Below are 72089 nucleotides of genomic sequence, written 5' to 3' on the forward strand. Positions count from 1 at the left end.
TGTTACACATACAACTCTGGGAAAGAATTTAGATGTAACCCAAGCTTTCACCTTGGATTTCAAGCTCCCTCTTTGAGGGGATTTGAAACACCCAATCACTTTATGGTGCCAAACATACAAGGGGATTTGAAATCCACTCAAAATCCCCTAAATTCATGGTGCCAAACGGCTCCTTAATTCCCATGGTGTGGTCCATTTGAGCCCTAGCACTACCTCAATTTTGGGCTTGTACCTTAAAATGATATAGAAAAATAGATTGACCGTGTGGATAAAATTCATACATCACGGTAGCCCCTTAAAGCCCCTATCCATTCCTAGCTAAGGACGAGCACAGAAGTATCCAATCCTCGCAATTTGCGTCCAAACTGTAAGACAGATTGCCAAAGAGCCCCCTTAACCTTTGGGGGCCAAAAGCACACGGCCCAATGAAAAAGCACTTGTTATATGTCATTTGATATAGATTTTTATTTGTGTCTCACATTTAGAACACGTGAGCTTTTCATTAGGCAACGTCAGGATTAAAGTCTACCCGTTTTCAAGGGTTGCAGCCAATTTGCATCTTTTGTTAAACCACTAAAAAATAGTACTCTAATACGTGTGATCTAAGGGCTACTATGCTGCATGTGTGACATCCACTCCATCCATGGGGTGAGACGTGCTTTAGGCTATTGGAACAAAAATCCGATCCATCAATGACCAAAGTGAATTACACCAAAGGGAATGATAGAAAAAGACACTAACCATTTAAATTTTGTGTAGTTTAGATGTAGCATTCACCAAAAAATAGTCTGATTTAATTATCTAACTATTAGGTTGGTAGACACTTATTTAGAACGTTAGAAATGAAATCATCCTACCATCTTATTTCAAAAAACATCCATAAATCATAGGCTAGGATTGTTCATCCAATCGATCATCTTAGGTAAGGTGGGTTCCTCAATGGGACAAAAAATTTTCTGGGTGAAATGAGGTTTTTGCTCTTTTCCATGGGGGGCCACTTCTAACACACATTCACATGACACTTTTTTGCTGGGCCATGGAGACAACCACTCTCTCTTTACTTCCATTTATAAAGAAAATTTAAGAAAAACTGCCTATAATTATTGTTTTGTTGAAAAAGTCTTAAATCTGATTTTGGGTGTTGCTCGACCGGTCGTGGGTTAGCCACGATCGATCGTGGGAGCCGTTCGACTCAAAGTCCAGCGACTTAGGATTTTTGGTGTCCGAGTTGCTCGACCGGTCGTGGGGATGTCTCGACCAGTCGTAGGGGTCCTACGACCAGTCGTAGCCTCGGCTCAACTAGTCGTAGTTATGCAGATTCGTTTCCGAATCTGATGCGGACTGAGGAAATTTGAGTCAGTCTTTCGCAAGGTGCGAAAGGAAGTTGCTTAAACTATAAATAGGGGTCCCTAGGGCTTTTCTAGGGATAATGGAAAATAATTCTAAAGCTTTCTAAAGGGGTTCTAGGGAATTCAAAGGGTGTAGCAAGGGTGAGATTCGAGGTTGTTCGAATCGGGAAAGTCCTCTCTCTTGTAAGTTTCTTTTCATGGTGGATTTCTGTCGCTTTGTGCCGTGATTTTTTTCCGCAAGGATTTTCCATGTTAAAACTTTGTGTTCTTTTGTAATTGCTTGTTACTATTGAATTGTTATCCTAAATCTAGATTTGTGTGATTCCGCAGCACAAATCCCCAACAAGTGGTATCAGAGAAATCGTTGGGGCACAGATTTGAATCTGCAGGATTAGTAATAATGGGAAACAGCAAGTTTGATATTGAGTAGTACTCGGACAAAAATAATTTTGAGTTATGGAAGGTTAAGATGATTAGTCTATTAACCAAGCAAAGCGAGATTAAGGCTCTTGAGGAGTGGAAATCTACCATGAAAGATGATGAATGGGAAAACCTTGATAGTAATGCTTTAGCCTCTACCCGTTTATGTCTTATGGATGAGGTTCTCTATAATGTTTTGAGGGAGAAAACTACGGCTGGTTTGTGGGCGAAGTTAGAGAATATCTATGCAAAGAAGTCCTCTGAAAATCGCCTGCACTTGAAGCTACAATGTTATACCTTCAAGATGGTAGAGGGTGAAGATTTAGAAACCCATATCAACAACTTTAATAAATTGATGTGCAAATTGCTGGATATGGAGGAAGTGGTCAAAGATGAGGAACAGACATTTATATTGTTGAATTCTCTTCCTACATCATATGAGTCCTTCAGGGACACGATGTGCACTGCAAATAAAACCCTAAGTGTTAACACCGTTATCTCAGCCTTCAAGGAAAGGCTATGAGAAAGTTAAACGGTGACATGGGGGCATCTTCCGATGCACTTATTACGAGGGACAGAGATTCTGAGAGAGGTACAGGATCCTCAAGACCTAGATCCAAATCTAAGGGCAAGGGCAAGGGAAAATTAAAGTGTTGGAATTGTGGGTTGTCTGGACACATGAAGAAGGATTGTAGAAATCCTAAAACGAAGAAAGAAAATTCAGCAGCTTCTTCCAAGGAGGCCAATGTGGTTACATCTGATAAAGAATCAAGTGGTGGTGATGTTCTGTCTGTTTCTATGACTGGTCACTTACACGACAATCATAAAGAGGAGTGGATACTTGACACAGGAGCATCTTATCACATGACTTCTCATCTGATTTCTCTCGGTGCACTCGAGGCTATAGGGTGCAAGTTCATTGGTATTGATGGTCTCCTTAAAGTTTCAAAAGGGGCACTCATGGTTATGAGAGCGCAGAGGCATGGATACCTTTATAGGTTGATTGAGATTATTTCGGCAGGTGCAGCGGCAGCAGCTATTGCAGACTTCACGTCTCTACGTATGTGGCATGCTCGTCTGAGCCACATGAGCGAGCGGGGCATGAAGGTACTTTTTGATTGGTGTTTGATTCTACTTTTTAAAAATTCTGATTTAGATATATACGAGCATTGTATATATGGTAAATAATCTACACTGTCTTTTAAATCTGTAAAATATGTTTGTAAGGGAGTGCTTGATTATGTGCACTCTGACATATGGGAGCCATTGTTGGAAGTTTCCATTAGGGGGTCGTCATGGTTTGTTTCATTTATTGAAGACTACTCCAGGAAAGTTTGGGTTTACTTCATGAAACGTAAATTCGAAGTTTTTACCATATTCAAGCAATGAAAGGCAATGGTAGAAAAATAGTCAGGGCGAAAAATAAAAGTTTTAAGGACTGACAATGGTGGAGAATTTACTTCCACTGAGTTTAATGATTATTGCAAGAATTAAGGGATTATCAGGCACAACACAGTACGCCACAAGCCCGAGCAAAATGGTGTGGCTGAGCGAATGAATCAGACTCTCTTGGAGAGGGCCAGATGCATGTTAAGTAATGCTGCATTGGGTAAGGACCTATGGACTGAGGTCGTTAACACGGCTTGTTATTTGATGAACCGGTCTCCTTTAATGGCAATTGAATGTAAAATTCTAGAGAAAGTATGGAGTGGTCAAAAAATCGACTACTCAGATCTACACATATTTGGTTGTGAGGCTTACTCTCATGTATTGTCAGTTGAGAGAGATAAGCTAGACCAAAGGGCTAAAAAGTATATCTTTGTTAGCTATGGCATTGGTGTGAAAGGTTACAGGTTATTCGACAAGGTCACACGCAAGGTCATCACTAACCGTGACGTCAAATTTGATGAAAGCTCCTTATTTTGCAAGAATGATCAAAAGGAGCAAGAGGAACCGAAAAAGGTGACTGTAGATGCCCAGATTAATACAGATGATATACAGGCAGAGACAGATACGGAGACAGAGGTACAGGGTCAGGTGGAGCAGCCACTTGTGAGAAGGAACCCATCGCGTGATCGCAGGTTACCGGCAAGATACAGGGACGACTCTAATATTGCATATGCTCTCATTACAGATGAGGGGGACCCGTCTACTATTCAAGAGGCTCTTGATGAGCCTGATGCAGAAAAGTGGAAGGCGGCGATGGATGATGAGATGGACTCGTTGCACAAAAATCACACATGAGAGCTGGTGGAGCTTCCTATGGGCCATAAAGTGATTAGATGTAAGTGGTTATTTAAAAGAAAACAGGATAGATACAAAGCAAGATTGGTAACAAAGGGTTATGCTCAAAGAGAAGGAATTAACTTAATATTCACGCCGGTAGTTAAGCAAGTATCTATCAGATTCGTGTTGGCGCTGGTTGCCCAATACGATCTCGAGTTAGAACAGATGGATGTGAAGACTGCATTCCTGCATAGGGAATTGGAAGATTAGATCCTCATGAAGCAACCAGAGGACTACGAAGTTAAAGGGGCAGAGAAAAAGGTTTGCAGGTTAATAAGGTCGTTATAGGGCCTCAAATAGTCGCTTAGGCAGTGGTATAAAAAATTTAATTCTTTCATGGTGAATCAGAAATTTACTTGGAGTGAATACGATCACTATGTCTATTACAAGACACTAAGTGATGAAAAAATTATCATCCTAGTACTGTATGTTGATGATATGTTGATCGCCTGTCATGACATGTCTGAAATCAATGTATTGAAGACTCAGTTATCAGGGACATTTGAGATGAAAGATCTGGAGGCTGCAAAGAGGGTTCTCGGCATAGATATTCCTAGAGACAGGAAGAGGAGCAGGCTTTAGTTATCACAGGCAGAATACCTTGAAAATGTATTGATCAAGTATGGGATGGATCAGGCAAAGTTGGTACGCGTTCCCCACGCGGCTCACTTCAAGCTTTCCTCAGAACAATGTCCTAAATCTAATGAGGAAAAGTAGGTTATGTCTCATGTGCCCTATTCGAATGCGGTTGGTAGTTTAATGTATGTCATGGTCTGTACGAGACCCAGATATTTCACAGGCAGTTGGTGTTGTGAGCAGATACATGTCAAACCCTGGCAAGTAACATTGGGAGGCGGTGAAATGGCTACTTCAATACATTCGAGGTACGAAAGACTACGTCTTAACTTTTGAGAAAACATGGACAAAGTTGGTAGGGTATGTGGACTCCGACTACGTAGACAGTATAGATTCCAAGAAGTCTACTTCAGGACACTCGTTTGTACTAGTGGGTGAAGCAATTAGTTGGATGTCGAAGCTTCAGTCTGTGGTTGCTCTTTCCACGACCGAAGTAGAATATATGGCAGTGACAGAAGCGTTTAAAGAAGGTATTTGGCTCAAATGCATGATAAATCAATTGGGACTTCAGCAGGAGGCTGTGCCGGTTAACTGTGATAGCGAGAGCGTTATCAATTTGGCTAAAAATTATGTTTATCACTCTCGTACTAAACACATTGATGTTCGTCACCACTTTATCCGACAGGTGCTCGAGGAAGGAGGCGTCACATTGGAAAAGATTCATACCAGCGTGAATCCAGCAGACATGCTCACCAAGGTCGTTCTTACAGAGAAGTTCAAGTTCTGTGCAACTTCTCTAGGCTTGGCGATGACGTAAAAGAAGGACAGAGTGTGCATGAGAAGCGTTGATTGAAGCTATGATGTGATGAAGAGATAAGAGAAGAGGTCAAGGAGCTACACGGTTGAATATTGAAGACTTGGTGGAGATTCTTGAAAAAGTCTTAAATCTGATTTTGGATGTTGCTCGACCGGTCGTGGGTCAACCACGACCGGTCGTGGGAGCCGCTCGACTCAAAGTCCAGCGACTTGGGATTTTTGGTGTCTGGGCTGCTCGACCGGTCATGGGGATGTCTCGACCGTAGCCTCAGCTCGACTAGTTGTAGTTACGCAGATTCGTTTCCGAATCTGATGCGGACTGCGAAAATTTGAGCATTGAATTGCTATCCTAGATCTAGATCTGTGTAATTCCGCAGTACAAATCCCCCAACATGTTTTGCTACCTTACCTTACATTTCTTTAATGGCCTGTTGGGTGGGCATATGCAAGCAAATGGATTGGCTGCTTAGGTGGGCCCCACCATGATGTTTATATAAAATCCATCTTGATCACTAGGTGTATCACCTTATGTTATGCCAAGGGCTTATTAATCCTATAATTATCACTTTGCTAGCTTAAGTACATTTCTTTAATGGCCGGTTGGGTGGGCATGCAAGCAAATGTATTGGTTGCTTGGGTAGGCCCCACCATGATGTTTATATAAAATCTATCTTGACTACTAGGTGCATCACCTCATCTTATGCCAAAGGCTCACTAATCCTATAATTATGGTTTTTCTACCTTACGTTACATTTCTTTAATGGCTGGTTGGGTGAGCGTGCAAACAAATGGATTAGCTGACTGGGTGGGCCCACCATGATGTTTATATAAAATCCATCTTGACCACTAAGTGTATCACCTCATGTTATGCCAAGGGCTCAACAATTACCCCTATTCATCATTCCAGTGGACCACATTATTGGAAATGGTGTAGGGCAATATTTGCCCTCCAAACTATTTTCCTTGGTATGGTCCACTTGAATCATGAATGGATCTGATTTTCTGTCAAATGCTTAAATTTTGGTGTGGCGCCTAATGATTGGAGTGGATTTCATATAATCATCATGGTGGGCCATGTAAAAATTAAGGGTGGTCGTCTCTCTCCATGCTATTTTCTTTGGTGTGGGCCACTTGGATCACAAGTTACTTTGATTATTTGGTTATAGGTCTAAATTGGAATCACGCATCTAATGCGCTCGGAGTGGATTTCTCATACACATCATGGTCCCTAGAAAAAGTAATAGTCCCGGCTTCCCTCTATAGTTGTAGAGAGAATATTTATATATAAAAAAACAATTGTACAGGCACGGCTATTAATTTTGATGGGCCACCATGATGTTTATTGAGATCCACTACAAACCACTAGGAGAGAGTCGTCCAATCTTAGATTTTTACAAGGCCCACCATAATCATTATTTAAAATCCACTCCAATCATTACTTTCCACAAAAATATTTAGGCCCATGGACCAAAAATCATACCTATTTGTGATTCATGTGCGCTACCTTAATAGAAGCAGTTTGGAAGATGAGTGTTATCCTTTACATTGTTTCCAATCCCGTAGTCCACCTAAATCATAGATGAAGCTGATTTTTTAGGCCCTTGGCCTAACATGGGATGATGCATCCGATAATTCAAGTGGATTTTTATAAAAACATCACAGTGAGGCTCACCCAAGCCACTGATACATTTGCTGGTACAACTATGATAGAAGGTAGTGGAACAATAATTATACCGATTATGAGGTAGCTTTTTGAAAAAGATACCATAATATAAATTTCATATTAATTAGGTAATTCATGTAGAATTTCCTTTCATAAATCTACTCAATTATTTTATTTCTAAAATCACCCAATTTTGGACGTGGATTGCCTATTGAGGCTGCCAGCCCCACCATGATATATGTGTTTTATACACGTCGTCCATCTATTTTTCCAAATCATCTTAAGACATGAACCCAAAAATGAGGTAAATCTAAATCTTGGGTAGACCACTCCACATGAAAATTGTGGTGATTGAACACCCACCATGTTGTAGAGTGGGTCGTAGATAGTTTCATGGCCAAGATGGATCAGAAAAGGCTCAGTCGATGACAGAAGTGATCCGGACCGTCAGACCTTCGGGCATATCTCGCAATCCGGAATGAGCTATCGAACGTAAAATATATGATTTTGGGATAAAACGAGCTACTTTAGCCAGCAATGCCGGGTTGCGCAAGCCGAATTTGCAAAATACCATCAAATCGATGGCCGTTTTCTTATTTTAATCCCATTTTTACTATAAATAGTAAGTTTTAGTTTAATTATAACTCTTCATCCATTGGGCTTTAGAGTTGCTCCCAACGAGAAAAGTGCTTACAATAATTAGGAGAATAGCGTGGTGAAGCCAAATAGGTACTTACTATTTTTGGCTGAAAACCTTGCGCACTAGTAGACATCACAACCGTTTATAAATAGTAAGTATTGAATTCTAGGAGTTTTAGTTGTAGTTTGATTGTGAAACCTCTCCCAATTCTTATTATCCCTATTTAAAGGGTTGTGAACTCGTTTATTTCATTCATCTATCAAATTATAAATTTTAAAGAATTTATTTTTATTTTTCTTACTTTTTCCTCGTGGATTCAAGAAGTCTCTGTGAGGAGTTCAGAGAACCTCAGTGGATTTGGAGTAGTTATCCTTGATGAAGACAGTGATCGACCTCATTGCGTTCATCCCTATGTCTCGCCATTAAAAACTTCCTAGGTTGGCCCTACTCATCACTACTAGCAACACGGGTTGACACTTAAAAAAATAATTTATAGTCCTTTGATTCAACCCGAATGACTCAGTTCAAGTCATGCTAAGTTGACCGAGTAGGCTCCTCAGCAAGTTAAACGGCTCGATTTCTCATCGAGTCAAGTTGACTCGGCCAAGTTTTGAGTTGACTTGCCAAGTTTTATAATTATATTGCTCACATCCTCGTGTATCACAACAAAGCAAGCTGCAAAAAGAATCTATTTAGTAAGTAGACACGACACAACCACTTTAATTAGTTAATGCTCTTTCTTTTAGAAAAGAAGAGAGAAAGGTGGGGAAATGTTGAGATACACTGCTTTTATATTCTAATAATGTGTCACTTTGGTGGAATATCTCAGCCCTGAAAATGGTGGGCCCTTGAAGCAAAATGAATTGGAAAAGTCCACTTGTTTAAGTTGTCCACAGCTAATTCATTTCTTTAGAAGTATAAAATAGCCATTTTCCTAGCTAGTTGTCATAGGTTTAGAGATTTTGTTATGATTAAGTTAATTTTTAGCCACCTCTTACACTAATATACTTGTATATGAGTTCTAAAGTATTCTAGAATGTAGTAAACATTTGTAGAGATTCTTAGAAAGTTATGAAAATCACTATAAATGTCTTGAGCTAGATTTATATAAAAATTTTAAAACTTTTTTAGATCTTTCTAGTAGTTGAATGAGTACCATTTGGTACAATTTTGGCCTTAGATTAAATTTTTAGATCTCTTAGGTCTATATAAGGAGGAGACCTCATTTGAAAAACACTCAAGCACTTTAAGTGATTGTAAATACCTCTTCACACTCTCTTGTAGTATCTTAGCAATCTTTTGCATTTTTAGTAAGTTCCTATTAGTGTTCGTGGTAGGAGGGATGATTCTAATAGTGTTGGAGCATTGCATGAGCCCCACATGGGCATTGGAGTTAATGATGCTGGATATGAAATTCAAGTAAGATGTGTAAGATTTTCAAGCTTTAAATCACACTAGTTCAAAAACAATTACACAAAATTTCACATCCCACACAAAAGTTCAAATGCTCAATCAAGGGGAATCTTATGCGAATCCAGGCCTACACATGCTTGGGCTGGATCAATCAAAATTATAGACCAAACAAGAATCAAAAGAAAGTAAATTCATCCATACTTGCATAAAAATAATTCTCTAATCTAAGGGATTCAAAAATTTCAATTTGGGAAACCTTAATGTTAAAGAAATGGCATAAAATTGGGGATTTGAGTAGTTTAGGGTTAGGTTTAGGGATTTTGGGCGAAAGAGGAGTGGAGGAGAGGAGAGAGACGAACTAGAGAAGTGTCGAACGTGTGGACAACAACAATGACCCAGACGCACATACGCATGATCCCGGACGCACGTGTGTGGGTTCCACTATTCAGAAAAAGGTCACCTTAGCCCTAGTCAACCAGGGACAGACTCCAAAACTTTCAAATCTCAACTCGATCCGATGTACGGTTTGTGCGTGGTGCTCCGCTGAAGTTTCAGCATCCTACAGGGCCAATTCTGGAAATCTACTGTAGAGAGAAAAACGCTTGCAAATATTGATGGATTTGCAGATGAAACGCTTGTAAGAGGAGAAAAATATCGATGGAAGAAGGTGGGGGTGAATTGGGATAGGTATGGTGTTGAGGGTCAAATATTGCATATCAGACCCAGTTACTGCCTAGATTTACGAATATAGTACGATTTAACAGCCTGATTTAATCATGTTTGTGATGCAGGGCGTATTCACGAGCCTGGACTGGAAAATGGTACTAAAAGCATGGATTTAACGGTCTGAAAGCACCAAGAGCATGGGACGGACCCGATGAGACCAAGATCGACAGATTTGCACGCCAGGGATCCAAGAAAATCGAGAAATTGAAGCTCAAGTGGCCTGAAAAGTGTCCAGAATGCAAGATCATAGGGTTCCCACCATCTGATCAGTTCAAAACTCCATACGTGGCTTAAGGACCAAAAAATAACCGTACACGTCAAATTTTAGCCATTGGATCCCTCTGCAAGTGGCCCAACGCTCAGAGCAGCCCATAAACCATTGATTTTGGGCCCACCTGAGATCTGGATATGCCTAAAATCTGGTCTCAACCCATTATCTGAGGAGATAAAACGGATGGATGGATTGGATTGTGCATATGACATCAAGGTGGGGCCCACTTTACATGGCCTGTGCACACAGCAGGCGTACGCCCGCTGTGCACTGGACCGAAGCACCCCAGTCAGCGACGGAGACCCGTCTCCCTCTCCTTCTCGAGCACGGATGGACAGCGTTCGTCCGTTTTTTAGCAGTGGGGCCCATCTATCATGTATCTCCATGATCCAAATCGTCCATTAACTCCAGATATGGTGCGTGACCCTCGTCTAGGTGACCTTCTTCCCCCATGCGAGCGTATGTGCGTTTCCAGCCGTTAAACGCAGGTCGGACGGTAGTATGAAGAACTCTGTGGGGCACATCGGATCCGATCCAAAACAGACCACGTCCGACCGATTTTTCGAGGTGAATCGAATGAGCCGAGTGGATTTCTAGAAAGGCACCGACAAAAGGCCCACCGACGTTCACAGCAAATGTGTGCGCGAGCTCTGTTCCGCAGCAGAGGTTGCGGTTGATTCAGGTGGGCCACCATCGCTGATCATATTGACGATCTGGACCGTCCATGGTGTCCGGAGGGGGGACGAGACCCTCGCCAAGGTCGTCGTTTGGCCCTACGTGCATGGTTGCATGTGTAAACAAAACAACAACCTTGTTGTTTTCTCGGCTGCGAAATGTCTCTGCTGTGCGTAAAGGGAGTTTCCGCAGCTGGCTTGTCTGCAGACTCCAGCTCTCCACCGCCCCTGGATGTATAAAGGAGAGGTGAGCGGGACCAGAGAAGGGAAAAAAAAAAGCTTGGGACAGGAGCAGTGGCTGAAACGTGAAGTTTTGGAGGGAGGCTCGGTTTTGAAGGCTTGAACGTGGGGAGGGAACGGAGAGAGAAAGAGAAACAGAGACGTCAGGGAGCTTGGACAGCTGCACGAGTTCACGTCAGGGAGCATTGGAAGAAAAGTAGAGGCAACCGTGGGACTGGCTGGTAATGGGGCTGCTCGTTTTAGAGGATTGAAGGAAGAAAGGAAGAGACATGAACGTGGCTGGAGAGAGAAACTTGGTTCTCATTTCTATTCTTTCTCTTTTTATTTCTAAGTTCAGCCACATCATGCCCATGTGTGGCTAAACCTCTTAGCTAGGGCTAAGAGGTGAAGCTTGTAGTCTGATGGGAGAAACTTTGCTTGTACCTATTGTTTAGATGGACTGATATTGATTTTTGTTCAAATTAAAAAGAATACTTTCAGTTATTTTTAAGGGTTTGTTGTGATTGAAATTACAATGGATTTGCGATGATTTTGAGTATTTCTTTTCCCTTTTGATGTTCATGACGTCAGGAAACCCTGTTGTTCACCATAGTCCCCTGGGCATGGTCGGATGGCGGAATCCTTCCTAACTCCCATGCATTGTTGATTGGTTGGTAATTAGTCTAATTCTGTTGTTTGCCCTGTCTCCTGGGCATAGTTTGATGATGGAATCCATTTTAATTCATATACCTTTCATCTCTTGAAAACTATATCAAAGGAAGTCTAGTTGATTTCCATGATTTTCGAAGCAGGCATAAGATCTCCCTAATCTCTACAAGTGGATCCTCTGAATCCCTAGTTTCCTTCCTCTGAATTCCTTAAAGTTTTAGATAATTATTTCACAATTATTCCTTAAATTCTATTTGGTTTAGATCACATCTTAGTCTAGTTCTAGTTCTACTTGGTTTCAGATAACGTACAGGTATCAGTCCCTGTGGATTCAACCTCGGTTTTACCGAGTTTATTACTACATCACAACCCTATACTTGGGGAGTGAACATATGGCTTCGCACCATGGTAGTCAGCCCTTCGATGAAGGGAGGGTTTCGCACCCAATTGAATCTCTACAACTCAGGAATTTAGAGGAGCAGAAAAACGAAGCAATTTTATTAATCTTCATTGAGAAAAAAGACTACAAGGGGTGCTTATTTATAATAAAACCCTATACCCCAAAACTCGCGTCACGTGAGCAACTTATTACTTGAAAATGAAGTAATAAAAAATAACAACTGATCAAAGCAATCTAAACCGTTCATGATATTTCTAATAACAATAATAAGCAAAACTCAAAATAATAGATTAATTAGAATAGTGGGCCACAATCATGAGAACCCATGGTGGGATTCACATGGCTATTGGGTCCATTTCAACGAACCAAAATGCAATCCTCTAACTAGTAGGCCCTCCATGAACGTCGCCATGGATACAGATCGATGGTGGGGCCCTCCTCCTCCTTGCGTACGTGCGTAGGGGGGTGTGCGTGTGCGCGTGATGTCCCCATTAGTTAAGGAACTAATATGTTCATGAGTTAGTGCTCTTCCTTCTAAAAAGGTAGAAGCAACACTTTGCAAGGGTTTTCCAGCCGCTGCAGTAAATATGGCGTGGGGTTTTGAAATTCTGATAATATTTTCATTCATCTTACAACTAATCTCGAGTTTGAATGTGAGCAAAATAAAAATAAAAATATGCTGATTGAAAAGTCAACTATGCCAAGCTACATATAAAAATAAAGACGAGGCATCGCGGGAAAAACCTTCTCAACCCCACAAGCTTTTGGATCAAGATTATATGTAGTTTTCCTCTTCATCTTACTTAGACTCAAATTAGATATGATGTAAGATGAGGTAGAGGAAATCATATAGACAGCCAGGATCAAAGGAAAATCAGGTTAGAGAATTCAACTCAAGGGGTTGGTACACAATTGGACTTCTGACAATCATAATTTTATGATTCGTCATCCATTTAGTGTGTATAAAATGTAATTGGAAAGTTAACAACAAGCTCTACGTTTCATTTTTACTCACACACCCATACTCCGCAAACTCACACACCCACTCACACCATATGTGCACTTGATCCTTGGGATCAGTGTTGAAATAGAGGCTTGTCTACCATTGAGCCATGGAGCTAACCCTAGCGAGCTCTACATGCTAGTTAATGCTAAAGGACATCATCCTTGAATGATTTTGTAAAAAATTTTGACAATTTTATGAGTTAAATTAGAATTTTAAGTTAAAATAAACTATTTAAAAAATAATAATTAATTAAACTTACAATCTTGATTTTTTATTTTTAAAGTTTCAAGAGTTTTGATAAAATTAGAATACTTTTTTTTATTTTTAATAATTTTTACTATTACAAGAAAAGCCACAAATTTAGAATTTAGGGCTCATATAATTCTTACTTTGAACTTTGTAAAGGAACTTTCTTTCAACTTTCATCAATAATCAATAATATTATCTCTCTTCAGGAGTTTTTCTCTTCATATGGATTTAACTGCTATTTTTGAGAGAAAATAGTGATTTTTCTTTCGGTACACACTTATTTGGTTAAAATGGCATAAAATTTCACTGTGGGCCCAGGAAAATTCCAATGGCTAGCATTCCCATAACGACTATTCCTTGTGTCCTGGGCCACATAAGTTTTGACTCGACACAAATTTTGAACTCACCTCCAAACAAGAGCTACCACACATAATGAGTGGAATGGATCTCATATGAACATTACGGTGGGCCCCACAAATCTCATATGAACATTTTGGTGGGCCCCACAAAGCCTTTTTATTGCACGTCACCCTTCAGTAACTTTTTTTTTTGCAGGAAATTCAGGGCAGTGTTCAGACAGCCTGGCCACGTCCATTACTATATAGACGTTAGCATTGATTCAATCTTTATCACGTGATTGAAAGTGGGCCAATATCATTCGTTCCTTATTTAAAGCAATCCAACTCATTATATTGCATGGGCTTCAACCATATGAGATCTTAGCCGTTGAATACATGGGCTATTCAGTAATGTCAGTGATGCCCAAGCCCATCATAAAGTGGGGTGGGCCTATAAAGCCCATCTGACCACTCATATCTTTACGGACCATCGCCAAAGACTGGTGGGACACTTGGCACAAAAAAAAAAAAAAAAAAGATAAAAAGATAAAAAGAAGAAAGTTTGGTGCGCATGAATCTCATCCTAACGCAAAGGTGGGCCCCATTTCCGTTGATTTTTATCAAGAGATAGATGCGTTGGACCTCTCATCACATCAAGGAGTGGACCATGATGGTACTCGACTTTAAAAGTGTTTGTCTCATCCACAATACATGTGGCATACATGTACAATAATGTATATGTATGAATCTCCCAACGGTTGAAGTTTTACTCTGATCGTGTAATCCTAACCATTTGTGGTTGATTGCTGAACTTCGATAAATGATCACTTTATCTCAACCATCCCTTTGATAGCTAGCAATTGCATGGTTAGGATTATACAACGAGTGTGATGTTTTGGAGATACGTTCCATCGTCAGTAGGCCGTACAACACGCCAATGATTCTGACTTGGGAATCGGTAGTGACCCTGTCCACTACCGAGCTCGGTACTGGTCAAAGCACTGTGGGCCCCACTATGATGTATGTGTTTTATCCACGCCGTCCGTCCGTTTTTTCAGATCATTTTATGGCATAAGACTAAAAATTAGGCACATCAAAATATCAAGTAAATCACACAACAGGAAAAATCGGAGATTTATAATTTACCGTTGAAAACACTGTGGGCAACAGAAGTTTTGGATCAAGCTGATTTTTGTATTTTCCCTTGATTCAGGTTTACGTGACTTCATGAACAGGTTGGATGGAAAATAAACATCGCCGTGGGCCCCAGGAAGGTTTCAACGGTCGGCATCATCATCCCCACTGCTTCCTGTGGTGTGGTCCGCTTTAGCTACGGATCCTCGCTTTTGGGATTATGGCCTAAAACGATATGAAAAATTGAATGGACGGCGTGGATACAACACATACATCATGTTGGGCCCACAGAGTTTTTCCTTCATCAACCAGTACCGAGCCCGGTACTGGAGGGGTCACTACCGAATCCGAGTTCGTGTTTCCTGGGTGTTACCCTTACCGTGTGGGGCCTACCTTGATGAATTTCTTTTTGTATATCCACACGGTACATCCTTTTTCCATATCATCCTTGGACGTGATCTAAAATATTAAGAAGATCCAAATCTCAGGTGGACCACACCACTCTAAACAGTGGTGAGTGAGCATTAAAAATCTTTTTAAAGACCAAAAGAGTTTTTTTATTAAGATAATATTTATAGTTTAACTTCATCCAGGCATGATTTATATTATAAGCAGTTTGGATGGAAAATAAAATTTACATTGGGCCCTAGAAAGGTTTTAATGGTGCGTGTTCAATCAAAACTCTTTCCTTTAGTGTGTTCTATATAACATTTCGATTTGCTTAAATTTTTGTAATACTTACTAAAATGTACTTGGAAAACGGATGGACGGTGTGGATATACATAATATAATCAGTGTGGGCCCCACATTGAGGGTAGCACCCACTAAGGTTTATCCGGGTAACACCTAATCCGCTCCTGTCCAATAATCTCAAAGTCAAAAGTCAATGGATAAGACACTACAACATAAGAACTATCGATGGACTTTCATTGTAATCTCCTCCATTCTTCCAAAGCTAAACGGCGATTTAGAAGAGGAAAACGACGGACGAGGAGCTTCGCAGCAAAGCGGAGTAGCTTCGAAGCACACGTGCGAGGAAAGGTGAGTGTCTGTAATCTCCAAATCTCTATTCACTTCTCTCCCAAGAATCTCTCTAATCTTGTCTAGACTCATGATTGAAATTCTGTTTTCTCAAAAACCCATTTTATGGTGATTGTGGATGCCACCACTTTTCATTTCTCACCAATCGTGTTTTGAATCCCCTAATCATAATTTTTATGGTGATTGTGGAAAATGGTATCTCAAAATTGTAGTGCCTGTTTGCATGGAAGTGGAATCTTTAAATTCATTGGACAACGTTTGTCTTATTTCTTGTGCCAGAAAATTTTGAAATAACAGTAATTTTGTATCCAAACACAATGTGGGGGAGATTGGCATCTGTTGTGCAAGTTATATATATATATATATATATATATATATATATATGGAAACGGATTGGCTACTCCCCCTGACAGCAGCTCCGGGGCTGGTGGTCGGTGCTCTGTGGGCCCCACCCTGATGTATGTGTTTCATCCATTCCGTTCATCCATTTTTTCAGATCATTTTATTTCTTTATGAAAAAAATTAGAGGGATATAGCTCTCATGTGGACCACACCACATGAAAACAATAGTAATTGGATATCAACCATTAAAATCCTCCTAAGGCCCAATATACTGTTTATTTGACATCCAATCTGTTAATTAGGTCATACAGGCCCAGATGAAGAGAAAAAACAAATATCAGCTTGATCCAAAACTTTTATGGCCCCCTAAATGTTTTTAATGGTCGACCCTCATTCAACACTGTTTCCTGTAATGTGGTCCACTTGAGATTTGGATATACCTCATTTTTTGTCTCTTACCATAAAATGATCTGTAAAAACAGATGGATGCAATGGATGAAATACATACATCATGGTGGGGCCCACATAGCACCGACCACCACCCATTGGCTGGTGTCAGGGGGAGTAGCCAATCCGTTCCCATATATATATATAGAGAGAGAGAGAGAGGGAGAGGCATGCTCACCTACGCACCTGCGCACGTCCGCACCTTTGCACACGTGTCAGAGAGAGAGAGAGGGAGGCATGCTCACCTACGCACCTGCGCACATCCGCACCTTTGCACACGTGTCATGGGCGTTTAATCTGAACCGTCCATGTGATGCGGCATCCCATGAAACCTTAAAAGGACAATTTTCACACTGATCTAAAACTCTGGTGGGCCATAGAAAAGAGAGATGCAAATCAAAGGAGGAAACTGTTTTCTTTTTCCATGGCCCACCAAGTTTGGGATCAAAGCAGAAGTTAGGCCCTGAGGGTTTCATGGGGTTCTGCATCATGAGGACCGTTTAGATTTGGGGCTCACATCACGCATGATGATTGATGAATTCTCAACAAAGTTCAGACGAGTTCCCTACGTAACTCGTGCTAACTTTTTTGAGAACTCATCATACATGATGTGATTCAAAATCTGAACGGTCCACGTGAAGCAGCACCTCATAAAACCTTCCTGACCCAATTTTTACATTGATCCAAAATTTTGGTGGGCCATGCAAAATGAAAACAGTTTCCTCCCTTGATATGCATTTCTCTTTTCTATGGCCCATAAGAATTTTAGATCAGGGTGAAAATTTGTCCCTTGGGGTTTCATGGGATTCCGCATCACATGGACCGTTCGGATTAAACACCCATGACACGTGTGCAATGGTGCACACGTGCATTGGCTTGTGCAGGTGAGCATGCCTATATATATATATATATATATATATATGGAAATGGTACCATGAGGTAGAGCTGTGTGGGCCTCACTGTGATGTGTGTCGAACATCAACACCGTGCATTTGATGGGTCTCCTTTAGGTTATGGGATATCCTAAAAATCAGCCGTATATGGAATTCAAGTGGGCTATACCATCTAAAATTATATGAAGACATGCCTAAAACATATAAAAGCAATTTGTGGGGCCCACCTGAGTTTTGGATGCGACTGAAACTTGGTCTGACCCCTCATCTAAGTGGGGCACACACAATGGATGGGTTGGACTTGTGAACCAAATTTCCGTGGGCCCAATAAATGATTATGAATATTTTAATGGTAGGATAACCCCTCTCAACTTTTGTATGTGGTGTGGCCCACCCAAGTCATGGATTGACTTGATTTTTAATCCCGTGGCCCACCATGGAATTGCGCGTCTGGTTGATGGGGTAGATGTTCGACATGCATCATGGTGGGGTCCACACAGCTCGACCTCATAGTACCATTTTCCATATATATATATCTATAGAGAGAGAGAGAGCTGTGTGGGCCCCACCATGATGTTTGTCGAACATCAACACCGTGCATTTGATGGGTCTCCTGTAAATTATAGGATATCCCAAAAATCAGCTGTAAATGGAACTCAGGTGGGCCATACCATCTAAAATCATGTGAAAACATGCCTAAAACATATAAAACCACTTGGTGGGGCCCACCTGAAATTTGGATGCGTTTAAAACTTGGTCTGACCCCTCATCCAAGTAGGACACACATAATGGATGGTCTGGATTTGTGAACCACATCTCAGTAGGCCCAACAAATGATTATGAATGTTTTAATGGAGGATAACCCCTCTCAACTTTTGTTTGTGGTGTGGCCTACACAAGTCACGGATTGACTTGATTTTTAAGCCCTCGGCCCACCATGGAATGGTGCATCTGATTGATGGGGTAGATGTTCGATACACATCACAGTGGGGCCCGCACAGCTCGACCTCATTGGAAGCTCCCATGAGCTCGACTGCATACAACCTTTTCCATATATATATATATATATATATATATATGGAAAAGGTACTATGTGCTCCACCTCACAATAAGCTCCCGTGAGGTCGAGCTGTGTGGGCCCCACCGTGATGCGTGTCGACCATCAACACCATGCATTTGATGGGTCCCCTCTAAATTATGGGATATCCCAAAAATCAGCCATATAGGGAACTCAGGTGTGCTATACCATCTAAAATCATGTGAAGACACCGTTAAAACATATAAAAGCACTTGGTGGGGCCCACCTGAGTTTTTAATGCTGCTGAAACTTGGTCTGAACCGTCATCTAAGTGGGACACACATAATGGATGGGCTGGACTTTCAAACCACATCTTGGTGGGCCCAAAAAACTGATTATGAATGTTTTAATGGTGTATGGCCCCTCCCCACTTCTGTAAGTGGTGTGGCCCACACAAGTCACGGATTGACTTGATTTTTGAGACTTAGGCCCACGATGGAATGGTACATCTGACTGATGGGGTAGATGTTCGAAACGCATCACGGTGGGGCCCACACAGCTCGACCTCATGGGACGGAGTCGTGAGGTTGAGCGCATAGTGCCTTTTCCTTATATATATATATATATATGCATAGTGCCTTTTCCTTATATATATATATATATATATATATATATATATATCCGGGAGAGTCTACCACTTTGATGTAGTACAATTAGCCACTTGCTCTAAAAGCTCGAACTAATAGAGAGTGGCAAATCAGTTCCTTTATCTTATAGCTCAGGCACCCACATCGCATGGGTTAGTACCTCGTCCAAACCTCCTCGTGGGCTCTACTTCACATGGGTTCCGCTTCACATGGGCCACCTACCTCGAGTGTATCCCCGCTTCTGCATTACTAATCTTACTAACACCATAACTTTAAGGAAGAAATTTTCTAACTAACTATTTTCTAATTTGACTCAACTATACCTTTGTTTTCTACCCACTCACTCACACCACAATGGGATTTCACCACAATGGATATTCAAACCCATGACCTCATGTTGAAACTCTTCTGAGTCTACGACCAAGGCATGACTAAGTAACCTAGACTCAACGAAAGCTTGCTTAATAACCAAGTATCCTAATTCAATAAATAAATTAAGACTTGGCAATGATTCTCAATACAATTCAGTGCAGTTGTTGGTTTATGATCCATCTAAAGTGGGACTTAATTTCAGCTTTGATAGGTTTCAGGACAGATTAATAGGAGGGAGAGAGAGAAGTTGAAAAGGATGGAGAACATAATGGAGAGGATGAAGAAGATGGAGAATGTAATGGCCATTCTAAGCAATGCTCTTGACGAAATGCACACTCAAAGTGTTCATACAAAGGCTGTAAAAGTAACTTGCATTGTTCCAACAAGTGAAGCCCGTAGCAAGGAGGAGAGGTTGGAGAAGATGGAGAATGTAATGGCCACTCTACGCAATGCCCTCGACAAAATGCACACTCAAAGCATTCATACAAAGGATGTATCAGCAACCTGCATTGTTCCAACAAGTGAAGCCCCTAGCAAGGAGGAAATATCAGCTCAAAGCCGTGGTTTTGGTAGGGGAGTGTCAACTATAAATGGTGCTCCTAATCCTAAGCAAGATGCCATCCATCTCAACTCGGCTTTCAAAGGTTTGGTCCTATTTTTGGTAATTTTTATTTCTAATGGTATTATTATTATTATTATTATTTGTGTGAGAGGATTCTTTATGGGGCCGACTCTGATGTGTATGTGAAATCCACTTCGACTATTAGTTGTGTCGTTCCATGTTAAGCTCAGGGACAAAAAATCAGGCTGACCTATGACTCGGGTGGGTCAGACAAAAGGAAAGAGTCTGGATAGAAACATCTATCTTTTATTTTTTATATGGCCCACCGTGATGAGTATGTGAAATGTACTCCAACCATTAGATCTCACACAAAAAAAAGTTAGGCCTGGAGCCCAAAAGCAGGCCCATCTGTGAACCATACCAGGGAAACAGTTTGGAGGGTGGGCATTGCCCTGTACATTGTTTCTAATTGTGTGGTCCACCTGAATCATTAATGAGTCTGATTTTTGGGACCTGGGCCTAACATTGGGTGACACACCTGATGTTTAGAGTGGATTTCACATATGCATCACAGTAGGGCCCGCCCAAGACACCTGCCCTTTTGCTCCTGGCAATGGTCTAGTGCGGGAGACCATCACCTTTTAAAACAAAACCCAACTGACTGCATTTCAGGTTTTAAAAACAAAACCCAGTTGACTGGGCAGAGTCTCAGTTGAGTCATGCCGAGGTGTATAGAGTCAGCTTGGCTAACTCAAAAAGTTTGGTCAAGACCTGACTGATTCACACCACTCAGCAAGTTTCCATGAGACTCGGTATGAAGTCCTGCCTAGTCAAGTTAACTCGATTGAGTTTTGAGTCAACTCACTGAGTTGTAGAACTATGATGGTAATATTGTAGTCCGTGGAAATTAAGTTCTTTGGAATTAGGAAAATGCAATAATTACTTAGTGTCAGGGATTGTCCCTTAATCCCATGGCTTGGCGTATGGGATGAAAATGGATTGGTAAATCACCCTACCACTACCGGTTGGTCCTCTGTGGGCCCCACCATGATGTATGTGTACCATCCATTCCGTCCACCCATTCTTCCAAATCATTTTATGGTAAGAGCACAAAAATTATTTTGATCCAAATCTCAAGCGGACCACACAATGTTGATTGAACGACTACCATTAAAAACTTTTTTGGGGCCACAAAAGTTTTCAATCAAGCTAATATATATTTTTTCCCTTCATCCAAGTCTTTATGACCTAATCAACCGGTTAGATGTCAAATAACCATTATAGTTGGCCTAGGAGGTTTTTAATGGTGGAATTCAATCACTACTGTTTTCTCATGGTGTGGTCCACCTGAGTTGCATGTGATTTGAAGGGATTATGTGGTATGGGATTCAAAAAAACATAATTTTTACACATGGCAGGATTACCCCGGCTGCCATGGGATAAGATTAATGCCATGCTTTGCTAGTAATATGGTGGTATATTGAATGGATATACCCACCATCATTTGAAATTATTGAGAATAACACACATGTGTTATATCTAAACCGTTTATTTGTTTTGTAACATATTATGTCAAAAATGAGGTAGATCCAAAACTCTGGCCCCAAAGAGGTTTTCAACGGTTAACTGCTTTCTAGTGGGGTCATGGCTTTAGATTTACATTTTTGGCCCACTTAAAATAATCTCGAAAAATGGGTGGACTGTGGAGCCCACACATCATGTGGGACCTACACAACTTGCTAACATCGAGTGAAATTGGAGACCCAATTGAATTCCATCTAATCTAATTCCATTCTTCCCAAACATGTAGTGGAGAATACCCTCCCACCTAATCCCTTCTAACCCACGGCGCAAACACGCCCTTGTTCTTTTCCAAGTCCCCTCTCTAAGCCCATTCAACTGAAAAGGGTGTTATTGGGAATGATGCATCTGACTGATGGGGTAGATGTTCGATACACATCACAGTGGGGCCCACACAGCTCGACCTCATGGGAAGTTCCTATGAGCTTGACCATTTAGAATCTTTTCCCTATATACCACAAGATCTCCGGCTCTAACATCACTTTGATGTATTACAATTAGCCACTTGCTCTAAAAGCTCGAACTAATAGAGAGTGGTGAATCAGTCCCTTATCTTATAGCCCAGGCACCCATATCGCATGGGTTAGGACCTCGTCGAAACCTCCTCGTGGGCCCCACTTCACATGGGTTTCACTTCACATGGGCCACCTACCCCGAGTGTGTCCCTACTTTTGCATTACTGATCTTACTAATACCATAACTTTAAGAAAGAAATTTTCTAACTAATGATTTTCTAATTTGACTCAACCAAATCTTTTTTTTTTTACCCACTCACTCACACCACAATGGGATTTCACTACAATGGATATTCAAACCCATGACCTCATGTTGAAACTCTTCTGAGTCTACGACCGAGGCATGACTAAGTAACCAAGACTCAACGAAAGCTTGCTTAATAACTAAGTATCCCAATTCAATAAATAAATTAAGTTGGCAATGATTCTCAGTACAATTCAGTGCAGTTGTTGGTTTATGATCTATCTAAAGTGGGACTTAATTTCAGCTTTGATAGGTTTCGGGACTGATTAAAGGAGGGAGGAAAAGAGAAGTTGAAAAGGATGGAGAACGTAATGGAGAGGTTGAAGAAGATGGAGAATGTAATGGCCACTCTAAGCAATGCTCTTGACGAAATGCACACTCAAAGCATTCATACAAAGGCTGTAAAAGTAACTTGCATTGTTCCAACAAGTGAAGCCCATAGCAAGGAGGAGAGGTTGGAGAAGATGGCGAATGTAATGGCCACTCTACGCAACGCCCTCGACAAAATGCACACTCAAAGCATTCATACAAAGGATGTATCAGCAACCTGCAATGTTCCAACAAGTGAAGCCCCTAGCAAGGAGGAAATATCAGCTCATGGTGCTCCTAATCCTAAGCAAGATGCCATCCACCTCAACTCGGCTTTCAAAGGTTTGGTCCTATTTTTGGTAATTTTTATTTCTAATGGTATTATTTTTATTATTATTTGTGTTAGAGGATTCTTTATGGGGCCGACTCTGATGTGTATGTGAAATCCACTTCGACTATTAGATGTGTCGTTCCATGTTAAGCTCAGGGACAAAAAATCAGGCTGACCTATGACTTCGGGTGGGTCAGACAAAAGGAAAGAGTCTGGAGAGAAACATCTATCTTCTATTTTTTGTCTGGCCCACTGTGATTAGTATGTGAAATGTACTCCAACCATTAGGTCTCACACAAAAAAAAGTTAGGCCTGGAGCCCAAAAGCAGGCCCATCCGTGAACCATACCAGGGAAACAGTTTGGAGGGTGGGCATTGCCCTGTACATTGTTTCTAATTGTGTGGTCCACTTGAATCATGAATGAGCCTGATTTTTCGGACCTGGGTCTAACATGGGGTGACACACCTGATGTTTAGAGTGGATTTCACAGTAGGGCCCGCCCAAGACACCTGCCCTTTTGTTCCTGGGAATGGTCTAGTGCGGGAGATCATCACCTTTTAAAACAAAAGCCAACTGACTGCATTTTAGGTTTTAAAAACAAAACCCAGTTGACTGGGCAGAGTCTCAGTTGAGTCATGCCGAGGTGTATAGAGTTGGCTTGGCTAACTCAAAAAGTCTGGTCAAGACCTGACCGATTCACACCACTCAGCAAGTTTCCATGAGACTCGGTATGAAGTCCTGCCTAGTCAAGTTAACTCGATTGGGTTTTGAGTCAACTCACTGAGTTGTAGAACTATGAGGGGGGTGTTTGGTGCATGGGTTTAAGTGGGATGGAATTAGGAAAATGCAATAATTACTTAGTGTCAGGGATTGTCCCTTAATCCCATGGCTTGGCGTATGGGATGAAAATGGATTGGTAAATCACCCTACCACTACTGGTTGGTGCTTTGTGGGCCCCACCATGATGTATGTGTATCATCCATTCCGTCCACCCATTCTTCCAGATCATTTTATGGTAAGAGCACAAAAATTATTTTGATCCAAATCTCAAGCGGACCACACAATGTTGATTGAACGGCCACCATTAAAAGCTTTTTTGGGGCCACAAAAGTTTTCAATCAAGCTGATATATATATTTTTTCCCTTCATCCAGGTCTTTATGACCTAATCAACTGGTTAGATGTCAAATAACCATTATAGTTGGCCTAGGAGGTTTTTAATGGTGGAATTCAATCACTACTGTTTTCTCATGGTGTGGTCCACCTGAGATTTATGTCTACCTCATTTTCGGGATCAAGCACTAAAGTTATATTTCAAAATAGATGGACGGCGTGGATAAAACACATACATCATGGTGGGGTCCATATAACACTGACTAAAGTAGAAATGCGGAAATCCCGTGCCCAAGCGTGGATTTCAAGAAGAGGCTTAACAACCCGGTCTCAAACATGAGGTTTGGTTGATCCATGGGATATTAAAACCCACTCCCACCTAATTCCCTTTAAACCCATGCCCCAAACACCCCCTGCCGTGGAAATTAGGGCGCGTTTGGGAGGTGGGATTAGAAGGAATTAGGTGTGATGAGATTTAAAAAACATAATTATTACCCATGGCGGGATTGTCCCCTGCTGCGGTGGGAAAGCATGTTGATAACATGGTGGTATATTGAATGGATATACCCACTATCATTTGAAATTATTGAGAATAACACATGTGTTATATCTAAACCATTCATTTGTTTTATAACCTTATTTTATGGCATGGGCCTAAAAATGAGGTAGATCCAAAACTTATGTGGCCCCAAAGAAGTTTTCAACGGTAAGTATTCAATTCTCGTTGCTTTCTATGGTGGGGTCCACTTGAGCTTTAGATTTACCTGATTTTTTGGCCCATGCTCCAAAATAATATCGAAAAATGGGTGGACGGTGTGGATATAGCCTACACATCATGGTGGAACCTACACAACTTGCTAACATTGAGTGAAATTGACACGGACCCAATGCAATTCCATCTAATCTAATTCCATTCTTCCCAAACATGGAGTGGAATTGGCACGGACCAGATGAATCCCATCCCACATAATCCCTTCTAATCCCACGGCCCAAACACGCCCTTAAGTTCTTTTCCAAGGTTTTCAACCCTCTCTAGCAGCCCACAATCAACTAAGGTTTTGTAATGGTTACTTTTTATTTTTTTTGGGTGTGCGACATGTGACATGCTGCAAAGAGGTATGCAACAACTACACTGAATTGTATTAAGAATTCAAAATTGTGGGTGACTTGGCCCGACTCAGACTAGTCACCTCTGACTCAACTGAGTCATGGCTCAACTTAGACTGTATGAGTTGGTCTGAGTGAACGAGTCTTAAAACCTTGGTCCAAATTCAACTGAAAAGGGTGTTATTGGTCCCTGGAATCTCCCGACGGGAGAGATTTTCTTGGGCAATCGGCCAAGGAACTCAATTGACCAATGGTCTCTGTTACCATGGGCCTTGCTTCTCTGATTTGAAAACCTGTTTTGCTGAACATGTAAGTAGCTTCACAGAAATTCTATGTAATTCCCTACTAACAGTAATCATGGAAAACAGATATAGTATTCGGACAGCTGTTATGATGGCCAACCATGTGGATGGGCTATGTCCTAGAAAACCACAGTATTTGACTAACTCGCCCATCCGATCTGTGGCCGGAAAAAAGGGTTCTGTTAAAGCAGCGGTCCACATTCAATCTTAAAGCTCACAACAACTTTATTATCAGAGTTTTCCATTTAACAGGAGCTAGGACAATTCCCCTGTCCATATGGCCACAATCAATCAACAGTCCTGATCACCTGACATGTTTGCCACATGTACCACATGGAGGAACATCACAGATCTCTCACACAGAGTCCTGCATGCTAGCATTTCCTCTTTCTCCTTGGGGGGAGGGGGATGCACACAGAATGTTTACAGAAGTGAGCCCCATGGTTGACTGATCCGGACCATTGATCTGCTGTGGCTCTCACATGTGGACTGTGGCCCAAAACTATCCTGTATATGTTCCCTCTGACCTTCCAATTTGTGGTATGCAAATGAACGGCCACAAAGAGAAATCTGCACAGCCTACAGGAGAAGGCCCAAGATTCCATCACTAAGGTTTCTCATTCAGTATCTTTTTACATGATTCATCCATGGTGGGTCCAAACAGACAAATGGTCTCTGAACACTGAATTATGGGTCCCACTTGTTACTCCGAGCATCTGGGTTGGCAATGGGCTGTGTTTGGACCAAGACGGGCCTAAACCTGATATGGGCCTAGCATGTGTCACCACCCACTAGGGTCCACGTGCCAACCATTCTCTAAACCATCCATCTTACAATAGTTTTCATGCTAGAAACAAGAATATGAACAGTTCGGATCATTTCTGCATGTGGGCTCCAGTGGGTGGCAACACATGCTAGATCTTAAGTCATGGCAGAGGCAAAACGAACTCCTTTATGATTTGCTTATGTGGAATGTGAACAGGCACATATGAAATCCATTCCATTCTTATTTTGGGGTGCTTCCAAACACACCTGAACTGTTTGTAATGGTCCCTTTGCAGGAACAGGTCTTAACCTTGGGAAAGTGATCAGTATTCTTGCCAACCGTGATACCACCCAACGAAGGCTCATCCAACAAGAATATAGATTGTTGTATTCCGAGGAACTCAACGACCGTCTCTCCCAAGAGCTCGATTGGAATCTTAGTTGGAACCTCGGTGGGAATATTAATGCAATCTTAAAGAAAAATGTTAAGGTATGATCTAATAATGCGATGGTGGGATGGTTATGGTAAGTGATGGGTCTGTTTTGCATGTACCCAAGAACCAGAATGGTGCAGAATGAGGCATGACTCTGCCACATTTTGCCCAGTAAGGCGTTTGGGTACATCCCAAAAAAGGGTATGTGAAGGTATGCTGAATATCTGCCCAAAATGCAGACATGATAGTTATGGGTGGGGATCTGTCATGTGCCCACTGTTTTAAATATCGACGATATCGGCCGATATATCCCACGATATATCTTGTATCTCACCAGTGCGATACGAAACACACAAGTAGTGCGATATATCCCACATGTTTGATTTAGTGAGCATTTTAAAATTTCGATGCTCTTATTTTCTGTAATTCATGTTAAATTAGTGTCAAATTGGTACAAATTCATGAATTTTGGATTGGGAGCTTCGATTTTGAGATTTGGAGGAGATGGGCCGAGTTGCGAAAAATTGAAAAAAAAAAAAAAAATTTCAATTTCTCGCAATCGTTTGCAATCTTTATGTTCAAACATCACATAAAAAATGTTTGTAACCTAATCTAGTATTTCTTCTTTTGCTTTTGAATGTGTTGCTTGTGTTTCTATACGTCTTCTTACATTTATAAATTAGATTAATAGACATTGAATATACTTGCATCAATTCAGTTAGATAACGCATAGATTATGACCCCATACAAAGAAAACCTATTATGTGTACTTATTTTTTGTAATGTTTTGATTTATAAGTATGTATTGATGTCTTTTTTAACAATCACCAAAGTTTCATCGAAAAATTCAACTAATTTCTCAATATTTCCCCATGTTTCCAACAACAGCGATACATTACACGATACAACCGATATATCCCATGCGATAACCGATATGTATCCGTATGCCAAGAATGCGATACGTAACGAGATACTGATATTTCGAACATTGCGTGTGCCAATCAGGATACTTATCTTTTTTGTGCGATATATCATGGGTTTTATCACTCTTAATGGATTGGATTGGAACCAACCATAAATTGGATAAGCCTTGAATGGGCCTCACCCATGATAGTCCAAAATTTCCAATGCAAATTTCCTACAACATTGGTTTTAAGGAGCTTGTGCAATAAAAAAGCTCTGTGATGCCACCATGATGTCTGTGGGATATCCACTTTGTCATTCATTTGTGATAGCTCATGTTAAGACATGAACCCAAAAATTAGGCAGATCTAAAGGTCAGGTGGGCCGCACCATAAGGAATAATGGGGACGGGGATGTTACCATTGAAACCTTCCAGGGACCACTGTGGTTTTGGATGAGGATGGTATTTGTGTTTCCCTTCGTCCTGGTGGTACTAACTCCTGAATGGGATGTATGGCATATAAATATCATGATGGCCGGAAGAAAGTTTCAATGGTGGGTGGCCTCATCCCACCGTCTTCTATGGGGTGGTCCACTTAATTTTTAGATTTGCTTGATCTAGAGGTCTCGTTCTGTCACAACTGATGGACAAAATGAATATTCCAAAGCTATCACAGCGGCCCCACAAAGCTTTTTGTTGCATAGGCTCCCCACACCAAGTGCCACGGGAAATTTGCATACGTTCCGACCAAATCTGCGTTTGCCATGCCCATGAAAGATGAGTCACTGGTAAATGTGTATGGCTAATCTGGTAAATGGTCCACATTGTGCGTGCTGATTGGACCACCTTACAGGTGCAATTTCTCCAATTGAATTTTAGACTCTCCACCATTTTATTCTAACCATCCATTTAATAGGCAGGAATTGAGTGGTTAGAATGGTTTATTCCCGGTGGTTTTCAGTCTATGCCCCAGCTATAATGGGCTCCACAGTTTGGACATCAAGATTGCCTTATATGTATGCCAAATGCACGGTAGATTAGTTACAACGATTGTGAATATGGCAGTGTAACTGTTCCTGAAGTATAGGCAAGGTATGCAAAATCGGTTATGTAATGGCCGTAATGGCCGTTACATAATAGTAACGGTCATAATCATTATGCGTTATGAGGTCAAAACGAATCAAAAAAATTAAAAAGGGCTGTAATCACAACGGTAATAGTGATGGCCGTTACAGCCACCGTTACCGTTTTGGAACACCTTGAGTGTAGGCCTAATTTACATGGTTAGCCATCTAATTCGGCTGTTTGCTTTTCAGAGTGCAATCTTGCTTTGGATGCTTGATCCAGTGGAACGTGATGCAACCATTGTGGGAAAAGCACTAACGTTGACGACTCTTAATTTGGATGCTGCTACTGAAGTCATATGTTCGCGGACCCCATCCCAAGTACGACTATTTAAAGAGGCATACTTCAAGAAATATGGTACTCAACTCGACTCCGATATCAGCTCTAGAACCAAAGGCAATCACAAGAAGGTAATCTCTCTCACACACAAAGCATACATCTAATTCAAATATGTGGCATGTATGTGACTCGAATTAAAATCGTCCAGATCATGGGGCCCATTGTAGACAGGAGATGACCCTAATATTGGACTAGTTGAATGATTCTTCGGGCATTAGCTTGCCGAATTTCGATTCTGGACCGTAATTCAATTCAGCTATAACGTGTATGCCACAAATTGGTGATTTAGAACATTGGTTCATGTAATGATTGCTTAATTGACCCATTTGAAATGTGGTCTGCGATTTGGACGGTTTAGCTTTTACATGGGCTTTGTAACATCAGCTCTCTGACACTATTGGCTATGGGTGAGGATTCTGATCCAGTGAGTGACCCAAGTACGGGACAAGGAAATCCTTCTAAATTGGCCAATTCACGAGTGAATCTAATGATAAGCAGACCCAATTTCAAGAACAAGAGAATAGAACTCCACCCTCCATCTTTTGCCTTTCTCAAATTAGAGAATTTGGTTTTATTTCATTTTCAAAAACTTCTCTAGAACATTGAATCATCTCCCACCTTCTAATCTCAACCATAAAATAATTACAACAGGTAAAAGTACTAGATTTCCTTACAAGAGAATTGTGATTCATGCATACAAAGCTTCGCTCCACAGACCCGAATATCAAAGTGTGTAAGTGTTCAATTTTTGAGTGCATGGTATGATAATTTATTTTGGTTCGATAAAATGTCGCCTAGGGTGGTTTTAGGTCTTTGTGTGATTTATCTTAAGAAAATTTCCAAAGTGCCCTTTGTTAAGTTTTTGTAATTTTCCAAGGAGGTATTATACAATCCTTAACCTATGACTACAGTTTGCTCCAATTTTAGTAAAAAGGGGTCCCATGTATCGTTGGTCTAAGCGATTTGTTGGCTGGAAAATAGATGGTTCAAAAAAGAAAATGCTACAATAATCTACATTTAACTGAAAGGAACAATGGTTCAATGACTGATTTTCATAGACTTTGCAACTTTTAACTCTTCTTGTGGCATTGGTGTGTTTCATGAGTGCTGCATGGGCAAGTGAGCTAAGGAATTACCAAATCCATGTGATAAATCTTTCTTTGAAATTTTCCTTATGTGTACACGAACGAACCATGCATTTAATGAAATGGCAAGTAAGCAAAATCACGGATAAGCTATATGTACATCAAGGTGTTCTATGATGGCCATAACGGGCACCGCTGTTACTGTTATGATACAGGCTGTTGTTTTGTTTTGTTTTGTTTTTTTTGAAAAAACTGTTTCTGGACTGTCACAGGATTGTTATGGGTCCATTACAAGGCCGTTACAGTATGTTATGGGACTGTTATGGCTCATTTTTTCTGTAATGGCCATTACGTCCATTTCTGCCCTGTAATGCGTAACGGTAATGACTATTATTGTTATGTAACCGATTTGGAATACCATGATTATACATGAATATGTATCAAAATTGTGTATCCAAGTACCTTTGCCATGGAGCTTAAATTTGTGGTGCTTTTCTTAATATCATGTGCCATTTTCAACTTATATGAGAAAATTATATTAGATATTGTAATAATTTCATTACAATCCATTACAGAGATTAATTTCACCCTTTTTTAAATTTTTTTTTTTTTTTAAAAATTTCACGTAGTTGCTAGTTGCATGTGTAAATGTGGCACGTGATGAGGAAACAGAGGTTGATCCAAAGATGGTGGAGGAGGATGCCAAGAAGTTATTTAAAGATGGGGAAAAGACTTTTGTTCGGATTTTTAGTGAACGAAGCTGGGCCCATTTGGCTGCAGTTGCTTCTTCTTACCATCGTACGTATGGAAACTCACTTGAAAAGGTACTCTCCCTCCTATATTTTCAATACCAAGTACTTCAATATGTTTTTGTCAAGCCCGTTGAGAAATCATCAGGGCCTGTTTGGCAGATGCCTGAAAATGGGTTAATCTCATTTTAGTTGATCGTAATTATGTGTAAGAGATCATGATCATTAGTTCATGACTGCCAAACAGGCCATTAGGATTTCAGCTGAAATAGGCTAACTTAAAGTGTATCCAGGTTTGGTGAGAGGACATGAGTTTGGCCAGACTATGGCATGTCTAAGAAATCAACTTAAGTCTGGGCTGGGCCCATCAGCGAAGTACTTAGCCTAACAGTACTAAAAAATTTCTTCATCCTTGGGCCCACTAGTAATTTATTGGACACAGAAGCTTAACCCAATGCTAACTACTTACCAGCCCTATAAATTTTAGCCCGAGTTTTATTAGTTATCAGGCTTGAAAATTAGGCCCTCAAACATCTAGGCTCAAACCAAACCTCATCCAAAGCAAGCTAGACTCTTTATTATTATTATTATTATAATTTTTTTGGAAAAGGTGGGAGCAGACCACTTGTAATGCATCTAAAGGGCAGGGCCAATACCTAACCCTCCAAGATGGGAAGTGGAATCTCTGTGCCTCCTGTTGTCAGAAGCTGTGTGGAGCCCACAGAGATGCCTGTGGAAAATCCACTCTGTCCATCAGTTTGGCAATACCACAATAGGATAGGAATCTAAAAATCAGGCAGATCTAAAACTTATGTGGGCCATACCACCCAAAACAGCAGGGATTGGATGCCCACCATTGGAAACTTTGTGGGAGCCACAAATGTTTTGTATCAGGATGATATTTGTGCCTACAGTTTATCTGAGTGGTAATAACCCTATGAACAGTTTGGATGGCACAAAAACGTCATGGTCACCTCCAGGAAGGTTTCAACAGTGGATGTTTCCATTCCCACTGCCTTGTTTGGTGTGGCCCACCTGTCGATCTTCCTATGTCGATCTTCCTATTTTGATATTCCTGTCCTAATGTGGTCTTTCAAAACTGATGGACGGAGTGGATTTGTCACGGGCATCTCTGTGGGACCCACAGAGCTTCCGACAACATGGGGCACAGGTAATCCGCTTCCCCAGGATGCTATAAAAATAATGATAAAAAAGGTCTCCTCTAAAAACTATACATCATGATACTCTGTAGTTTAAAAGACCAATCCTATCCACAAAAACTCTCCTCCTTCTTGGGGGAGCTCTCTCGATGAAAGGTGACTTTGATTGTGGGCCCTAGCCTTCTTAGTTAACCAATCGGCTACCTAGTCACCCTCTAAAGATCTAGTGAATTTGATTCCTCGAGATTGCCAAGCCTATTTCACCGAGAAAGTGCCTGAGGCCGATAGTTTCGAAACAGACAATCATACTCCACAAACATGCACAACCCACTTCCCTGAATCACTTGTAGAACATTGGTAGGAATAAGGTGATCTCTTAATGATGTTGTCCACCTTTGCCTTTGAAAATATTGGATATTTCAAGGGGAAAATGTTTGTAAAAATTGGTTGGAATTAAGATAGCATACAAACTATTGTCAGTGACGAGTTCTCTTTCAAAATAATAGTACCCATCTAATAAATGAACTTCACAATAAATAATACATTTGCTTATAGATTGTTTCGTAAAGATTGAATAATAAAGGACAAAAAATAAAAAGTACTTGTGTAAGCTTATAGTAATAAGTGAAGAAAATATGTGGTTTGTATAGAGTTCTCAACACTGCGACAACACTACATATTTCTTTCTTTTTCCTCTCAGTTTGATAATTCTAACTTGATTTTCTTCTTTCCTTAGGCTGTAAAGAAGGAAACATCTGGACATTTCAAGCATGCACTTTTAACTCTCTTAGGATGTGCCATGAATCCTGCTGAGTACTTTGCTAAGGTATCACTATAAAATCTACGATAGTTAGATTGATCTCTCTTTCCATTTCCTTTCTTTTGTGTTGAAGGATTCAATTTCTCCTAAAATGGCTACTTAGGAAGTGTTAACCACAAGAGACTACATTGTGGAAATTGTAACTTATTTATTTCACTGAGAACAATAGTAATATATAACAGAGGTGAGAGATCTATAGAGATCTCAAGAACCTGCATGAATCCATCTAAATAGTTATTTATAGTAAGTACACTATACTCTAATAGGAAGGATGATTAGATTGTAAACAGAGAGGAGCTGAAAGCTTTTGTCTATTTGAGACAACCCATAGGGGTTGAATATATAGAGATTACAACATCTATACAAAAAAAATAATAAAATCAAAATTCTCTACCTATGGAAACGAACTATACAAGGTATGCTAGCTATACAAGGTATATGTGAGTCTGTCTAACATCCCCCCTCAAACTAATGCGGTTCATCGATAAGTAATAGTTTGCCAACTAAAAATGAGTGACATGCAGAAGTGAGGGACTTGGTGAGAATGTCTGCAATCTGATCATGGGATGCAACATGTGGAAGAGAAATGAGCCTAGATTGAAATTTCTTGTGGATAAAGTGACAGTCAACTTCAATATTCTTCGTCCGTTCATGAAAGACTGGGTTAGAGGCAATCTGAATGACACTTAAATTATCAACATGGAGTGGAGTAGGATTCGGTAGAGGAGCGCCCAAGTCGGAAAGAAGTCCACGTAACCAGACAAGCTCACTACATGCAGCAGACATTGCCCGATACTCAGCTTCTGTGCTTGATTTGGAAACAGTGGCCTGCTTCTTGCACTTCCAAGAGATGAGAGAAGTGCCGAGAAAAACACAGTAGCCAGTGGTAGATCTTCATATGAGAGCGCAACTGGCCCAATTAGCATCCGAATAAGCATGAAGGTCTAGAGTCGCCGTGGAGGAGAAGAACAGTGACTGATCTAGAGTTCTACGTACGTACTGTAGGATGCGCAACACCGCAGTCATATGAAGAGTCCGAGGAGCAGAAACAAACTGACTAACGACTTGGACAGCGTAGGCAATATCAGGGCGAGTCATAGTTAAGTAAACCAGACTCCCAACCAAACGACGGTATAAGCAGTATTCGAAATATCGATACTATCGGCCGATATATCGACCGATATTATCGTTATCGTACCCCTGCGAGACGATACACTAGCGATAACCCCCGGAAGATACCAAAAAATCCCAAATTTCAGATATCGGCCGATATATCGTCGATATCGCACGATATTTTGATAATATCACGCGATTTTCTCTCCATTATTGTCGGACATCGACGTCATCATCCGAAAAAATCGAAAAAAAAAATTAGAAGGTGGATTTCGGTACCTGTAGAAGATATCGCCATGATCGGAAGCTTCCATTTGGTGGGCCATTTGAATTGAAGCATCGTTCCTAGGTTACCACAAATAAAATCTCCGATTTTGGAGAGAAATCCAAAGACATCCTCGCCGATATGATGCGATTTGGGAGAAAGTTTAGGGTTCCGGCTTCCGGAACCCTCTCTGTGTAAAAATAAAGGTCGTTTTGGCCTGTTTTACGGAAATCAGGTACCGCACACCACCACTGTGTGGACGTCACCAAGTTCTGTGGGTCCCATCACGAGGTATGTGTTATATCCAGACCGTTCGTCCATTTTGCGGGCTCTTCGTAAGGCTGTAGCCGAAAAATAAGACAGATCCAAAGATCAACTAAACCACACTGCAAACAGCAGTGGTGGATTGAACGTCTACCATTAAAACCCTTTTGGGGGTCACGGAAGTTTTGGATCAATATGATATTTATTTTTCCTCTTAATCCAGGTCTGTGTGACCTAATTAACAGATTGGATGGAAAATAAACATTATGTGGGCCCTACGAATGTATTAATGGTGAGAATCAGTCCCCCACTGCTGTTTGTGGTGTGGCCCACTTGAGCTTTGGATATGACTCATTTTTGGGTTCTTGATCTAAAATGATCTCTCCAAATGCATGAACGGTGTAGATATAATAAATACATTATTGTGGGGCATGTAACTTTAAAATGTTGGTGCAACTTGAGCTCGAGGAGCGTCAGCGCCGGACGCGGATTACGTACTGAGTAACTCCGCACGCTTAGCGTACCGAGTAAACTCTGTGGGGTCCACCATGATTTAAATATGTTATCCACTCCGTCCATCCATTTTAGGAGATAATTTAAGGCTATAGCCCAAAAACGAAGTATATCCAAAACTCAAGCGAACCTCACCATAGGAAAGAATGTGAATTGAAGTTCTACCATAGAAAATTTCTTGGGGCCCACAGAAGTTTTGGATCAATCTGTTATTTGTGTTTTCCCTTTATTCATGTCTGTGTGATCTTATGAACACGTTGGATGACAATAAACATCACTATGGGCCCTATCAAGGTTTCAACGGTGGAAGTCATTATTCCCACTGTTTCCTGTGGTGTGGCACACTTAAGCTTTGGGGCATTTTCAATTTTCAGATCAACCACTAAAATGAGCTGGAAAAACAGATGGACGGCGTAGATAACTCACACACATTCACAGTAACCCCAACTGAGTTTACTCAGCACGATAAAAAGGTACCGAGTAACCCATTACACAATCCGATTTCGTCCATATACGGATTTCCTGCCAAAGCCTTCCGCAGGAAGTTCCTGCGCTTGAAACCTTAATGGAGCCTACTATGATGTTTGTGAGGAATCCACTCCGTCCATCCGTTTTCTGAGATCATTTTAGAACATGGCGTAAAAAATGATTAGGATCTAATACTCAAATGTGCCAAAAATGTGAGGATTGAACATCCACACATGAAATATTCATACGGCCACATAAGTTTTGAATCAGACTAATATTCGTATTTTCAATTCATCCGTGTAGGAATAACGTTATGAACGGTATGGATGGCATGTTAACATCACTGTCGACCCAGGGAGGTTTCAACTGTAGGAATTTTCCTACCCACCTTTGCCTTTAGTGCGGCCCACTTTAGTCTTAGATCCTGCTTATTTTTGTTCTCAAGTGCTAAAATGATCTCAAAAAATGAATGGACGAGGTAGATTTCTTACAAACATCACAGTGAGCCCCACCTAGGTTTCGAGCTAAGGAACTTGGCAAGAAATCTGCTTATGATCAGCACCCCCCCCCCGGTAGAAGTGGATCCCCTAGTGAGCAGTGTACTTTGTAAACTTTGTGGGCCCACTATAATTCATGTATTTTATCCACTTCGTCCATCCATTTTACCAGATAATTTTATGGTTTGAATGAAGAGAAAAAACTATTATTAGCTTGATCCAAAACTTTTGTAGTCCACTAATGGTCAATTACCATTATTTCCTATGGTATGGTCTACTTAATTATTGGATCTACCAGATAATTTTATGGTTTGAATGAAGAGAAAAAACTATTATTAGCTTGATCCAAAACTTTTGTAGTCCACTAATGGTCAATTACCATTATTTCCTATGGTATGGTCTACTTAATTATTGGATCTGTTTTATTTTTTGGATAATGTCCTAAAATGATATGGTAAAACGGATGGATGGGAGTTATCTTAGTTCAATCGGACAGCGCATAGCTTAGGACCCTCTACAAAGGAAATCTATTATGTACACTTCTTTTTTGAAACTTTATGATTTAAAAGTGTATATTAAAGGCCTTTTTAACAATCTCCAAAGTTTCATTAAAAAATTCAACCATTTTCCCAATGTTTCCCCATGTTTCCCAAAAAGTGCGATAAACTATGCGATACAAACGATATATCCTGTGCGATAACTGATACGTATCTGTATCCCAATGGTGCGATACATTGTGCGATACCGATATTTCGAACACTGGGTATAAGTGGGGTTGTGCAAGTAGATCACCATCGTCACGGCCATATTGAACGTTAAGTTCTAAGGGAGTGATTTGTCTTCTGATCCGTCAATGATGCCAAGGCGAGAAGATCCTTGGTATATTTATGTTGGCTGACCAGGATCCCACGTTTAGAACGTAAAATTTCAAGCCCAAGAAAGTATGTGAGATGGCCGAGGTCTTTCATCTTGAAGGAGGATTGCAGAACTTCCTTTAAAGCCGATATGCCAGTGGCATCGCTACCAGTCAGAAGTAGGTCATCAACATAGACGAGAACAATGACAATTCTGCGAGCAGTGGTGCGCAAAAAATAAGGATGGGTCATGACTACTTTGATTTAAGCTAACAACAGCAACAGAGGTTGTTGGATTTGGAAAATCGAGATCCGGAAAAGCTAGATCTGGATTTGGCGAAACAGCAACAGCAACAGGGGTTGCTGGATCTAGAAAATCGAGATTTGGATTTGGCGGAACAACAACAGCAACAGGGGCTCTGGATTTGGAAAAGTTAGATCTGGATCTGGCGGAATAACAATAGCAACAGTGGATCTGGATCTGGAAAATCTAGATCAGCAACAGAGGCTCTAGATCTGGAAAATCGAGATCTGGCGCTAGATCGGGAAAAGCGAGATCTGGCGTTGGATCGGGAAAAGCGAGATCTGGAACAGCAACAGGGGTGGCTAAATGGGAGCAACAACAACAGGGGTTGCTGGAACTCGAACAGATCGAGCAATAGGGGTGGTCGGACGACGGAGTGATGGTCAGACGACGCTGTGATGGTCAGACGACGCCTTAGGGGTGGCCGGACGATGCAGCAAGGGTGGCCGAATGATGTAAGGGTGGTCAGACGAGTAGGGATGGTGGTCGGACGCAGTAGGGATGGTCGGATCTGACAGGTGGTGCCAGATTTGGATCAGTGAAACTCTGATACCATGTAAACAGAGAGGAGCTGAAAGCTTTTGTCTATTTGAGACAACCCAAAGGGGTTGAATATTTAGAGACTACAACATCTATACAAGGAAAATAATAAAATTAGAATCCTCTACCTATGGAAACGAACTATACAAGGTATGCTAGCTATACAAGGTATATGTGAGTCTGTCTAACATAGATCACGCATCTCTAAACTCTTGAGCATTGGGAAAAAATGGTGGACACTAAGAGTTTGTTAGGCTACCTGAATATAGCCTCAAAAGGAACCTACTTCCAAAAGTAACACTTTTTTAAGGGTGTTTTGATGTCTGGAAAGGTCAAGGTACATATTCCTGCCGGATAGCTAACTTACTAGTCATAGGCTCCGGTTTTTCTTTTTCGATGCCCACACATGACAAACCAAGTTCTCCTTCACCAAGAATTTATTTATTGAAAAGCCTTTATTTCCACCGTTTTAGCTTTTAGGTAGTCAAATGACTCCTAAGATCCATAAACAATGTGGTGAAATTATCAAGCCCTTATTATTATTATTATTATTATTTTTAGGAGCAGACCCAATGCCTTTGCGGGCATGCGAGTTACCATGCTACCATGATTGTAGATTATGCATGCATGGATGAGATCCAAACCTTTCATTTAGGTTTAATAGTGAATCAGCCTAGTCCAAAAAGTATATTCTTTGGATAATCCTAACCCTATAGATTCTAAAAGACAAACATCGTTAGAGGCTCATACCTAGTGAGAAAAAGTTCCATCATTAGTTGCATTTGATTGTCCAATAAAAGTAAAATTTTCTTTATTCTCCACCATCTAGGGGTGTCAATGGGCCGTGTTAGGGCTGGCCAAGCTTTGTCCAAGCCTAGCTTGGGCCTATGACGAGCCAAAATAGGCTCAAATCCTGAGCCTAGGTCGATGGTCAGCTGCAACCTAAAAATCGGTTAAAGAAAAAGCTGCTAAGAAGGATGCCCACTTCGTTTTTAAGAAGCCGGGCCATCAAAAGAAGGAATGCATTAAGTTTAAGAATGGTTTGTAAAGAAGGCCAATAATATTTTTTTAGTCCGTCTCTCGAATCTAATCTAGCTAATGTGTTGATAGACACCTGGTTGATGGATTGCGGTGCTTCTATTCACGTGTAATTCCATGTAGGATATACTGCAGAGCCAACTGAAGCTGAGAAATTAGCTTATGTAGATAGTGGCATAAGGGCAAACATTGATGTAATTGGAGTCCGAAGGCTTAGGTTAAGGTTAGGTCAAATTTTAGATATAGTAGCTATGGTTTATGTGCCTTCCATGAGGCGTAATTTACTTTATATTTCTTGTTTAGAAAATATGGTTATGTGTTTAAATTTGAAAATACAAAGTTCAATATTTTTTATGATTTATTTGTGCTTGGCACAAGCATTTTGGTCAATAACTTTTGTCAGCTGGACTTGAATACCTCATGCATCTTCAATGTTGGTTCTTTACATAGAAATGGGAGTGATTCTAAGAAAAATTAAAGAATGAAAATTTGTCCATACTGTAGCATACACGATTAGGCAATATCTCTCTTGAAGAGGATGAAAAGGCTTGTGTGAGAAGGGATTCTTCAATTATTTTTATTTTTATTTTTATTTTTTATTTTTTATTCTTTTATTTTGTTTTTGTTTTTGTTTTTGTTTTTTTTTTCCTCTTCACAGACAGGTGTTTGAACTGACTGCATTAAGAACTAGCAGACTAGGCCATTGGAAGGATGTCACTAGGAGTGTAAAAGTCCTAGATGATACATACAGTCATGTGCAGGTTGTTCCGTAATGTATCTTGGAATGGGTAGAGATACTTTATCATCTTCATAGACGATTATTCTCATTGTTAGTACGCATACTTTATATACAATGAATAAGTTATCTTAGACATATTTAAGTTCTATTGAATACCCATAGAATTGTGACAATGTCTCTTAATACACCATGCATATCCATAATTGAGTCCCAAGCAAGGCTGTGTTGAAAACTCTAGATTGCGACATCTTCATGCATGGGGTTGTCTTGTAGAAGCTGAGCTTTTAACTCATAAAAAAGAAAACTTGATCTCATGACAATTAGTTGTTGGATACCCATATGCATTAAAAGGTTTCATATTCTATTGACCTTCAAACTCCATTAGGATTTAGTATACTGGGAAGTCTAAGCTTATTAATGATGCTAAAAATAGTGGGAGTGTTAACTCTTCAGATTGATGCCATAAATGATGAATTAAAACCCGTTAAGGACAACAAAATTTGGAATATTGTTGAATGATCGAAAAGGATTAAACCGATTGGTAGTAGATGGGTGTTGAGAACCAAACGGGATTTTATAGGTGATAACGAAAGGTATAAAGCCAAAATAGTTGTCAAGTAAAGCAAAGTTATTGATTTTAAGAAACCTTCTTTTCATTATAAAGAAAGTGTTTTGCTTTTAACAAATGGACAAAGGACTCCAATCACTCATATTGGAGATTTGGTCATTTGGAATCGATTGGATATACAAATATAGACTTGGTTGGCTTCCTTAATAGTAAGAAGTCCATCTTTGGCTACGTTTCCTAATGGAATTGCATCATGAAGAGCTTGAAATAGTATGGCTTTGTTTAATGTGGAAGCAGAATATATAGCTAATGCCACACATTAGGCAATATGGCTTCAATTTTCTCGGTGTAGAATTGTCAAGTGTCAATAGAATCTATTTACACAAAGCAAATGATGGCGGATCACTCCCTAAAGGCCATTCTGTCATGCTACTTATAAGTCATGTGTTTTTATAAGAGTTGTTGGTTCCAAAGAAGTACTAGATTAGTGGGAGCTTTAGTTTGATTCTACTCATGTGCAAATATTTGGAGTTGCCATTAAATTTATTAATGATTATGTTATATAGTTTATTTCTTGTTTCTCTTTTTGTATATCGTCGATACTTAAAACACTGGTGATAACTACCAGGATCTAATATTAGTGATCCTGATGGACTAGATCTAAGAAGCTTTGCTCTTATTATCCAATTGTAGTGTTTTTGAAATCTATTGGGTATCCATTAGGAAGTTTCAAACAAAGATATTTTATTAAATATTTTCATAGAAAAAACATTTTATTTTCTTTGATTGATCAGTGTAGCCCAAGTGGGAGAACGTAAGACTTCTATTAGGTAGGCCTCATGTGATCATCAGTTTTGATCTATGATTGGATTACTTGGATTGAGCATACCAATGGGCTCCATTGGGACTTGTGATACATAGACCGGTTTGGAGTGGTATGCTTGGACTATGCTACCTATACACAATATTAAGATGGTTATGGACTCTAGCTAGTGTGGAGACTTCTGAGGGAGGAGTATGGGTAAACTACTCCGGATCCTTTTTTATAAATAGAGGTCTTGATCCCCTTACCTACATGTACGGGAAACGTAGTCTCGTACATCAACATCAAAGTAGCCTGGCTTTCCATTTAGGCATGTCTTTTGAGATTAAAGTTTTGTTTTGTAATCTCATCATTATTGCATAAATCGATCCTATTCTACAATATTCAGGCTAATAGACATGGGACTTGGTGGGTCAATTAAGTGGGTTAAGAAATTCTTTTTAATACTTTATTATAAAATATAATAACGATGATGAGAGATTTTGCAAGGGTCCCATTTGTAGTTGGACTGGGACCCCATCAGACATACAAGGATTGGGATCTCCCATTGTTGGACCCAACCAAGTTGGCTTGGGCAGGTTTGAGGTTTAAATGTGCAAAATATTTTTTTCTGTGCACCACCAATGGATGGTGAAAGATCCTGGTACAATATCTTGTACATAGCAATGGGAACACATATTCCCTGCTCTTGAGTAAATTACAAACAAGCTTCCTGCTAGTTTTTGAGCATTCTCATTCCATGTACTATGCACCACCCTGCCTAATTTAGCCACCCATCTTAAAATTTCAGGTGTTGTACAAGGCCATGGAAGGATTTGGGACAACTGACTCCACACTTATAAGGGTAGTGGTCACAAGAGCTGAGATTGATATGATGCATATAAAGGAAGAATACTCAAAGAAATACAAGAAGTCGCTGCAGGATGCAATACACTCAGAGACATCAGGCGATTACCGAACCTTTCTCCTTTCTCTTGTGGGCCCCGTTGAACCATAGAAGGAAAATGGCAATGGAAGTGCACTTTCCCGACACAGATAAAGCACACATTTGCATGAGCTGGAGAACATATGAGATGATCCCTGCTCTCTGTATGCTATATCTTGAAGGAGAGATGAGACAGTGAGTTGGTAGATCCAGAATAAAGTAGAGCCTCAATAAGAGAATGACATTTGGTAATTTAAAAGAACTATATATATATATATATATAGACGCCAGTTGTTATCATTCGTTCGAAGCTCTACTGTATACCAGCTCTATCAACTCTATCTTAGCATTTATCATATCAGAAACCATGATTATATGATTATCAATGGGTCATATCTCACACATGTGTGCCTCATTTTGATGCATGTGAGGTGAGTGTATGCATTCCTCAATTGGTAGTGGGGCTATTGATTGTAACTTGTTTGGAATTTGGCCTTATGAAGAATGGGTATTTATAAACTCGCCAACTAAATACTAGTGATTGCATTTTTATTTTTATTATTTTTTTAAATTTTAGAAATTATATCTTTTAATAAAATACTAAAGAAATATTTTCATGACCTGCTTGGTTATGTTCAAGATCCGCCTGTAGTCATTTATATAAGATTCTGACTATTCATATTCAAAATAAGGCCGTTGGACTACCTTCCAACCTCTTGATGGAAAGATCATAAGCCTGATCTGATCGTCCATATTTGGATATACCAAGATGCCCAATCTGACCATCCCTATTCAAGATAAGGGCCATCATCTTGCCAGCTCACTGGATGGAAAGATATAAGCATAGATACATGAACTTACCGTCCAAAATCAAGATATGGCCATTAGACATCCTCTTAGCTTATTATTGATTAGATCTATTGTAGAAATGCTCCGATCCAGCTGTTGATATTCAACTCCTCACAATGGCTCCGATCATCATGCGTGGTCCCACAAACTAGAATTTGTGGCTAGTTTGTGGGACCACTGGAGCTCGCCTACATCTGTCCAAATGGTCCCAATCCTCAGGCTTATTGAAAATGGATCATATATAGGCCAAGAATCAGATTCATCCAGCAGTCTTCAATGTTGGATTTTGGGCACCAAGAAGATAATCTTGTTACGAGATATCTTAAATTTCTATATGTATTAGATGATCAATCAATTCACCACCCTAGTCGATCAATGGAATGAGCCTGGAATTATATAAATTAGTCTCAGGATAATTTTGGACAGTATCAATTAGGGGTGCACATCGAACCGGTAGAACCGGACCGTAACCGACCAAACGGTCCAGTTTAGTCCGGTTCTAGAGTGCACCAGTTCCGCTTCCGGTTCCAAAAATCAAAGAACCGATTACATTGGTTCGGTTCTCAATTTGGGGATATGTAGAACCGAACCGAACCGTGAAACGATCCATAGAACTGAACCGTGGATCCGATCCACAGCACCGAACCTGGAACCGAACTTGGAACCAAACCAGGAACTCTTTGATTGTTTCCATATTTGACTCATGATTTATGGTTTATACCATTTGATTATTTCTATAAATGTATTTTTGCACTCCTTATATAATATCTAAACCATTCATCAAATAGATCATAACATGAATGGATATGGGCTAGATAATAAAATAAAACATGCAATTGGGTTGAATTATAAAAAGCCCAGGATTGTGGAATCGAACCGGTTTTAATGGTTCGGTTCCAGTTCGGTTCTAGGGTGCTAATGGTCCGGTTCCAGTTTTGAATGTCCTAGAACTGTTAAGAACAGTTCGGTTCCAGTTTCACCCCAGAACCGGACCGAACCGACCCGTGTGCACCCCTAGTATCAATCGATCGAAGTCTTGGCTCAATCGATCAACGAAATTTAGAAATTACTTATAAATCCTATGGATAGTTTTGAGTATATTCAATCGCTCAAAGATGGGAGTTTGATCAATCGAGGGCGTGGTTGATCGATCGATGCTTACATCGATGACACGCACAATTTTGTGGAATTGCACAGTTTGTTTCCTATTCCGGATGCAAAACTATATATATGGGTGCAATTACAGGATTAGGGTATGATAATTAATGGTTAATTGTTTTTATGGTTTGGGGAGGTGAAAATGAGTATTTTTCGAGCAAGGTAAGTGATTTCATCTATTGTACTTTTGCATTCATAGTGATTCGCTGCCGCTTTGTGCTGTGATTTCTTTTTTCCTGCAAATGTTTTTCCACGTAAAATTCAATATGCTTATGATTGCTTTGTTTACATTTGCTTAATCTCTTGTGATCCGAATTCGGAGTTTGCTTCCGCGGATTCCCAACAAATGGTGTTAGAGCAAACGTTGTAATTCAAGTGTGGATTGAGTCATGGAGATTAAGGGATCAAACGAAGTATAAAACGGAGAAGTTCATTGGTAAAAATAGCTTCGAACTATGTAATGTGAAGATGAGAGGCCTCGTAGTTCAGTAAATGCTACAAAATGCACTCCTTGGTGTTGAAAAGTACGCAATGTCTATGAGCGATAAAGAGTGAGAAAAGTTGAATGAGAGAGGGAAAATCTCGGTCTAACTATGTTTAGCGGATGATGTCCTTTTACAATGTTTTGGATCAAAAGACCACCATAGGACTTTGGAAGAAGTTAGATAGCTTGTACATGATGAAATCGTTGTCAAATCGTTTGTATTTGAAGAAGCGATTGTATAATCTGAAGATGGCGAAAGGGTCAGATCTTAATGAACATATCAGCACGTTCAATTAGATCCTTTGTAAATTGACAAGCGTGGAAGTAAAGATGGGCGAGGAAGATCAAGTACTAATTTTGTTGAACTCTCTTCCAAAGTTATATGATAGCTTCGTAGACACGATGTGCCACCCTAGAGAGACCATTGATGTTGAGACTGTTATCAACCCTTTAGTCGAGGGTATTAAGAAAAAATGACAGCAACACGTGTTCCTCTATGGATGCATTGGTAGGCTACGGAAAGGAATTCAGAGTGGGAGAATGGAAATTCATCACATTCATAGTCTAAGTCTAAGGGTAAGGGAAAGATGAAGTGTAAGCCCCGTATCCTAGACCGTACCGTTCCGTAGACTTCCGCGGTCTTTCCAGTCGAATTCCGGCAACCTTCGATCCTTAACTGGCATTTGCGCACGACCCTGATTCACATGCCGTTAACCTGAGTCGACTCAACCCAAGACTTATACCCCTGCGACCGCGCCGTCGCCGCGGTTCCGATGCCGCGTCTCGCGCGCCGATCCGATACTCTGGCTAGGAGATGTGGGCCAGCGTTCGGTGCGAGGAAAATGCCACGCTTACGAATTACGAGAGAATCTCTACGAGATGTCACCTCAATTAATCAATCAATCCATCCCATCATGTCAAGTACATGTCAAGTACACCATCACCTCTCACCCATCCCCAAGCAACCCCAAAGTCAAAAAGTTCTTACACCACCCATGCCTTTCTTACACCAAGCAACCACAAAAGTCAAAAGAAGCCTTACACACCCATCCCTCTCTCTCCCATCCATCACTCCATCACACATCACCTCTCCTTACAACTCTCTCTCTCTCTCTCATTTCTCAACACACTTTCCAAGCAAGGGAAGAGAGTGCACGTCCAAGCCATTTTAAGAGAGAAAAGAGTGAGTTGTGTGGCCCACTTTCCCATCCCAAATCCATCATCCTAACCATTCAAACCTCATCTTCCACCATCAAAGTGAAGCACAAAGAGATAGGCTTTCCAACGGACCAAGAAGATCGAACGGTGGGTGCCTTTATAGGGTAGTTTTTATATTTTTTAAAGATGAGCCAAGTGAGGCCTACTGATCAATGGTATGGATCTCACCTTGGATCCTAAGATGTGGTCGATGGCCCACCTTGATTATCAATATCATTCCATGATGGGGCCATTCTCCATGGACCCCATCATGATGTTTACCTTCCTAGCTTGTATATGGGTCATCTAGACTGTCTATTTTTGTGGAGAAGGAATTTCCACCGTTGGATTTCTTTTTTTTTTTGAATTAATGGGCCCACATATAATGGGACCCACTTGATGTATGATTGATTGCAACGGAGGGCTCATAGTGTCGGGGTCCCTCCATCACGGGTGTCCCACTCTCTCTTTCTTCCTCTCTCCCTCTCTTTTTCATTTTTTTTTCTTTTCTTGTGTTAATATGGTCATGTGGCCCATCAGGATGGACCCCACCATGAGGCAGGTATTTTATCCAAGCCATTTATAAGAGGGGCCCACTTTAAATGAGTTGTACCCACACCATACATCATTTGGTGGCCCACCTAAGTAGGGCCCACCTCAATGCTTGTGCAAGGCCAAACCGTCCAGCGTCAAAGAGGGAAGACACAAATATTAGCTTGTTTCCAAGCTTATGGGGTGGCCCACTTATATAGGCCCCACCTTGATGTATGTATTCAATCCAATCCATCCATTCCATTCTCCAGATTATTTTAGGCGTTGAGTCAAAAAATGGGGCCAATCTGACTTTCAGGCGGGCCATAGCATAGTAAACAGCGTATTTATCGTTGAAACACCCTCCAATGTCTCTATACACTGAAATATGCTCAATATTGGGCTTGATTTGCTTGTCTTGAGCCATGGGGGGCCATTGGACGGAGTGGATTCTCAAGACGTGGGCCCCACATGTGAAATTCTGTGGGAAAACAAAAAAAAGAGATGCAGCAGCAGCAGGCACTGCTGCTGTCAGAAGGCAGCAGGCGCTGCCTGCGCACCGGCGGACGGACAGGCGGGTAGCAGCCCACAGGCCCAGACGTGGGCCCCACCATGATGTATATCTGTCATCCAACCTGTTCATTGGGTGGGCCACTTCCTGAAGTGGGCCCCCTCCGAAAATCAGCTTGATCTAGAGCTCAGGTGGTCCACATCGTAGGAAACAGTGGGCTTGAGTGGCTGCCATTGAAACCCTTTTGGGTCCTCACTCTTAGCAGATTTGGATGGAAAATAAACATTACGGTGGGCCCCATGTGGGGCTACGCCTGACGTGTGTGCTGTCCAGGCCGTCCAGGGCCTGGACGTGGATATATTATATTATATTATATATAGTATATATTGTATTATATATATTATATAATATATACATGATGGTGGGCCCTATGTGGGACCCACCTCTACCTTTCTAGTGTAGCTACAATACGTGTAACAGCTATTTAGCTGCCCCTTTGAAGGCAACAAGCCCACAGGCCCCACATTGATGTATGTATTTTACACCATTCATTGTTTGAACGGTGGGGCCCACCATGATGCACACGCTGTATCCATACCATCTAAACATTTTGAGATACCATTTTTATGGCATGGGAAAAAGGATAAATCAGATCTAAAGTTCAAGTGGACCCCACCATTTAAATAGTGGACCGTGACATCTACCGTTTAACTTCTAAGGGCAGCAGTAGTTTCCAATTTAGTTGATAATTGTTTTCAGATATAAAAAGACTTTTGATGGATTTCAATATATATATATATATATATATATATATATATATATATATATATATATATATATATATATATATATGAGGGTGGGCCTGATTTGACATACCTGAGGCCCATTCGACTCGGCCCATTTGATTGGCCCATAGGATTAGGCCCATCTTGATGTAGTTATGGCCCATCCGTTGAGGCCCACCTTGATATATATGAAGCCCATGTCATAAGGCCCATTTGATGTAACTAAGGCCCATGGGTCGAGGCCCAATAGGATGTACACAAGTCCATTGCAATGTGTGATCCCAACATGGTTTATGTAATGATGTTTACGACGGGCTATGCCTTGGGAGCAATGTTGGTTTGACGTCCACATTGCAAGTATAGTGTTGGTTAAATGTCCGCATTATGACTCTCCCTAGGGCCCATTGATAGGCCCGTGCATGTAATGTGTAGGCCGTCTAGGCCCATCTTCGTTGCAAACAGAATTCATCGCCATATAACATGCTTAGTATAGTCCCATGATTCATGCTCATACGCATCATATGTATGCTTGATATGAGGTGTGATTAATCATAGCATATGCCTTCGGGCAGATTGTTTATGGGCTCCCGGATAGGCGGTGCTGCCCTACATGAGCACACGATACGTGCAGGATTGTCGCATGATTGGATAGCGTGATTCATGCATTTTGCATTGGGTGATATGGTTACTAAACGCCCTAGCGACATCAGGGTCGTAGCCTCCACAGGCATATCGTGGTTGGCAGGATTGGATACCGAAAATCTTGTTCTACATAGGGTGCTATAGATATCCCTAGGTGAAAGTCCCTAAACCCTTATGGTACCAAGAGGTTGCTCCAACGTCTAGACCGAGTGGGTGCATGAGCGCCGAGTGCCGATTACCAGACGGTGGCGCTTTTCACTGTGTCGTGGTTAGTTGGAAGGGGGTGCGGCCTTACCCGCCCAAGAGGAGGGGGCAAAGCTAGGCTGAGTTTGACTAGCTCGAGGAATGGGTCCGCTATCGACGAGCCGAGCCCGATATTGGCAGGCGGATAGTGAGGTCTTTTCCACTCACCTTATTGCGCGCGATGGGGCGGCAATCTAGCTTGGAGTGTACTAGACCCCGGTGATATTCTAGAGTTGAGCTGTATTGATATGTGGACTTAGATGAGGATTCGCATGCTTGAGTTGCATTTCGCACTGCATGGCCTTGTTATGGCCGACATCATTCATGCCTTGCACCACATAGCCTTGGTACGGCTAATAGCATTCATGGATTCATCAGCATATTCCGCATTACTCTGATACTGCATAACTACTACCTTGCGCACACACTTTCACCGCCCTCTAAGCTTTCCATAAGCTTATGCACGACCGTTGCGTGCAGGTGACGTTGGAGCGCAGCAGCGCTGAGGCAGGAGCGCTTTGCAGATCATCTTGGAGTTTTTTGTTTATTATCATTGTATTTCCCTTTATGCTCATTGTACTTTTAAAGTTTTTGATCATAGTGGAAATGTGATGGAGTTTTTGGTTGTTGTTTGTGGGTTATGCCTTTGGTTATGCTTATTACGAATCAAACTGGTGTTGAAAATCCTCCTCGTAGCATCCCAGGATCAGAACCTGGCGAATGGGCGCTGGGAGCCGAGAATGGGGTTCTACGGAGGTTGTTGGCGCCGGATTCAGTGATCGGGAATTTTGTGAGCCCGGTTTCCGAGTTTGGGGCGTGACATGAAGTGTTGGAACTATGGAAGACGGGCATGTGAAAAAGGATTGACAGAATCCCAAAGCCCAAAAGAGAGATAAAGCAGATGAAGCGGATAAGGAGGCCAATGTAGAGGAATTGAGTGAGGATGTGGATATTAGTGATATTTTGACTGCATCTAAATCTAGTTATTTCAGCGATGAATGGATTTTGGATATGAGGACGTCATACCATGTGTCCTCGCATTGGGATTGGTTCACCACATATAGCGAGTTGTTGGAATCAAATCAGTGCGCAGTAGGATGTTTGATGAGACACGTTCCTGGTCTATGAAAGAATTTGATCTTTTTAGAAGCCCTCGAAGTGATTTGGTGTTAATTCATCAATTTTAATCATGTCCTGAAGGTTTTAATGGGGGCACTTGTAGTGATGAACGCATAACAGAATGGTAACCTTTACAGGTTGATCGGGAATACCGTATTCGGTGGAGCTATAGCGTCTATAGTGGAGTCCACATCGGTACATTTGTGGGGCCTCCACTGGCTCCTTCCGGGAAACAGAAAAAGTGGCAGTTGAGGTAAACCGAGATCTTACAACATCTAGGAATGCTCTTCCTCCCCGGAGAGGATGGGAGAATCCTACAACACGTCCTATTTTAGAGCACCCTGTAGGTTGTTGCAAGATAGCGGACCCTGTTGCTGTCTCCAAAAAACTTCTAGAGCTAGATCTAGGTCTGGTGGGCTACATAGGCAAGAAGATGGTATCTATTCTTCAACTAATCGACGGCTTCAGAGCTTCCAAATTCAAGGCTTCAGCAATAGATGTCACAAGGCTATTGCATTGCAGCTTCCTAATTACATTTAAGACTAAGTCGGTGCTCTCAGATTTCGTCGCTGACTCCCCCTTTTGGCAGAATCTGGGTCTGATAGAGGTCACCCCTTGGTCTCTTGAGGTAGATCAAGAAGACGAAGAAACTTGGATCCATCTGTATGAGATCTCGGCGCATGCGTGGCTGGAATATATAATTTGAGATCTGGGTAGTTCCTTTGGGGAAGTGACTCAGATAGACACTTTTTCCAAATTTGGGATATTTCAGATGTTTGCAAGGATTAAGGTTAGGAAGTTGACATGGTCGTTTCTCAACTCCCCCCAAATGGTGGAAGTAGTTGGGAAAATCTACAGGATTTGGGCACAAATGGAAGGCAAGATAAGGGAAGGTCAATCCAGGCATTACAGGGTCAAAGGTGCGTTATTGGTAGATGCAGTAGATTCATCTAAGGACTGGGTTAACAACAGCATCGACAACCAAAATTTCTCTTCTGAGGATTGCCATGTAGATGTTTGTGAAAATGACTTGCTCAGCTGCCATGTAGATGTTTGTGAAAATGCCAACCTCACCTAGAAGTATGACACATCCATCCAACCTATGTGTGGTAATGCCTCAATGAATCCAGTCTCTTCAGCAGGTTTTATTGAGTCTCACAGGAACTCTCCTACCCTGGTTCTGAATGGGGAGTCAGGAGAGGGTGTTAGTTCCATTAGGAAGCTACAACAGATGGTCGAGAAGCAGGGGTCCGGATGCATCCCGACGATAGTTTTCCCAGGAGCACTTATGCAAAAGGAGTCCATCTCAGCAGATCGATATATCACCTTAGGGAAGGACCGAAGCAGCTTCACCTCCTCTAAAGAACCCCAGATTCCACAGTACCCTCCAGACTATCTCCTCACTAATGCTGGAAGTCTGCCTCATGAACAGGTGCACATTCTTTTTAGGGAGCAGGCTTCAGATCACACCTCCCCAATTGAGTGTGTTCTCATCAACCTGCCTAGGGATTTCATTATGTGTGGCTCCCTTCCTAGGACTAATCCTGAAGAGGGCGAGAAACACATGTGGAGCATCTCCAAATAAGCAGCTAACTCTCTAGTGAGTCCCTTGAGAGATAGAGAGTCTGAGAGGGAGTTTGGATCAGGGAACTCCCTTGATCACACCCCCTGGACCTAACAGGATGTTGGTGGGAGCACTCTGCCCCTTAAAGGTCTCACAGACGGTTGCATCTCAGTTTATCGTCAGTTGGACCTCACTGTGTGTCACGCCCCAAACTCGGAAACCGGGCTTAAAAAATTTTCGATTGTCGAATTTGGTGCCGACAACCTCCGTAGTACCCCATTCTCGGCACCCAGCGTCCATACGCCAGATTCCGATCCTGGGATCCTATAAGGAGGATTTTTTAATGTTCATTTAACTTGTATTAAGCATAACCACAAGTATACCTAAATCACAATGGCAACATCATCATCACATATCCACTAATATAAACATTTGAATACAATGCTGAAAGGGAAATACATATATCGAAGTCAAAGCTCCAGAAGACTGCTGCACACTCCAAGCTCAACACTGCTGCATCCTAACATCACCTGCACGCATCTATCATGCATAAGCTTATAGAAAGCTTAGAGGGTGGTGTAAGTGTGTGCACAAGGTAAGTGCCAAGTATTCAATACAATGCCATCATCATACAATACCGAAAATACTGGTAATCCATAAATCGTACAATATCGGAATAAACAGAAATACTGACAAGATCATGAATTATTAGAGTAAGTAGAAATACTGACAAGAGTAGAAATTATCAGAGTAAACAGAAATACTAACAAGATCATAAATCATATGATAACAGAGTAAGAGGAAATATGGACAAGTCCATGAATCAATCAATATCAGAGTATGCAATATAGAACAACTATGCAAATGAGGAGTCATAAAGAGCCAAATATCAGATGCTGAGGATGCGATGCAATATGCAATTCCTGATGAATTCACGAATATCGTCAGCCGTATCGAAAACCATATAAATGCAGAAACACAAGTAACCCAAAATGCCATATGCCGCGGATGTAATGCAATATGCGGTGCGAATGGAATGACCATGCTGGAGTGTGAAGTCGGGATGATAGTACGTAGTATCGCGAGCTATGGGGTCCATCACAAGGGACTTCTATCCAAACCAGTGCTATACCTAAATTTGGATAGTCAGACTCAATGTGGTAAACTCCTGATCTCAGGTTAGTTGTGCGCCCCAACCGAAATCCTGGCCATTGCGAAGGTACACATAACAAATAGTTGCGCACCACCAGCCCGAGTGGATAGTGAATGAATGAATGAGTATGCAACTCATGCCCAATAAGTCCACATATCAGTACAATTCATCTCTGGGATTATTACTGGGGTTTAGTACACCCCAAGTGGCACTGTCCCTCTCCCAACGGCACAGTCCAAGTGAGCGTAAGAAACCTCACTATTCACCTGGCCAATAGTCTGCCAATGCCTATCCGACACGTCGATAGCGGACCCATTTACGAGCTGGTCAAACTCAGCCTATCTATGCCCGCTACCCTCAGGCGGGTAAGGCCACACCCCCTCCCAACCGACCATGACACAGTGGGAGACGCGGCCTCCTGGTATTCGGCACTCGAGCGCTTATGTATCCACTCAGTTTCGATATTGGGGCATCCTCTGGTACCAAGAGGGTTTATGAATTTTCACCCAGGGCCATCTATAGCAGCTCAATGCTAGAATAAATTTTTGGTGTCCTGTCTGGCCATCTACAATATGCCTGTGGAAGCTACGACCCTAATGTCGCTAGGGTGTATAGTAATCATAATGCATGATGCATGAGTCATACAATCCAGTCATGCATCATTCCTACGCATACCGTGCGTTCATGTGAGATAGTCTCCGCCTATCAGGGAGTCTCATAACAACATGCTCAATGACATATGCAATGATCAACCACATCTCATAACAAACATGCAGATAATATGTATGGGCATGTATCATGATGCTATGCTGTCACATACTCATAATCGGTAACAATAACCAACATTGACACTCGACATCAATAATGTGGACATTTAACCAACATTGCCCCCAAGGAATGGCCAACATAGATCCTAATATATAGTGGACCCATGACCTCATACAAGGGCCAAATATATAACACCATGGGCCTCACCCAAGAGCTTAATACACATCACGGTGGGCCTAACATACATCATAATGGGCTTCATCACCTGGCCCTCAAACACATCACAATGGGCCTCATCACCTAGGCTCATATACATCACATTGGGCCTCAAACATGGGCCGAATGCACATCACAATGGGCCTCGACAATCGAAATTGGAATCGGCCTCAACCCTTAGCGTCGACAATCGAAATCGGCCTCGATACTCAGCCTCGACAATTGGAATCGGCCTCGATACTCAGACTCGACAATCGGAATCGGCCTATACGATCGGCCTCGACAAATCGGAATCGGCCTGTACGATCGGCTTCAACAAATCGGAATCGGCCAATACGATCGGCCTCGACAAATCGGAATCGGCCTCGACAAATTGAAATCGGCCCCGATAATTAAAATCAATAATCGGCACCAACAACTAGCATATATAAGTAAGGCGAGGTCCACAGATGGATAGCCAATCAACCATAATATAAAGATCGGCCCTCAACTGTGGTTACATCAAATTCGATAACATGGAGCCATCCGTCTATGGTGAATGGGGCCCACTTATTTGGGTTAACCCACAAAGAGAATGGGCCTAACAAGGCCTAAGGGAAGGTCTCAATGAGGACATCTAACCGTCATTGCCCATCAATGTGGACATTTAACCAACATTGCTCCTAAGGAGTGGCCCACATAAACATCATTACACACATCATGGGAAAATCACACATCACATCGGGCCTATGATACACAACAGGTGGGCCCTGCACCTGGGCCTTAAATACATCACACGGGCCTCAAATACACAATAGGTGGGCCCTGCACCTGAGCCTCAAATACATCACATGGGCCTCTCATATACATCACGTCGGGCCTCGCCAAGGGTCACGAACACATCACGGTCGGCCTCCTTACGTGGGCCATATATATACATCAATGTGGGCCTCGCCAAATGGGCCTGATACACATCACAATGGACCGCTCAAATGGGCCTAATACACATAACAGGTGGGCCGCACCAATGGGCCTTGATGTACAATATAATGGGCCACAAATACATCACATTAGGCCACATCATATGGGCCATAAATACACCATGATGGGTCACAACCCAAGGGCCTCAATACTTCACCATTAGGCCATAAGCTCTGGGCCTCAAATACACAACATGTGGGCCGCATCAATGGGGCGCACCAAGGGACCTCATATTCATAACAGGTGTGCTCTACTCATGGGTCTTAGGTACATAACATGTGGGCCCTACACATGGATCTCATATGCATCAAAGGGGCCACATATCTGGGTCTCGAATACATCGAATGGGCCACGTGTTATGGGCCTAATACACGTCTCAATGGGCCTCGTATACAGCAAGTCAGGCCTCGTTATATAGGCTTCAAACACAAAGCAGGTGGGCCTTGCACATGGGCTAAAAATGCAACATGATGGGCCTCATGGATGGGCCGCACTAATGGGCCTTACACATCAAGTGGGCTGCACACATTCCCACAGAATGAATCGTATCGAGAGATCATCTGGACCATACTACAACTAGCAATGGCGATAATGATTTCCACCATTAAAATCCTACAAGGTCTACCACAAAAAACAGTGAGAGCAGCCACACCCACCGTTAAAGCATTTATAGGACCCGCCGTGTTGTATTTTGAGATTCAACCTATTCGTCAGTTAATCACAGAGATAGATGAAGTGAAAACAAAGAATCAGCTTGATTGGAAGTACCATGGCCCTCAAAAGTTTTGAATGGTGGATGTCGCTGTCCCCACTATTTTGAATGGAAGGTCTACATAGATGGGCCACCCTACTTAAAAGATCAAGTGGGTATTGAGACCCCTATCAAACAGGCCTGCTGGCGGGTGGTCTTCCTGGCCGTAGGGTCTGCCCAACAAGCGGCCCTACATGATCAAAAGATGGATGGTGAGGATGTACTACATACATCAAAGTGGACCCACGCCCATTAGCTGAATGGAGTGGATGAGATCCAAGCATCACGGGGCATCCCACATAGCACCCGTCCATATTTGGATGGTATGAATACAACACTACATCATGGTGGGCCCGGAACTTGCTAATATGATACAGCAGCAGCAAGATGCTGGCTGCTGGCCCACTAGTAAAAACAGATGGACGGTGGGGGTGCAAAACTGATGAACGGCGTGGAGGTAAAATACACATATCATGCTAGGCCGCATGGGTGGCCGTGCAGTTACAACCCACACAACAAGTGGGATCCACGTCCAACTGGACGGTTGTGATCTAACACATACATCTTGGTATGGCCCACACAATCTGCACGGCCCGGATTCCAGGCACGTGCACCACGTGTGGGACCATCTGAATGTCAGTTCTGTCTCATTCTCCTGCATTGCCAGAATAGATGGATGGTGTGGAGAATACATACATCATGGCATGGTCCCACAGGACCGTCCAACTGTTCAGCACCAGCACCGTCCATGCACGGATGGTGTGGATAAGGAACACATATATCATGGTAGGGTCCACATGGGTGGACGTTGTGGGAAAAACACTTACATCAGTGGGTCCTATACGGGGCCCACCATAACGTTTGTCTGCCATCCAAACCATTGATAAGGTTACATAGACCCTGGATGAAGAGGAAAACAAATTTCATGATGATCCAAACTTCTGGGACACCCAAAAAGGGTTCCAATGGCAGACGCTCAATCACCACTATTTCCTGCCGTGTGGGCCACCTGAGTCCCACATACGGCTCATTTTTGGGGTGGCCCACTGGTCCGAGGGGACCATCAAATGCATGGTGTTAATGGTCGATACACATCATGGTGGGGCCCACGGTTGGGACTGTGGGTCCCTACTATCCGTCCGTCAATAGTACAGGACGCTGCCTGCGCGTCCTCAGGCAGCAGCAGCGTCCTGCAGCATATGTGTGTTGTTTTTTATTTTTTGAAAAAATGTTTTCTTGAGGTTTTTCACAGGTGGAGCCCGCATCAGGGGAATCTGACCTAGCCGTTGGTTTCCATGGCTCAGGACAGAGCCATCAAGCCCAATATTGAGTATGTTTCGGTGTATAAAAACATTGAAGTGAATTTTAATGGTGAAAATCACTATTTTCTATGCAATGACCCACCATGTAGTCGGATTAACCTCATTTTTCGGTTCAATACCTAAAATGAAATGGGGAATGGAATGGATGGCGTGGATCAGATTTATACATCAAGGTGGGGCCTACATGAGTGGCTCACCCAAAAAGGCTAAAGGAATGACATTTTTTTTTTGTTGTAGTGAGTAAAACCCACTGCCTGTTCACGCTTTAGGACACGTCCAGCGTCCAGGGATGCTGGACTATACATTTCATCATGATGGGTCCCACATGTGGGGACCACGGCTGGTGGGTCCCATGTGGACGTGGTCCACTTGACTTGGATCAATTTAATATTTGTGTTTTCCCATCACCAAGGGTAGGGTCCACATGACTTGGACGGTTTGGATAAGGCATACATCAAGGTGGGGTCCATCCGAGTGGGCCACACATTCACACAAAATGAAAGAGAGAGAGAGAGAGAGAGAGAGAGAGAGAGAGAGAGAAGCACCCACCTTTGATCATGGACTCTTCCTTCCACCGCCAACATGATCTAGAGCTCCAAGGGGACGATTTCAACGGTCAAGATGTTCTTAGGATGGTGGAGATAGGAGGTGGGAAGTGGGCCACACATGGCTTCTCATGTGGAGCTTAGATGTTGGAGTCTCATTGTTTGCTTGAAAAATGAAGAAATGAGGGAGAGAGAGAATGGGATGTAAGAGAGAGAGGGAGATGGGTGTGATGGGGAGTGATGGGTAAAAGGTGATAGGTGTACTTGTGTAAGGAGAGAGTTGACTTTTGGGAATGAGTAGTTGTACTTGACATGTGAGGTGATTGATAGGATTGATTGATGGGACATTTTATAGGGATTTGCAACACGTGATGTTTTTTCTCAAACTGAACGCGGGCCCACAATCCTGGCACAGGTATCTCCTTGGCGAGTAAGACGCGGCGTCAGAACCACGGCGACAGCGCAGTCGCAAGGGTACAAGTCTCGGGTTGACCCGACTCTGGAATACGAGACACGACTCAGGATCGCGCGCTAACACCGATAACAGATCGCAAGTTGCAGGAATTCGACCGGGAGGACCGCGGAGGCCTATGGAACGTTACGGGTTAGGATGTGGGTCTTACAACTCTCCCCTCCAAATTAAAATTTCATCTTGGAAATTTGTAGAACAAACAAGGGAAAAGGAGACATCATAAGGTATATGTGTCAAGGCTCATTCATTCTTCAAAAGAATGAAGATAGCGCTATTTAATATCAACCTTGCCCTCCCAAGACGCATCATCAACACTATGGTGACCCTACAAATCTTCAGATCCCGGATCAGAGACGATCGAAACAGGAATAATATGCAGCCTCATAATCTCAACGGTAGGGAGCTATATCAAAAAATCTCTAAGTTTTTCGAACATGGGGATCTAACCATTCTAAGTTCTCAACAATCATAGAGTGCAGGGTAGTTATCAGCAAATATGTGATGTTATCTTCAAGTATTCCCAAGTTATGCTCTGATACCAACTTCTGTCACGCCTCAAACTTGAAAACGGGGCTCACAAAATTTCTAATCACTGAATTCGGTGCCGACAGCCTCCGTAGTACCCCATTCTCGGCACCCAGCGTCCATACGCCAGATTCCGATCCTGGGATCCTACAAGGAGGATTTTTCAATGTTCATTTAACTCGTATTAAGCATAACCACAAGTATACCCAAATCACAAAGGCAACATCATCATCACATATCCACTAATATAAACATTTGAATACAATGCTGAAAGGGAAATACATATATCGAAGTCAAAGCTCCAGAAGACCGCTGCACACTCCAAACTCAATACTGCTGCATCCTAACATCACCTGCACGCATTTATCGTGCATAAGCTTATAGAAAGCTTAGAGGGTGGTGTAAGTGTGTGCACAAGGTAAGTGCCAAGTATTCAATACAATGCCATCATCATACAATACCGAAAATACTAGTAATCCATAAATCGTACAATATCGGAATAAGCAGAAATAATGACAAGATCATGAATTATTAGAGTAAGCAGAAATTCTAACAAGAGTAGGAATTATCAGAGTAAACAGAAATACTAACAAGATCATAAATCATACGATAACAGAGTAAGAGGAAATACGGACAAGTCCATGAGTCAATCAATATCAGAGTACGCAATATAGAACAACTATGCAAATGAGGAGTCATAAAAAGCCAAATATTAGATGCCGAGGATGAGATGCAATATGTAATTCTTGATGAATTCATGAATACTGTCAGCCGTATCGAAAACCATATAAATGCAGAAACACAAGTAACCTAAAATGCTATATGTCGCGGATGTAATGCAATATGCGGTGCGAATGGAATGACCATGCTGGAGTATGAAGTCGAGATGATAGTACGTAGTATCGCGGGCTATGGGATCCATCACAAGGGACTTCTATCCAAACCAGTCTCATACCTAAATTTGGATAGTTAGACTTAATGTGGTAAACTCCTGATTTCAGGTTAGTCGCGTGCCCTAATTGAAAGCCTAGCCATTACGAAGGTACACGTAACAAATAGTTGTACACCACCAGCCCGAGTGGACAGTGAATGAATGAATGAGTATGCAACTCATGCCCAATAAGTCCACATATCAGTACAGTTCATCTCTGAGATCATCACCGGAGTTTAATACACTCCAAGTGGCACTGCCCCTCTCCCAGCGGCACAGTCCAAGTGAGCGTAAGAAACCTCACTATCCGCCTGGCCAATAGTCTGCCAATGCCTATATGGCACGTCGATAGCGGACCCATTTATGAGCTGGTCAAACTCAGCCTAGCTATACCCCCTACCCTCGGGCGGGTAAGGCCACACCCCCTCCCAACCGACCACGACATAGTTAGAGACTCGGCCTCCTGGTATTCGGCACTCGGGCGCTTATGTATCCACTTGGTCTCGACGTTGGAGCATCCTTTGGTACGAAGAGGGTTTAAGAATTTTCACCCAGGGCCATCTATGGCAGCCCGATACTAGAACAAATATTTGGTGTCCCGTTTGGCTATTCACGATATGCCTGTGGAGGCTACGATCCTGATGTCGCTAGGGCATACAGTAATTATAATGCATAATGCATGAGTCATATAATCCAGTCATGCATCAATCCTGCGCATACCGTGCGCTCATGTGAGATAACCTCTGCCTATCAGGGAGCCTCATAACAACATGCTCAATGACATATGCAATGATCAACCACATCTCATAACAAACATGCAGATGATGCATATGGGCATGTATCATGATGCTATGCTGTCACATACTCATAATCGGTATCAATAACTGACATCGACAAATCGACCTCGACAATGTGGACATTTAACCAACATTGCCCCAAAGGAATGGCCCACTTAGATCCTAACATATAGTGGACCCATGACCTCATACAAGGGCCAAATATACAATACCATGGGCCTCACTTAAGAGCTTTATACACATCAAGATGGGCCTTTCACATGGGCCTAACATACATCACAATGGGCTCCATCACCTGGCCCTCAAATGCATCACAATGGGCCTCATCACCTAGGCCTCAGATACATCAATTTGGGCCTCAAACATGGGTCGAATGCACATCACAATGGGCCTTAAATACAAGTTGCATATCCATCATAATGGGCCTCGACAATCGGAATTGGAATCGGCCTCAACCCTTGGCGTCGACAATCGGAATCGGCCTCGATACTCAGCCTCGACAATCGGAATCAGCCTCGATAGTCGGCCTCGACAATCGGAATCGGCCTATACGATCGGCCTCGACAAATCGGAATCAGCCTATACGATCGGCCTCGACAAATCAGAATCGACATATACAATTGGCCTCGACAAATCAAAATCGACTTATATAATCAGCCTTGACAAATCAGAATCAACCTATACGATCGACCTCGACAAATCGGAATTGGCCTATACAATCGGTCTTGATAATAAAAAATCGATAATCGGCACCGACATCCAGCATATATAAACAAGGTAAGGTCCACAGATGGATAGCTAATCAACCATAATATAAAGATCAGCCCTCAGATGTGGTTACATCAAATCCGATAACACAGAGCCATCCGTCTATGGTGAATGGGGCCCATTTATTTGGGTTAGCCCATGAAGAGAATGGGCCTAACAAGGCCTAAGGGAAGGTCTTAATGAGGACATCTAACCGTCATTGCCCATCAATGTGGACATTCAACTAACATTGCTCCCAAGGAGTGGCCCACATAAACATCATTACACACATCATGGCAAAATCACACATCACATCGGGCCTTGGATACACAACAGGTGAACCCTGCACCTGGGCCTCAAATACATCACACGGGCCTCAAATACACAATAGGTGGGCCTTGCACCTGGGCCTCTTATATACATCACGTCGGGCCTTGCCAAGGGTCACGAACACATCACGGTCGGCCTCCTTACGTGGGCCATATATATACATCAATGTGGGCCTCGCCAAATGGGCCTGATACACATCACAACGGACTGCTCAAATGGGCCTAATACACATAACAGGTGGGCTGCACCAATGGGCCTCGATGTACAATATAATGGGCCACAAATACATCACATTGGGCCACGTCATATGGGCCATAAATACACCATGATGGGTCACAACCCAAGGGCCTCAATACTTCACCATTAGGCCACAAGCCCTGGGCCTCAAATACACAACATGTGGGCTGCATCAATGGGCTGCACCAAGGGACCTCATATTCATAACAGGTGGGCTCTACTCATGGGTCTTAGGTACATAACATGTGGGCCCTACACATGGATCTCAAAGTCATCAAAGGGGCCACGTATCTGGGTCTCAAATACATCGAATGAGCCACACGTTATGGGCCTAATACACGTCTCAATGGGCCTCGTGTACAGCAAGTCGGGCCTTGTTATATAGGCTTCAAACATAAAGCAGGTGGGCCTTGCACATGGGCTAAAAATGGAACATGATGGGCCTCATGGATGGGCCGCACACATTCCCACAGAATGAATCGTATCGAGAGATCATCTGGACCATACTACAACTAGCAATGGAGATAATGATTTCCACCATTAAAATCCTATAGGGTCTACAACAGAAAACAGTGAGAGCAGCCACACCCACCGTTAAAGTATTTATAGGACCCGCCGTGTTGTATTTTGAGATTCAACCTATTCGTCAGTTAATCACAGAGATAGATGACGTGAAAACAAAGTATCAGCTTGATTGGAAGTACTGTGGCCCTCAAAAGTTTTGAACGGTGGATGTCGCTGTCCCTACTATTTTGAATGGAGGGTCTACGTAGATGGGCCACCCTACTCAAAAGATCAAGCGGGTATTGAGACCCCTATCAAACAGGCCTGCTGGCGGGTGGTCTTCCTGGCCGTAGGGTCTGCCCAACAGGCGGCCCTACATGATCAGAAGATGGATGGTGAGGATGTACTACATACATCAAAGTGGACCCACGCCCATCAGCTGAATGGAGTGGATGAGATCTAAGCATCATGGTGCATCCCACATAGCACCCGTCCATATTTGGATGGTATGAATACAACACTACATCATGGTGGGCCCGGAACTTGCTGACATGATACAGCAGCAGCAAGATGCTGGCTGCTGGCCCACCAGTAAAAACAGATGGACGGTGGGGGTGCAAAACTGATGAACGATGTGGAGGCAAAATACACCTAATATGCTAGGCTGCATGGGTGGCCGTGCAGTTTCAACCCACACAACAAGTGGGATCCACGTCTAACTGGACGGTTGTGATCTAACACATACATCTTGGTATGGCCCACACAATCTGCACAGCCCGGATTCCAGGCACGTGCACCACATGTGGGACCATCTGAACGTCAGATCTGTCTCATTCTCCTGCACTGCCAGAATAGATGGATGGTGTGGAGAATACATACATCATGGCATGGTCCCACAGGACCGTCCAATTTTCCAGCACCAGCACCATCCATGCACGGACGGTGTTGATAAGGAACACATATATCATGGTAGGCTCCACATGGGTGGACGTTGTGGGAAAATACTTACATCAGTGGGTCTCATGCGGGGCCCACCATAACATTTGTCTGCCATCCAAACTGTTGATAAGGTCACACAGACCCTGGATGAAGAGGAAAACAAATTTCATGATAATCCAAACTTCTGGGACACCCAAAAAGGGTTCCAATGGCAGACGCTCAATCACCACTGTTTCCTGCCGTGTGGGCCACCTGAGTCCCACATACGGCTCATTTTTGGGGTGGCCCACTGGTCCGAGGGGACCCATCAAATGCATGGTGTTGATGGTAGATACACATCATGGTGGGGCCCACGGCTGGGACCGTGGGTCCTTGCTATCCATCCGTCAATAGCGCAAGACGCTGCCTACGCATCCTCCTCAGGTAGCAGCAGCGTCCTACAACATATGTGTATTATTATTTTTTTTTTGAAAAAATATTTTCTTGAGGTTCTTCACAGGTGAAGCCCGCATTAGGGGAATCCGACCCAGCCATTGGTTTCCATGGCTCAGGACAGAGCCATTAAGCCCAATATTGAGTATTTTTCAGAGTATAAAAACATTGAAGTGAATTTTAATGGTGAAAATCACTGTTTTCTATGCAATGGCCCGCCATGTAATCGGATTAACCTCATTTTTCGGTTTAACACCTAAAATGAAATGGGGAATGGAATGGACGGTGTGGATCAGATTTATACATCAAGGTGGGGCCTACATGAGTGGCCCACCCAAAAGGCTATAGGAATGACATTTTTTTTGTTGCAGTGAGTACAACCCACTGCCTGTTCACGCTTCAGGCCACGTCTAGCATCCAGGGATGCTGGACTATACATTTCATCAAGATGGGTCCCATGTGTAGGGACCACGGCTGGTGGGTCCCACGTGGACGTGGCCTACTTGACTTGGATCAATTTAATATTTGTGTTTTCCCATCACTAAAGGGTAGGGTCCACATGACTTGAACGGTTTGGTTAAGGCATACATCAAGGTGGGGTCCATCCAAGTGGGCCACACATTCACACAAAATGAAAGAGAGAGAGAGAGAGAGAGAGAGAGAGAGAGAAGCACCCACCTTTGATCATGGACTCTTCCTTCCACCGCCAACATGATTTAGAGCTCCAAGGGGACGATTTCAATGGTCAAGATGTTCTTAGGATGGTGGAGATAGGAGGTGGGAAGTAGGCCATACATGGCTTCTCATGTGGAGGCTTAGACGTTGGAGTCTCATGGTTTGCTTGAAAAATGAAGAAATGAGGGAGAGAGAATGGGATATAAGAGAGAGAGGGAGATGGTGTGATGGGGAGTGATGGGTGAAAGGTGATAGGTGTACTTGTGTAAGGAGAGAGTTGACTTTTGGGGATGGGTAGTTGTACTTGACATGTGAGGTGATTGATAGGATTGATTGATGGGACATTCTCTAGGGATTTGCAACATGTGGCGTTTTTTCACGAACTGAACGCGGGCCCACATATCTTGGCACGGGTATTGCCTCGGCTAGTAAGACGTGGCGTCGGAACCTCGGTGACAGCGCGGTCGTAAGGGTACAAGTCTCGAGTTGATCCGACTCTGGAATACAAAACACGACTCAGGATCGCGTGCTAACGCCGATAACAGATCATAAGTCACCAGAATTTGACTGGGAGGACCGCGGAGGCCTATGGAACGTTACGGGTTAGGATGCAGGTTTTACATTGTGGATCTCTCTCCTTATCAGATGGCCCATAGTGATGTGGGACATGTTTAATAGGGGGATAGAGGACGGTGGAGAGCCTTCCTCTACTTTAGGGAGACAGAAAGCGCAAGGATTTGATCAGCCAGCCAATGTGGAGGATAATCTGCTTCGGGGTAGTAGGGAACTCCCTAAAGGTGTAGCTCAACCCCAAGTGTAAGATCGCGATGTAGTAATAATCTTGGTAAGACCGAGGTCGAATCCACAGGGACTGAACCTTGTACGTAATTTGAAAGTAACTAGAACTAGAATTAGAAGAAGATATAATCTAAACCAGGAAAATTTAATAGAATAATGGTGAATTATTAAACTAAAACTTGTAAAATTCAAAGGTGAAAAACTAGGATTTCCAAGGATCCACTTGTAGAGATTAGGGAGATCTATGCTTGATTCAAGAACACAACTGGAATCAGGGTCCCATCTTCATCCAATTGGAAGATAATTCATTAAAAATCAAATATGAACTTCCTTTGATCTAGTTTTCAACAGAATGATAGGTATAAGGATTAGAATTAATTCCATCACAAAACAATGCCAGTGAGACAAAGCAAACAACAGAATTTAACCAATCCACAACCTATCTAAGAGATGTATGAACATTAGAAAGGATTTCATCATCCAACTATGTCCATGAGACGATGGTGAACAATAGGGTTCCTAATTTCATAATCAGAATAATGAGAAGAACATGCTCAAAGCTATCGCAGATTCATTGTAATTTAAGTCACAATAAACCATTAAAAACTGAAAGTATATCTTATAATCAAACTTAAACCAAAGATAGTTCATCAACCATGAATCAAAGCTATAGAAAACAACCAGTCACACTACAAGCTTCACCTCTTAGCCCTACCTAAGAGGTTTAGCCAATCATGACTAGGTTTAAGCTAGATCTCTTAAAGACATGAGATAAACAGAAAATAAACAAAGAGAAAGAAAACTCTTATTGATATGTAGCCTCTCCACGCTATCTCTCTCTCTCTCTATCTCTCTCTCGGCCTTTGCTTCCCACCACGCCTCCATGGCTGCACTGGATGATTCTTCTCTCTCTCTCTCTCTCTCTCTCTCTCTCTCTCTCTCTCTCTCCCTTCTCTCCTTTATAGCCCTCAGGAAGGTCGACTGGGAGGCTAGAGTCGCAGCAACCAGCTTTTGCAGTGAAAACGCAAAGCATCTTGCATTTGGCCTACTTTTTAGGGTGGTGAATGGCCTGATTTTTGCATCTATCTTCATGGTTAGGGTCAGCCCTGGCCTGGGCTCCACTTGGACGGTCCAGATCATTGAAACGATCGATGATCGTGGGCCACAATCTTCCTAGAAATCCTAATTTTTTTAATGCAGGCCATGCGCACGGGAGCTGCGCTGAACTCTCGTTGGGGCCCATGATTGAAGTCATCAGAGAAATCCACCCCGTCCATTAGTTTCCTCTCGAAAAACTGATCGGGAAGGGGTGGTTTTGATCAAGTTTTGGTGCAGCCAGCTATATCAAATTATGCTGCCGTTCATCCTATGTTTAATGGTGATCTGCATGTGCATATGTGCATCGGGACGTAGATTAAGTTCATCCTAGTTTTGATCAAGTTTAACGGTGATCTAGGGTCGTGGCCACCCCCTGGATTGAATGGACGGTCTCGATCATCCATCGGGACGATGGTGATGGCCCACTACAAATCACAGCGGACGGATGTCCACCCACTGTGCGAAAGAGATCAGGTTAACCCGATCTTTGATTGGGGTTTGGGTCCGGTGCGGCTCGGTTGTGCTCCTGCTGTGTACACGCATCACGCGGGTAGGTCCCACAGTGATGTTTTTGATAAATCTACTCCGTTCATCCTCTCCTCCATCCAATTTAAGGGGTTGAAACCAAAATTGAAGCATATCCAGATATCAGATAGGCCCCAAATCAGTGATTTAGTGGTTGATCTGTCCGTTGGGCCACTTTCACAAAAATCCAAGGGATGAATTTCGACGTGTACGGTTAATTTAGTGTCCTCAGGCCAGATATAAAGTTTTGAGCCAAACGGATGGTGAGAACCTTGTGATCTTGCATTCAGGATGATTTTCAAGCTTTTTCATCTTCAGTTACTTGATTTACTCGGATCTTTGGCATGTGAATTCTTTGATCTTAGTCCCCTAAGATCCATCCCTTGCCTTGGTGATTTTTGAGCGTTAAATCTATGCTTTTAATACCCTTTTCACTCTAGGCTTTGAATTTCACCTTGCAACAAAAATATGATTAAAATAGGACGTTAAGCATTATCATGTTCATAAAACCATGTGATAGCTGGGGTCTAATATGTAATATTTGACCCTCAACAATAGCACAGGGAATACTCAAAGTCCTGGAATGGACTCGAAGGATGTTTTCAAGGCAGATAGAGTGTTATTTCGATTATAGGCAGAAGATTGGAAGAGTAGGCTCGATAGACTGAAAAGGAGGGTTGTATCCAATGGAAATGTGTCCGATGGATAGCATCCTCATTTGGAATGCTCAGGGTTTGGCTAATGTAGCCACGATTGATTCTATTCTCAGGTTTATCAGGGCCCATAACCCTTCGATTGTAGCCATCCTTGAGCCTATGGCAAGGGATAGTAGAAGAGTGGGGATAGGCCTAAAGCTCGGCTTTCACTCTTCCATCTCCAATGATGGACAAGGTGGAAAAATATGGATTTTTTACAAGAATGCTCTGTCTGTTTCGGTTATAGATATGTCTAACCAAACAATTTCATTAGATCTTTGTTTGCAGGATCAGCTGGCTAAGTGCAAACTGACAGTTGTTTACGCTTAATGCTCTAGATTCTCTAGAAGATACCTCTAGGAGCCATGAAATCTCTGGCTTCTTTCACGAATGGTCCTTGGGTAGTGGGTGGAGATTTCAATGCAGTGGTGGAATCTACTGAAAGGCTAGGTTACAAAAGCTAAGATGTAGAGAGTGCTGCTGAATTTAAGGAAGCAATCAATAAAGCTGGCCTTTTGGATGCAGGGTTTGGAGGTAACCGATTCACTTGGTATAAAAAACCATTCAGGCAGATCTAGAGTTTAGGATTCACTTGGTGTAACAACCATTTAGGCAGATCTAGAGTTTGGGCTAGGCTAGATAGGGTCCTACGCAATGCAGATTGGATTAATAAGTTCCTGGGATTTCAAGTTAAACATCTCCCGAGGATTAATTTTGATCACAGTCCTCTCCTCGTGGCCTTCCCTAGCCCAGCCCCCTCTGTGCCTAGGCCATTCCGGTTTCAGAGAATGTGGCTGCAAGATGGGTCATTCTCTCAAGTTATTGTAGATGCCTGGAATCAAGATATGTCCAACCAGCCCATGATTAATCTGATGCTGAAGATTAAGAAGGTCAAAGAGAGGTTGAAAGTTTGGAATAGGGACATTTTCGGGAATGTCTTTCAAAACCTCAAGAAGGCAGAGCAGGTTTTGGTCCTATTGGAGTCCCGCGCCCAATCTTCCTCCTCGGCAATCAGTTCGAAGGAGCTATCAGAAGTCAAGCTGAATGTAGCTAAGATGGAGCTTGCCGAAGAGATCTTCTAGAAACAAAAAGCTCGCAATAACTGGCTTGTGGAAGGAGATAGGAACACTAACTTCTTCCATCTCTCTGCCACTGAGAAATTTAGAAGAGCAGGAATCTAAGAGATCCTGCTGGGGTCGGGAGAGTCTACATCGGATCAAGATCGTATCAAATTGGAAGCGGTCTCATTCTTGAAAGATCTGCTGTCCACCAAATTTCCAGCGTGTTCAGTCTCAATTGTTGATGGCTTGCTGGATGTCATTCCTCCCCTCATTTCGGATGAAGACAATATTCATCTAATGAGGATTCCCTCCATAGAGGAGGTTAAAAAATTGGTCCTCACTCTCCCAAAGGATGGCACCCCTAGGCCCGACGGGATGTCAGGAGCTTTTTATGTAGGTCACTGGGGCATTGTAGGTAATGATATCCACAAAGCTATCGTGGAATTCTTCCAGGGGGCCTGCCTTCCCAGAGCCTTCACATCCACTCTAGTATGTCTGGTGCCTAAATTTTCGGGTGCAAAATCCTTTGCCGAATTTAGGCCTATTAGTCTTTGCAATGTTGTTTACAAGATATTTGCCAAGATCATCGGGACAAGCTGGGAACTCTGCTCTCAAAAGTAATTTCTGGGAACAAGGGGCTTTTGTTAGGGGCCGTTCCATTGTTGAAAACATAGCCCTTGGTCAAGAGTTATTCAGAGATATTGGTAGGAAGGTTCGCAGAGGGAATCTGGTTGTGAAGCTTGATATGGAGAAGGCTTACGATAATGTTGATTGGCAGTTTCTGAAACAGGTCCTGCTTATATTTGGTTTTTGGCTCTAACTGGGTGAAAATGGTGGAAACTTGTTGGAATAACAACTGGTTTTCAGTTCTCATTAACAGTGAAAGTTGTGGTTTCTTCAAGTCCAATAGAGGTTTGAGATAGGGTGATCCCTTCTCTCCTAGTCTTTTCATTCTTGCAGCCTAAGTATTCAGCAGGGTGCTTTCTAAGCTGGTTTCAAGTGGTTTATGTTAGCCGTTCAAGTTGAAACATGGGTGTATTCAGATCTCCAATCTGCTCTATGCTGATGATACGGTGTTGATCCTTAATGGGTCTCAAAAATCCATTGAAGCAATAAGAACATTCATCTCAAGCTACCAGTCCACTTCGGGTCAAAAGGCTAACCAAAGGAAGAGTTCCTTCTTCTATTATCCTAAGTTGACCGTAGCCAGGACTAGGAACATAGAACAATCTCTCGGCTTTGGTAAATCTGCAGGGGATTTCTCATACCTGGGGGTCCCGATAATGAAAGGTAGGATCAAATGTAGTCTATTTAATCCGTTGATGGATAAGATGGTTGCCAAAATCCAAGGGTGGAATGCCAGATTCCTCTCTCAAGCTGGTAGATTAGCGCTGATCTCCTTTGTCTTTAGTGGGATCCCGGTCCACACGTTGGCTGCCACAGTGGTTCCTAAGAAGGTCCTGAAAGTTTGGAAAGCCTCTTTGCTAACTTCTTTTGGGGTTGGCGGGATGGCGTTAGGAAGATTCATTTGAAGAAATGGAGTGCCATTTCCTTGCCAAAGGAGGAGGGAGGCTTGGGCATCAGGAAATTGAAGGAGCTCATGAGGGCGCTCCACATGAAAATGGCATCAGGAGCCAGGTTTGGGAAGGAAAACAGTCTTTGGGTGAAATTTATGCGCTCTAACTACATGTAAAATGGAGTTGATACTAGTTCAAGTAGTCTTCCCTCTAATGCCTCACCAATTTGGAAAGTTTTGGTGGGCCTTTTCCCCATTCTGGACAGTAACGTTCAATGGGAAGTGGGTCGTGGTGACTGCAACATGTGGAACTATAACTAGTCCAGGCTAGGCCCCCTGATCTCTCTGCCTTCTCTGGATATCCCGCTGGATATGTCAGAGATGTGCATATCAAATTATATTGGAGAGGACGGTCTTAAGTTGGAAGTCCCATGTGCTCTTCCTAGTTGGATCAAGGAACAAATTCTACTCAGAGGTATCTGCACCTCGGATGATGAAGACTCCCACATATGGCCTTTCGACCCTGCAGGCAACTTCTTCGTCAAATTGGCTTGGGATGTGGAGGGAGAGAGTTGTCGGAAGATGCCTTGGACGAAGAAGATGTGGCACCCCAAAATTCCCCCTAAAATTTATATGTTTTTATGGAGGTTATTGCAAGAAGCCTTGCTAATCGATATATGCATCCAGAAGAAGGGGATAAACATTGCATCTAAATGTGAGTGTTGTGGGGTTGATCTGGCGTCGAGCCCAGCCATGGAATCCCTATCTCACCTATTTTTGTCTGGGTTTATGGCTGACAAGCTTTGGAATATGCTTGCTGGTTTTCTCGGGGTGTCCCTGTCAGTCACTTTTCGATCTGGGGCCGGCTCTTCTGGTGGTGGTAGTGGTCTCTTCCTTTTAGAAACATCCCAATTGCTCTCCGGTTAGCCCCAGCTTTCTTGTTGTGAGAAGTTTGGAGGGCCAGGAATGGAGCCAGGTTCGACGACCGTGGTTTTTCCATTCAAGGAGTGTTCAACAAAATTAAATGGTGGATGGAATCGTGCTTCCCTTAAATTCAGAGGATCCACCCTTAGGTGGAGTTCTCTTCATTTCCTACTGTTTATCATCAGCTCCATCAGGACCCCCCTCCCATGATTTCTATATTGTTAAATGGATCAGGCCGAGAGAGGACTAGCTTAAATAAAATGTAGACACCTCCTCTCTTTCAAATCCAGGGCCAGCTGGGAGTGGGGGCATTTGCAGGGACCACCTAGGAAATTTGATGTTTGCATTTGTCAGTGGATACGGGAATACATCCAATAATTGGGCTAAACTGCGGGCTATTTATGATGGGATGAATTTCTGCGTGGCTTGTGGAATTGAGAAAGTGCTCATTGAATCTGATTCAAAATGAGTGGTGGATTGCATCTTGGGGAAGTCCTCCTATCCTTGGAAATGGAATTATTGGCTAGCTAGGATTAAGAAGCTTAATTCTAGGGGCTCCTTTCGAGTCTCCCTTATCCCAAGAGAAGCTAATGGGCCGGCGGATGGGTTGGCTAAAGAGGGCAGCAAGGGTGAAACCGACAAGTTCTTCAGCAACGTTTCCCCCCTTTCCTGGCTAGTTAAGGGCCGTTACCTATTGGATAAAGCAGTTTTAAGCTTCATTAGGGAATGTAGTGGGTCCTCCTGTGTGTAGGATATGATAGGTGGGACAGGCCTTTAGCCCCTATTTCCTGCCCAAATAGCATAGAATTGTATAGTTTGCCATATTAATGAAGTTCTCTTAAAGAAAAAACTGTTTGTGACATTCACGTCTAGGCCACATGAGCAAGCGTGGCATGAAGGTACTTTCTAATCGTTCCTTGATTCGTGTATTTAAAAGTATTGATTTTGATATATGTGAGTATTGTATATATGGTAAACAGTCAAGGTTTGAGTGTACTTTATGAAGTACAAGTTAGACATTTTTTAGGACAGATAATAGAGGAGAATTCACATCAAAGGAATTTAACCAATTTTGTAAAGATAATGGGATTATATGACATAACACAGTCAGGCATACATCAGAGTAAAATTGTGTAGCAAAATAGATTGATTGGACTCTCTTGGAGAGAGCTTGAAGCATGTTAAGCAACACTGGGTTAGGCAGGGAGCTAAGAATTGAGGCCATTAACATGACTTGTTACTTAGTGAATCGGTATTCGTCTACACTGATCGGTTCTAAAATTCTAAAAGAAGTATGTAGTGATCATGAAGTTGATTGCTCAGGGCTACGAGTATTTGGTTGTGATGCTTATTCTTATGTACTGTCTATTGAGAGAGATAAGCTAGACCAAAGGGTTAAGAATTGTATCTTTGTTGGCTATGGTGATAGTATGAAGACTGTATGACTGGGTCACACGAAATATCACAATTAGCCGACATTAGGTTTGATGAAGATTTTTCCTTCTACAATCTTGACATTCAACTAAGTACACCATTGGATAAAGAGAAAACATAACATGTGATAAAATTTTCTTTTATCATGATCTCCTATGTAATCTACATCCATGAACTCATCTAAGTATAATTTTAACACTTACAACAAATAGCCTCATTAGGTAATGAGTGATTCACTTTAGATCTATCTAATGATATCTAATCGTGTTCGCCATGTATTTACTGATTGCTCTCACTACTTGCACATTATATGGTCTTATGTACACCATTGAAAATATAAAGCTCACTGCCACCGATGAATATTGTACTTGAGACATCTATCTTCTCAACTTTTGTGTTAGGACACTAATCTGAATACAGCTTGCAGCAAATATAGTACTGACTAGGTTTAAAATTTTGCATGTTGAAGTGGTACAAAATTCTTCCGACATAACCCTTTTGAGTTATTTAGATTTTCATGTTCTCCCCATCTCTAAGTACGATCTTCCCAAGAATCTGATTAATGACACATAAATCCTTCGTATTGAATCCCTAGCCAAGTGAGCTTTTAATGCTTCAATGGTATCTCTACTAATACATGTAACCAAGAATAGTCATCCACATGTAATAATAAAATAATGAAGCCAC

At 42.2% G+C, this 72089-nt stretch overlaps 1 protein-coding gene across 6 annotated transcripts; it reads left to right on the forward strand.

Moving 5' to 3' along the window:
• The first annotated feature begins 15741 nt into the window (after positions 1 to 15741).
• Positions 15742 to 42235, forward strand: LOC131227406 (annexin D5-like). 6 transcript variants are annotated; one of them, XM_058223204.1, is made up of 8 exons: positions 15742 to 15890; positions 22756 to 23042; positions 23109 to 23162; positions 26734 to 26927; positions 29092 to 29310; positions 30954 to 31148; positions 32970 to 33059; positions 41830 to 42235. In XM_058223204.1, the coding sequence occupies exons 2-8, from the start codon at positions 22811 to 22813 to the stop codon at positions 42034 to 42036; spliced, it is 1191 nt and encodes a 396-aa protein (XP_058079187.1). In that variant the 5' UTR covers positions 15742 to 15890; positions 22756 to 22810; the 3' UTR covers positions 42037 to 42235. The 6 variants fall into 6 exon arrangements, with proteins under 6 accessions (XP_058079187.1, XP_058079185.1, XP_058079186.1 ...); XM_058223202.1 differs by having other exon boundaries at positions 22756 to 23162; XM_058223203.1 differs by having other exon boundaries at positions 15762 to 15890; positions 22765 to 23162.
• Positions 42236 to 72089: the final 29854 nt, after the last annotated feature.

Source organism: Magnolia sinica, chromosome 15 (assembly GCF_029962835.1).
Source record: "Magnolia sinica isolate HGM2019 chromosome 15, MsV1, whole genome shotgun sequence".
NCBI classification, from domain to species: domain Eukaryota; kingdom Viridiplantae; phylum Streptophyta; class Magnoliopsida; order Magnoliales; family Magnoliaceae; genus Magnolia; species Magnolia sinica.

Bases quoted from the DNA above. Each gene is read 5' to 3' on its own strand.
- LOC131227406 (XM_058223201.1), top strand. From the start codon at position 19,866: ATGGAGAACATAATGGAGAGGATGAAGAAGATGGAGAATGTAATGGCC. The intron at 20,254-26,733 runs GTTTGGTCCTAT...GTCCCTTTGCAG, and splicing joins TCTCAACTCGGCTTTCAAAG to GAACAGGTCTTAACCTTGGG. The intron at 26,928-29,091 runs GTATGATCTAAT...TTTGCTTTTCAG, and splicing joins TCTTAAAGAAAAATGTTAAG to AGTGCAATCTTGCTTTGGAT.